The sequence below is a fragment of the Arachis hypogaea genome, chromosome 11, assembly GCF_003086295.3.
Source record: "Arachis hypogaea cultivar Tifrunner chromosome 11, arahy.Tifrunner.gnm2.J5K5, whole genome shotgun sequence".
NCBI classification, from domain to species: Eukaryota; Viridiplantae; Streptophyta; class Magnoliopsida; order Fabales; family Fabaceae; genus Arachis; species Arachis hypogaea.
In genome coordinates, this window is record NC_092046.1 from 7489753 (window position 1) to 7561841 (window position 72089).

The 72089-nt window shown below is 32.8% G+C and overlaps 2 protein-coding genes, 1 long non-coding RNA gene and 1 pseudogene across 3 annotated transcripts in view; 2 read left to right on the forward strand and 2 right to left on the reverse strand.

The window, feature by feature from the left end:
• The first annotated feature begins 5142 nt into the window (after nt 1–5142).
• LOC140176484 (uncharacterized) lies at nt 5143–6295 on the forward strand. Its single transcript, XR_011868090.1, has 3 exons — nt 5143–5297; nt 5389–5443; nt 6235–6295. It is a non-coding gene; the product is annotated as an uncharacterized lncRNA (long non-coding RNA).
• A 5468-nt stretch (nt 6296–11763) lies between these two features.
• Nucleotides 11764–27302, forward strand: LOC112720101 (kinesin-like protein KIN-14F). Its single transcript, XM_025770922.3, has 18 exons — nt 11764–11916; nt 12186–12397; nt 15280–15443; nt 15982–16125; nt 16772–17155; nt 18148–18216; nt 18306–18542; nt 18636–18717; nt 19407–19502; nt 21278–21457; nt 21549–21655; nt 22136–22314; nt 22762–22926; nt 23018–23271; nt 23567–23730; nt 25468–25674; nt 25825–26450; nt 26906–27302. Exons 2-18 carry the CDS (start codon nt 12211–12213, stop codon nt 27069–27071), a joined length of 3411 nt encoding a protein of 1136 aa, XP_025626707.1. The 5' UTR covers nt 11764–11916; nt 12186–12210; the 3' UTR covers nt 27072–27302.
• Nucleotides 27303–31305: 4003 nt separating this feature from the next.
• LOC112720103 (uncharacterized) lies at nt 31306–35611 on the reverse strand (annotated as a pseudogene).
• Nucleotides 35612–71943: 36332 nt separating this feature from the next.
• The window catches only part of LOC112720903 (protein MAIN-LIKE 1-like), a 570-nt gene continuing 424 nt past the window's right edge, over nt 71944–72089 (reverse strand). The window contains exon 2 of the mRNA XM_025771994.1: nt 71944–72089. This exon is cut by the window's right edge and continues 211 nt beyond it. Coding sequence (XP_025627779.1) covers nt 71944–72089 — 146 coding nt within the window.

Here is a 72089-nt window from a genome sequence, read left to right on the forward strand (position 1 = left end):
AGAATCAAAATTTAATTGTTTAAAAAAATTGATTTTAAATTAATTTTATAACTATCATTATAAATTTTTTATGATAATATCTAATTATATTTTTATATACATAGAGAGTAAAAAATATTATTTTCAAATAGCAAGCATAAATTAAATTATTTTTATTTATGCAACAGATTTAACACCTAATCAAATATAAAAGTATACATGTTAAATTGTTTCAAATTTTAGATAACAAAGTTGAAATTAATTATAAAAAAAAAATTCTTTCACATAAAAATAATAACTAAAAATCTTATTATTTATTTTTTTATTTACGAAAATTTTGATCTTTTTAGACAACAAAAACTTTTGTCTCCTACAACTTTTTTATAAAAATAGTTTGATTTTTTAAATTTTTTATGTCATAATCTATAATATCAGAATGAAATCATATTCGTTCTTTTAAAAAATTTATATTTTTATAATATTATTATAAATAAAAATATTAGTTTAAGTCCGTAAACAACCTGTACAGTAGGTATTCAACCCGAATGTAGGGGTGCACAAGACCCGGTCCGGCCTGAAGACTCGGATTGGGCCCGATAACTTCGGAGCTAATTTGGTCCGGCTTTGTTATGGCCCGGTCAGACCCAAGGTTTCAATAGATGGCCCCGGTTATTTATTAAATCGGGTTCGGGCCAAGCCTCGGGTCACCCGGCCCCGGCCCGTTGGACCCGTGTAGTTGTTTGTTACTTAATATTTTGTTGTTATTGGTTGGTATGACACTATAAATTATTATTATTATGTTAATCTTATGTTGGTTGTTAACTTTATTTTAATTGTCTTTTGAACTTTGAATGTTTAATGTGTAATTGATATAATTATTATTATGAAACTTTAAATTATTATTGTTAGATTCTAAATTATTATTATGTGAATGTTGCAATGTTATGGAATAATTATTTTTCAAAATTTAGAGGTTCAAAAGATGTAGAATCTAATTTTTGGTGATGTCCTGATAAAGTTGATCAAGACCCGGGTTTCACCCGGTCTAGACCCGGCTTAAGTGTGGCCCGAAAGTAACACGATTTTATCGGGTCTAAGGTTGGGTAAGGGTCTCATAAATAGACCCGCTCATTATTTAGGGTCGGATTCGGGTCACGACAAACCCGGCTTCACCCGGCCCCATGTGCACCCCTAGCCGAATGTGTGCCGCTGAATTTGGGTGTCGAATCTGAATAAAGATTTCTATATAAATTTTTGTTTTGTACACAAATATTCAGTATAATCAAATTCATAATTTAATTTACTACTAATATAAAAATAATATTGATATTATAAAATATAAAAAATTGAATATTATATTTAAATTAAAATAAATTTATTTTTGCATATCAAGTCGGATAGAGTCATCTTAAAAAAAATTAGAATTCGAATAAAAAAGTTCAGAATGAAAAATTTAAACCCACAATACAATTTAAATAAAACTATCCTAAGCTATTCATTATCATTTATCACCCTTCATCACCTTAAGCCCATTACTCAATAAATATATACTCGTCACAAATCACAATCTTTATGGAATAGGACACGTGTCAGATTTTGATTAATTAACTTGTCCTTATTTTTGGGGAAATTCATTGAACTGGAGAAGTGGATAAGAACCCTTTTTCTGGTTCGGACTTTGGATAATTGAATGCAGCTTTAAATGAAAAAACGTTGACTTGACGAGTAAGCGCTTGACGAATAAGTGCATCATCACATTGTTTAACACGTTTCCTTGCTTTTTAATGTTTTTTTTTTTTAATAAAAAAGAACATTCACTAAATATTTCTTAGCTAGTAAATTTGTTAAGATTTTAAAAAATATTAAATATTTAAAGATTAACAGCAAAATTTCTTATATTTGATAACTAGTCATCATGAATATAAATGTGCGTGACAGTGTTTATTGTGTTCAAATTGTTTGAAGCCCAGCCCATAAAGAGTTCATAAAAATTCTTTCTAAAAGCATGAGTCTCAATGTCATAATAATCAAACTATTTTTCAAATACTAATATTTATATTCTCTTATCTTATATTTTCTATTATCATTGTTGTCGAGAATAAAATGGCAATTTGGAAACGTCTTTCTTTACTTTTCTTTTCCTTTTTTTTTTCCTTTTCTTTTTTCGAATAAGTTTTTATTCTCATAAAATACTAATTTTTATTCCTATAAACTTTTTTAAATTTTTATTTAATAAAAATTAAAAAATCTCTAATTTTTTAGTCGAAATCAATTATCATTAGTTTGTTCTGTATGAACAAAAACTTATTCTGTATATAGACAAAAAGTAATTATTCTGTATGAACAAAAACTTATTCAAACCCCTTTTTTTCATTTATAAAAGTTTTTTGTTAAGTAAATGAGTACTATATTCTTTGTCAATTAAATAAATTTTAATTTTTTATTTATTATATTTTAGATAAAATATATATTTTTATCTCTAACGTTTTTAAAATTTTTTAAAAATATTCTCAACATTTAATTTGTCTCAATTTTATTCTTAGACATAATTTTTTGCTAGTCAACTTTTGATCAATTTTTTCTTTTATCAATTTTACTCATATTTATATCATACCATTATCATCTATTCTTTGTTATTATCGTATTGTAACTGGTAACGACGGTGGCAGCAAATTGGCAATGGTGATAATGATAATGATGATGAATATATGATGATAATGAAGAATAGAGGATAATAGTAAGATATAAATATAGATAAAATTGGTAAAAATAATTTGATCGAAAATTGATTGGCAAAAAATTATGTCTAAATATTTTTTTAAAATATTAAGGATAAAATTGAGATAAATTAAATATTAAAGATATTTTTAAAAAATTTTAAAAATATTAAAGACAAAATATATTTTATTTTTATATTTTATATTAATAATTTGGATTTAGAAATTAGAATTTAGAGTTTAAAATTTAGAATTTAATGTTTATAATTTAGAGTTTAAAATTAAAGATTTAGAATTTAAAATTTAAAATTTAGAATTTCTTTTCGGTGGTGTTGAATTGAAAATCTCTTATGAGTTTAGGTAACTAAAAATGTTCCATAAAATCTAAAAATTAGTTATAAGCTCAGCCATATATATTGGATAAATTTATATATTTTGCATACTTTTGTAACAAAGATAATCGGTCACAATAATACCAAGCATTTATAATAAAATAATTAAATATTTTATAATAAGATAATTAAATTTAACATAGTAGAATAATATTTTTTTTTACAATGCAATCAAACTTTTTTGAAACATCAAATATTCATTTGTATATTAAAAAAAAAACCTATTTTATTAAATAGTTGGGATTATTTTTTATGACACCTTATTATTTCAATTAAAGATATTTATGTTAAAAATATGAGTTATTTGTTTAGTCATATTTTAAATAAAAGTAATATTTTTATAACATATTAAATTAAATTTTATAATTTATTATTTAATGATAAAAGAATATCTCTAAAAATAATTATGGAATTTTTGTGAAAGTATTACATTTTTTATAGCCACCTGTCATTAAATAAAACCCTTTAGTTCATTGGTCAACAATTAAAGTGGAAAGAATGGTGCGAAATAAGAACACAAAAACAAAGAAAAAATGTCCCTTGCATATCATATCATATCATATCAATATAAAGTAAAAAATTGCAATGAGCTTTTGTAGAAAACCACCATTTTTTCGTCAATAATTTTTTTATTTAAGAAATTTTTGTACAAATCAAGAATATTTTCGTTCTATATTTTCTATTTGATTTTTAGTATTATGGAGAAACGTCAATGAAAAAGTGGTATATATCCGTCTTGTACCAAAAGAGAGATGTGCTGATATTTTTCCTTTAGGTCTGATTAGTTTTTTTCTTTTTTCTTTTTTTTTTTTTTTTGTATTCGTTTTGATTTGATATACAGCTCCATTTGGCCCTAAAGATTTTAAATTTCCAAACTTTTAAATTTCAGGTTCCATTCCGGAAAAAAAAAAGAGTTTTAGGTTCGTGTTAGGCCCAAAAAGAAATTGAACATTGGGTAAGTGAATTATTGTTTTTGGTCAAGAAACGCAACTATTTCTCTCTCAAGACAAAAAAAAAAAAAAAATTCCTCCCATAGCTTTATTTTCTTTTATTTTATATATAATTCTAATAAACCAATTTAAGTTTGTTGAGTGATACTCAATCACTTGAATAAGTATTGAGTTTGAATTTTGCCTTTTATATACAATAATTTATTGACCAACGATAAATTTTTAAATATAATTTAAATTTATGATGAATTAGTCCTTGACATACTCGGTTAACATACTCGGTTAGAAAATATTGTAGGAAACAATATATATATCAATTTAATGAACAAGAATACTGAAAATTTGAAATGGAAAAATGATTTGTTTTATTGTATATATCACAAAAAGGCAAAATTAATTCAAGCCAAAGATCATTTAAGAAAACCTAATAGACTTAATTCGAGTATGTATAACTAGCTTAATTCAACTCATATATACTGAATTGTAACAATAATTTCATGTGAATTATATATATAATATTATGTTTATTCTTAAGCATATAAAAGATATCGTAATTAAGCTATTCTAAATCTCTACAAGCTTTTTAGAAATAATCTATAATACAAGCTTTAATCTAACTGTTAATTTTAAAAAAATATAGAGTTAATATTTAATTTTGTCTCTAAGTTTATATGCCAATTTCAATTTAATTTTTGAAATTTCAATTGTCTCTATTTAGTCTCTAAATTTTGCAAGTGTGACTCACATTAGTTCCTGAAAAAATTTTCAGTACACAAATATTAATAGAGCGTTGACATGGACAACTAAATGTCACGCTGGAATTTATAAAATGACGCTGTTTGTAAATCCCGATTAAATTAGTAGATAATTAGTTAATAAATTAGTTTTTAATAAGGAATATTAGAAATACAAATATTATATCAAATTAGGATAGAGCTCATCGAAATGATAATTTTGACACTAATTAAAAAAAAAAAAAACAGTCCAAGATTGGATCGAACGGGTCGAGCCAGTTGAACCGAGCCCATAGGCTCAACCGGACCAGCCCTTTTAAGTGAGCCCAAAGCCTTTCTTCCCCTTCATTTTAACAGAAACGAAGTTGCAGCACACAAAGGGGAGGGAAGAACGAAACTTCACCGAACCCTTACAGCAATCTTCCATACGCCGTAACTTCTCCGTCCGAGCTCCGATCGTCGTATCGTTTGCGGCCACACGTCCACCGCGTCGAGCTCTACATTTCTACTAGAACAATTTCATAGGTAAGCCCTTAAATATTCTCAGCTACTCTTTTCTCCCAATTTTCGAATTTTGAATAGGAAGGTTGAATTTATTTGATTTTTGATGTTTTAGGGTCCAATTAGGTTGAGGAAAACGTTCACTCTTGTTTATTTGAAGCTTGGGTAAGGTGAGGAAATAATAATTTTATTTTAATTTCATTGAATTTGAGCTTTGAGTATTAAATTGGATATATATGTGTTATGAATGTGTATTAGATTGTGAATAAATAATTAGAACTTGAAATTGTGAATATTGGAACTTGGAGGAAGCTGACTAGTTGAATTTTGAGGGGCTACCTTGATTTTGAATAAATAGCTTTGGTCGTTACGTGGAAATCGGCCAAAGTATGGTTTAGGTTTTTTGCATTTAATATATAATGTTTTGTGAAAACTTAGGCTAGATGACCATAGGATAAGTTGGATTGCATGTGTATATTTAATACTTAGTATCCTGTTGATGAACCACAGGATAAGTTCAATTCAGACTTGTCGGGTTGGCTGGATAACCGACAGATGAGCCTCATCAGCCATAGGACAGGCATGCATCATATGCATATTACTTGAATTACTTGCTTGTGTATTAACTGGGTGTGCCTAAATGTACTTGCCATGTTAAATGTATATTTGTTACCTGTAGTACTTGTAACCTTCTTATGCTTGCCTTTATCTGTTTATCTGTCTGTGAAATGCATGATGGAGTTGGAGGTATAGAGGAATGGCAGTATGAGACTTAGATTTAAGATTGAGTTAAGTTAGGTTTAAATATTCTTAAAAAACCACCTTTTAAGCTCTGTAATCTGAGTGTCGGCGTTCTAGGATTGCCTCTGGCATTCCCAAGACCTTATATATTATGTGTGTGACACATTTACTATACTGAGAACCTCCAGTTCTCATTCCATACTATGTTGTTGTTTTTCAGATGCAGGTCGAGAGGCATCTCGTTAGGCGTCTGGACTCTTGAGGCGAAGTAGTTACTGGGTTATTTTGTTTTTTATATATATATATATATATATATATATATATATATATATATATATATATATATATATATATATATATATATATATATATATACTTGGCTTTCTCTCTGCATAACTTGTTCTTTTTTATCCTCTTAGAGGTTTATGGAGAGACAGAATTGTGTATATGTACTTTTGGGTTTTGGATATGTATATATATGTGTAAATATTCACCGGCCAGTCTTGACTTCGCAAGCTGAATTAGGAGTTTGTAATTTTGTATCTTTGTCACTCTATTCCTACTTCTGTTATCTTATGTTCAATAGTTATGGTTTTCTTAACACGCAAGTTAACTCGTTCCTTGAGCGTTGCGCTTTCATTTCGCGATTTTTATTTCCTCTATTCTTCAAGTCTCCTAGCATATTATAATTCTTCTACTATTATATGTACTCATTTTATTTTAGAGGTCGTAATACCACATCACCTCTGTTTTACGACTTAAGCGTAAATCTTAGTGTGATAGGGTGTTACACCGTTTTGGTTTAACGTTTAAATAGTCCAAAAATAATACTGGATCACTTGTTTTGGGAAGAAAAGTTTCAATAAACACCACTTCCGATGTTGTTTTTAGGCTATTTGAAAATGAAAATTAAAACAAAAATAATATTGTTTTAAAGAATCCAAATGACATCCAACTGTCAAAGTTAATATTTCATTAACATTTGTGTGTCAAAAATTATCGAAGGACTAATATAAGTCACATTCGTAAAGTTTGAAAATTAAATATAGACAACTAAAATTTTAAAGACTAAATTAAAATTTGTATACAAGTTTGAGGGTCAAATTGAATATTATCTTAAAATTATATAAAATAAATTTATTCAAAAGTATAATATTTACTTAAATCAATATTGATGTCATTTGAAATTAAAGCAGTTTTCTGTGTATATACAAATGAGCCTGAAAAGAAAAATCGAGTGATGAGTGAAAAACATGAATTTCAATGAGAAGTTTTCTGTGTATATATATATATTAGCATGCGGGATATGATAATATACGTGAATCACTTTCATTGAGAAGTTGCAATCTCAATGGACCCCAATCAATTATGAATGACAAACATCAATTTTCAGCCTCACATTAACTCAAATAAAAAACTTGCATTTTTTTTTTCTGACATTGCAGAAATTGAGGCTATGATCAATCTATAATATTTACAAGCAAGATCGAAGGCTGTGCTCTTAGCTGTTTTTGTTATGGGAGAGTTTGGGAGATAATATCTAAAATTATTTTATATAATATATTATTAATAATTCTAATATATAAAATATTTATAATTATATATTTATTATGTTTAAAATTATATAATTATTTTAATAATAATTAATAAATATTAAAAAAAATAATTTTAGATTATTTTAATTAATTTTTTGCTAATGTTATTTGTTGTCTTTTTTTTTTCATTTTTTTTCCAACCCATCTTTTCCCCATTTATCAAGGCATCCAGGGTCATCACATTGTAATATATATATAACGCCGTTTAACTAATCCAATACTTTACCCATCTTTTTATGTGACACAACAGCATTTCCAAACATATTGAAGGACAATTAAAGAAGATATTGCAAGTCAAAAGAAGGGGAAAAAAATTGCCAAGACTCAAAGTTGTCCCGAAATTAGATCCGATTGAAAAACCTAATTTGTAGAGTTTGTATGAGCATCAAACTGTCAAATTTAAAGATAATTCTTTTTAGTTAAAAGTTCTTAGCTATTATTAGTGTTTTTCTGACCGCTAATGCTTCCGCAGCTAAAGGCGAGGAAGCTGCAATTCTAAAATTTGAAGCTGTGAGGAGGTTTTCAGCATGGTCTCTAAATACTGCCGCTGTTGCTCCTCCAGAAAACACTTCGAGAAATGCTGCATCAACGTTGCACTTGATCCATCATTTATTATTAAATTAAACTTCATTTACGAGTTTTATTATTTGGAAGACAAAATTTTTAAACATTTTTGTTAACCATCCAAATAAATCTCTTGCTTCCAAATAGTTCTTCTAACTCAAGAATTTTTATTTTAATTTAATTAAGTTACTATTTATTCTTAATTATTAGTGTTAAAAAAATACTAAAATATATTATTATAATAATATAAAATTTAATTTTAATATGTTGTCAATGTACAAAAAAAATTTATATGTATATTTAATTATGTAATGCTATATCGATCAACAAAAATAACTATCTTTTATATTATAACCCGCAAACACACATTAAAACCTTAGCATAATATAAAATGTTTAATCCACCATACCTTAAAATAGAAAATTTGAAAAATTATTCTAGACATATGATCCATTAACTTCATTCCCTCTCTCTTGATAAAGATGGCAATCTCTAATTTTAATGCTAAATAGGCAAAGGGCACAGCATGCATGCTTCTAGATGAAGTCTCTTCCATCTTTAACCAACCAACCAAAGGAAAAAAAAAAGGCTACAAAGTGAATCAAAACAAGCTCTCTTTGGGTGTGGTCCATAAAATGGGGTGCAAAATGTAAAAACATGAATATGGAAAAAAGCACAAAGCTAACCTCCGCAATGATTCAAATTTTGGGGATCCAACGTTTTATTAGGAAATTGGTATCAAACATTGGACTTTCGGCTCTTATTCTTTTATATTATAATAATATCATATGATGAATATATACTAGTGCTATATATATATATATATATATATATATATATATATATATATATATATATATATATATATAAATTTGCCTTAATTCTTCTGTTTTAAGCAATGATATTGACTTATTATTGTCATGTATTTTTGAGATAATTGTACTTCAGCTTCTTCATTTCACACTCCCAATGGAGGGCCTTTATGTCATTTCCACTAAAATAAATAAATAATATCAAGATCATAATGTAGCATTTCTAGTTAACAATTTATTTTGTATATATTGTCAATATAATTTTTTTCTACTCATATATATAATAATATATTGTTCTATACTAACAAATGATGTTTGATTTAATTATTTAATTGGAGAGGCAGTAAGGAACGGTCGAATATCTCCACTCTTAGTTGGGAGGGATAATATAGAGTTGTCACACCTATAATTTGCTGACGACACTATATTATTCTGTCCGCCAGAAGAGAATACAGTAAGAAACTATCAGAGACTACTGAGATGCTTTGAAATTATGTCTGGATTGAGCATTAATTATGAAAAATCCAACTTGATACCAGTGAATTGCAGCCAGGAGTGGGTCAGCCGGATGTGTCAATTACTAGGGTGTCAGGAGGCAGCCTTACCAGTGAGGTATCTTGGCATTAACCTGGGAGCAAATCCACAGTTGGTGAAAACTTGGAAGCCGGTTCTAGATAAGGTGGAGGAGAAACTGAGCTTGTGGAAAGCAAAGGTGCTTAGTAAGGCGGGAAAGCTAGTGCTCATCAAGTCGGTGATCAACAGTCTTCCTATTTATTACCTGAGCTTATATAAGATGCCAAATACAGTTGCACGAAGAATCATTTCCCTGCAGAGGAGATTCTTCTGGGGAAAGGATGATGGAAGACCGGGTATGGCTCTTGTGAAGTGGGAGATGGTCCAGGCTCCAAAGAAGTTAGGAGGGTTGGGAGTGGGTGATGCGGTAGTCCGTAACACTGCTTTACTGTTTAAATGGTGGTGGCGATTCTCAAAGGAAGACTGTCCTCTATGGAAGAAGATTGTGTGCTCCTGCAATAATTTGAATCTGAATCATTTGTTATCAACTCAGGCGCTACCAACGCGAGGGGGACCGTGGAGAGACATATGCCAAGTACAAATAAAGGAGCAACATGTCAGGCAAAAGATGATTGATGGCCTTGCTATGGAAGTGAAAAGTGGTAGATACACCAGATTCTGGGAGGATACATGGGCTCCAAGTGGGAAAGCTCAAAGACTCCTTTCCGAGACTCTTCTTGATTTCAAACCAACAAGGATCAGTAATCGGGGATTGTGGATTTTGGGATGGGATACAGTGGGTGTGGCACTTCCAATGGAGGAGAGAATTACGCCAATGGGAAACCGAGACATTGGACCAGTTGCTGCAAGTCTTGCATTCTATTAGATTAATAGCAGATGTGCAAGACAGAGTGGTGTGGAGGTTTGATAAAGAAGGAGTTTATTCTACTAACTCATTTGTGCAGGTTTTGCAGGAGGAGACTTTGGATGAGGAGATACTAAGCTATGGATTCACAAAGGAAATTTGGAAAGGGTTAGTCCCACCCCGGGTCGAGTTGTTCGCATGGTTTGTATTGGTAGGGAGGGTCAACACAAAGGATCGACTGAGTAGACTGAGAATCATACAACAGAATGATAACTTGTGCGTGTTGTGCAAGAAGGATGTTGAAAACATCCAACACTTATTTGTTACTTGCGAGTTCTCCTGGCAGGTGTGGTGTGCATGGGTATCATCATTTGGACAGGAGTGGACTGCTCCTGGTAATTTGAAAGATCACTTTGAGAGTTGGAGATATATGCCAGTTAAAAGGCGCAACGCAAGAGTTGGATAGTGGAATTCTTCTCAGTAATATGGATTATTTGGCTAAGACGGAACGAAATTATATTTCATAATAAGACAACAGGAGTTGCAGATTGTGTGGATCAAGCGTTTACACGTGCTACAGAGTGGTGTGATAGATAACTCAAGTTGTCGATGACTATGCCGGAGATGACATAGAAGTTGTTGTAATTTTATGTCCCTTGCATATCTGTACTTGCTCCACTAGAGTGTTGAACTCTTTTTTCCAAAAAAAAATTATTTATCATTTTAAAAGTTTTATAAACACAAACAATAAAACTATCTTACTTAATGATTCATAAAAAGTTACGTTGCAGCAATCTCAACAAAAGAAAAAGGACATATAATTTCAAGAGGGAGAATCGTTAGTCTTCATCCATGATATATGCAGTTTTAAAGAAACCACCAACCAAATTAAATTGAAATCAGTGCTATCAATAAGCATGTTCATTATATTAATCTTTTAGTCAAAAGGTTTTAATTGTTCTTTACTATTTTCCTATTCAATTTTTATTAGTTTTTCTCTCACTTTTTTTTTTGTTTAGATTTTAACCCTTTGGTTTTTAAAGAGTAATTAATAATTACTAATATAAACAATATTAATTAAACAAGAATTTAAAAGGTTTAAATTTGAGTAGTTATGATAACAGAAAAAAGTATTAGCGTATTATCTCCAGTAAAATATCTTATATATTATTATTCTTTATTAAATATTATTTTGTTTGATTTTTTTTTTTTTACCAAAGATAGGAGACTCGAATCCGCAACCTCTTAATTGAGCATGGAGAGACTATGCCATTTGAGCTATAACTCATTGCTATCTTATTTGATTCTTAGTTTAAGTCTTATACTATTCTTTATATAAAAAAAATGTTTTATTTTTTCACTTTACTAATTTTAATATTATATTTAAAAAGAATAGCGTTGAATCGTTGATCACATTTGAAAATTCTTCTCTCACTCACATCACCACTATATCACTATAACATTAGCATTGAAGCCAAGCATTCAACATATAAATAAGCTTCTTCTCACTTGTTTCCTCTATCTTAGCTTTCATTTTCTTCTTCCACATACTGGTACCACTTTTATCTTCTTTTTTTTTTTTTTTAAACATCATAATTAAGTCTTATATATCTAAATTTTTTCTTTTGCTCAATTTTCTCTTATTATTTTTTCCCTTGATTATATACATTACAATCACAAACACAATGCATAACTATTCTAATTTTGATTCTATATATACATTACTATCATGCATATATTGGTAGATTTATTTATATAGATACAAATTCTATTTATCTAATTTCATATCCTTACATTGGTTCTATATATATATATGTATCAGAGAAGAGGAGAATAATTTATTGAAGATGCCACAAGAGAGCTTCCATAATCCATTTTTCACTTCTCCTTCAAAGAGAGGATTGAAGGGTTTGGTTCCTAACAACAACAACAACAATAATAATAATAATGAAGCTTCTTCAAAGAATGCCATAGCAATATTAGAGGAAAGTTTCAATGATCATGAATTGGCTCAAAGAAAGGCAGAGGAAGCAGGTAATTAATTACATACATATATCACTTAATTAATCAATTGTCTCCTTTTAATTATTTTATTCATACATCATTCTATACTAATTAATGTCTAAATTAATATCCTATGGTTTATAAAATGCCTTTAAAAAAAAGGTTACTACATATATATTTCTTGCACTTCTAAAAATAATTTCCATGTGATTATATAAGAAGATATAAGAAATGCCTATAAGAGAATAGTTTTTATGCATTAATTATCAATGATGATGTTAAACAAATTTATATTAATATAAATAAGAATTAGAAAAAACATTAACATCATATTAAATACAAAAACTTGTTATTTGAGTTGAACATATTTTGTTAAAATTTCTTCTATTATTAGTTATTATAAAATTACATTGGCCGAAGAACTATTCTCTGTTTATAGTAGTATTTTGAACTTTATATCACTTTGTTATTATTAAGTTTAAAGAGATCATGATGAGAGTTCATAGCTAGTGAAATGGAAACAGAAATTATGTTTATAAATACGCTAAATTATTTACATCTATTTTATTGTCTTTAAAGATGAAATTTCTATTTTAATAATTATTTTTTTTATTTTTAACTCTTAAATTAAATTGGTTGTTAATAGTATTACTCACTTCTTGCATGTACTGAGTTGCAAACAACACAACGAACTTAATTAGTTAATTGTATAAAATTTTAATTTGGAAAGGGATCAAATTTTGGATATGTAATCTTTGAATTTTTAATTTGGACATACAAATTTTTTATTTGTTGATTATTAGTTAATTTTTGTCGCCTCTCTAACAGGACCATTTTAAAAGTACAAGTAATTTTCCAAAGAAAATTGTTTATCCTCATTGCTATTTTTTTTTCTTTTTAATTTTTTATTTTTTTATTGTGGTGTAGTTCCTACTCCAAAAATAAAAAGTGATATAATTCTTTATCAAAAGTAAATGAGTGGGAAAAAGATGCTTGAGTTGAGGCACAATTCTTGGTGTGATGTTAGGTTCTTATGACCCCGTGGAAAAGAAAAGAAACAAATTTCATGTTGTTCTTTTAAAGTAATTTATTTGTTTTTTTTTTTTTTTACTTTTTCTTTTGGTCAACCAAATCATTGCATGGACCCCATTTATTTAATAAAAGAAAAATAAATAAAAGAGAAGAAAACAAAAAAGTAATAGTTGGTTCTATATACTAAACAAACATTGGTTAGAGAAAAGAAAAAAAATATTGTGATGAAGCAAAAGATTGTTATGGCAAAGCATGATGATGATTGATGAAGGGTAATATAATATACCCCACAAAAATAATATTAGTGTGGGTCCAAAATTTTGTGTGATGATATATATATATATATTATGTTGTTGGAGCATATAATCTTTGACATTATCTATTAAGCCACTTCATCAAAGCTAGAAACGCCATATATAATAATTTTGGTGTTATCTAATTAATTAAGATGCATGCCACATTATTATTGTGATAACAAATGATTATTGTTTGTCTACTTTAACTTTAATCTTTGTTGATTGAGATTGAAGAAACTGTAATTAAACAGGATTAGATTAGAGGGGTGTCATTTATTTCTTTGGTCTTTTTAACTAATCTCAAGTTATAGTAATGAAAAAAGTCAAAACCCAATGAAATTGAAATTGAATCTGAATTATTTGACTATAAAAAGGAAACATTAAAACTCTCTCCGCTTAAAATTTCTTGATTCCTTCAAATCTGTGTGAAAAAATCAGCTTGCATAAAGTTAATTAAAACTGTTTCCCAAAAATTACTATTACAACTCTTTTCATGAAAGAACATTCTTTGACAACTGGATATATAGTTGCATTGCTTCCAAGGATACTTTCACATTTTTCAAGAGCATTGTTGTAAAGAAGAAACAAGAGAACTTTTAACAAAGGAGCTAGATAGGTCAATTAATTAGTTGATTACACTTAGAGTTCATTTGTTTTTGAACAGAACACAGGACAAAATATGAAAATAGGATAAAATAAGACATTAAAAGATAAAGACATAAATTTTTGTATTTTTATATTTTGTTTGATGAAAAACTAAAATAAATTATAAAAATTTAATTTATTCTCATTTTTTCATTTAAAAAATTTGAGATGAAAAATATAATAATAAAAAATATAATAATAAAAAATTAATAAAAATAATAAAAAAAATAAAAAATAAATTGTATTCTTTTTTAGTGTTTCTGTGTTCTTTCTGTTAAAATGGATACAAAATATACTAATTTAGTGTCTTTAGACACGTTATTTCTATCCATATCTTTTCTACCAAACACGATTATATATTTCTGTATTCCAATTTTTATGTCCTATCTCTATAAATAAATGGACCTTATTGATAACATCTAAACAAATTAAATAGGCATACTCTAAATCGAGAAATAAAAACTATGCATGCATGTAACTTGGTAGAATAACATCAATAATAAAACCTTATTTCACTATATTTAGTTTTAGTTACATGAATCAAATAATATCATTATACTTTAACATACATTATATTTACATTGAGAATGATTATACATAAATAATATTTTAATAATATACATAGAGAATATAAAAAAAGTATAATTATGTCATACTTAAATACTTTTATTTTTCGTAATATTTTATTTTATTTTTTTTACATATCTAAACCACTTAAAATAAGATTTTACTATTTTTTTTAACTATAAACGTTATTTCGATCTAACTTTTTTTTTTTTTCAATATTTTCGTTCTTTGTTCTGCATATACAAAAGGAAAAAGCAAGAAGAATACTGATTTATTTATAGAAAAATGATATAAATAGGGATATTTGATGATAAAATAGAATTAGTTGTGTTATTAAGTAATGAGTTGATATGAATATATATGAGTGATCAGCTTCAAGGAGAAACGAAGCATCAGAATGGGTTAGAGAAATGGATGAAGCAGCAAAAGCATTGCTCCCAAAAGAACCTTCAGAAGAAGAATTCCGCAATGCGCTTCGGAATGGACTCATTCTTTGCAATCTCCTCAACAAAGTCCACCCTCGTGCTGTTTACAAAGTACTCTCTCACCTCTTCTAATCAAATCTTTTCTACACATCAAAAACTTATCCAACCATTAAAGCTTTTCTTATTCTAACATGCATTTCTTTTCTTGTATAATTTTCTTATTTGCATGCATTTTCTAAGAACTTCTTGTTGTTTTTCTTTTAGATTTAATTATTCTATTATTCCTTATAATTTTATTAAATTTAGAAATAGATCCATATATATATATAAATTGAGTTTTTACATTATTTTTAATATAAAAATATTAAAATTAACTAAATATATTTTTATAAATTAAAAATATTTTTAATTACAAATTTAATTAAATTTTTTACTACATATTTTTATAGAAATATTCTAATAATTTTAACGTTTTTAATACAAAAAAATTTAATTATTAAATTAAAAATAATATAAAAATTTAATTTAAAAATATAAAAATTTAATTATAAATTTAATAAAATTACATAAACCAATTGTATTAAATTTTTTTAATATAAATTACTGTAATTATAAGCTAAAAATATTAATGTTGCATTGGATTTTAAAGGTGGTGGAGAATGGTGGGGTTGCGGTGCCAAGCGCAGAGGGCGCAGCCCACTCTGCAATTCAATATTTTGAGAATGTCAGAAACTTTTTGGAGGCTGTCAAAGATATGCAGCTTCTCACTTTTGAAGCTTCTGATTTGGAGAAGGTTGGAGTTTCCAGCTTATCTTATATATATATATAATAGAAATCATTCACATACATCATTAATTTGATTCTTCAGTTTCTATTTCACCGAATATATATTTCTTTTAGTATACAATACTTAAAAGTTAAAACTATTGACATTAATTTATTTAGTTTGATTGAAAACTTAATTATATTGTTATTATTTAAAAATTCAATAAATATTAATTAGTTCTACTTCAATGATAATTTCTTTAAGTAAAAATTTGATCATTCTTAAAATTGTACTGTGTGAATAGATAAAATTACCTTTAAATAAATAAACATGTATAATTAATACTTATTTAATTATAAAATTTAAAATAAAAGCATTATCAAAACTAAAAACCAATTAATATTGCCTTAATATAAAAAAAATAAAACTAGAAATTAAACTATTAAAATTTAGTATTTTTGGCCAGCAGTTAACTATCAATATTTAAAAGTGTAGACAAAAAATATATTGTTGAATTATTAGACTAAAAAAATGAATTGATAATTAAAAATAATGACAAAAAATAATAAATTCTGATAGTCCTGTAACATTTTTCTGTTAAAAATAGTGAGACAATTTTTTTAAAATATGAAATGTGTATGTGTTTCAATTAAGTTTCAAAGCATGGATGCAGGGTGGTTCTTCAAACAAAGTAGTAGACTGCATTCTATGTTTGAAAGGGTACCATGAATGGAAGTTATCCGGTGGAGAGGGAGTATGGAAGTATGGTGGGACTGTGAGAATTACTTCATTTCCAAAGAGGTCTTCTCCTTCTTCATTATCCACAATTGGAAGTGATCAAAGTAGTGCTGATGATCAATCATTGTTGGATGAACAAATAGAGGCATCACAATATGAACACTTGTTAGAATTTCTTCAACTTTCTCAAGAGTTGTTGATTCAAGAAGCAAGAACTGCAAACACACTCTCTTTCCTTTTTGATCACTTTGGACTCAGGCTTCTTCAGGCATACCTTAGAGAAACTGATCACATTCAAGATCTGCCTTTCAATGCAATGGTCGGTAAGATTTTTTTTTTTTTTTCAAAAGAAAAAGCTTAATTGATTTCATCTTTGAGATTGTAAGAAATAATTAAAGAGTAAAGTATAATTTTTGTTTTTGAAGTTTGATAAAAATTTTAAAAATATCTTTAAGTTTTATTTTATTTTAATTTTGTCTCGAAAGTTTTTGATTTGCATCAAATATACCCCTGACGGCTAATTTTTTCAAAAAATTTAAGATTAATTCAACAATAATTTTATAAGAACAACCCTCAACACAAGCAAATCAAGTATAATTTTTATGTATTATTATTAGACTAGTCTTAAATTTTTTGAAAATTTAGCCGTCAAAGGTATATTTGATGCAAATCGAAAACTTTTGGGATAAAATTGAAACAAAATAAAACTTAGAGGTATTTTTGAAACTTTTACCAAACTTCAAGGACAAAAAATATACTTTATCCATAATTAAATTTAGGAAATGGATATTATCACTCCAATTTTGATAATTATGCTTTATGTTATAAATTCATATAAATATAGGGTGCAAAAAAAATATGTGTAAAGTGGCTTATCATTTTTCTTAAATTTAACTCCTAACTTTTTATGACATTATTTCGCGATTTAGTTTATTCTCTAGATAAAATTATTCTCTTTAAAAACTAAGTTGACTATTATACTAAAAGGCCACAATCTATGTTAGATCATACTTAATTACAATTTAAAGATGAAATTAAAGTTTTGAATAAATGAACAAAAATATATATGAAAAATATGACATGACACTTTTGTCCATCGAAAATAATTTTTCGAGTATACTTTTAATATTTGCGATATTTTGTGTGTACTTTTGACCATTTCAAACTATTATATATATATTTTTGTCTATTTACTCTAAAGTTTTTAATTTGTTTTATTTTGTACAACAAACATTTCTTAGTTTGTATGATTTATAAAATTGTTATGGTTCATGCAATGTTATTGGTGATAATATGGGTGACAATTTGTAGGTAATTGATACCCTTCTTAGCAAGGTAGTCAAAGATTTCTCATCCTTGCTTACTTCCCAAGGCACTCAGGTACTTCTTAATTTCTCCATGTATATTGGTTCTTAACAATTAAAATATTGTTGACAATATATATATCTCAATTTTTAAAAATTTGGCAGCTTGGACTTTTCCTGAAGAAGATACTGAAAGGTGATATTGGATGCCTATCAAAGAGAGAGTTCATAGAAGCTATCTCACTATATCTTAATCAAAGAAGTAATTTAGCATCAAATGATTTCTCCAAATTCTGCATTTGTGGTGGTAAACGTGAAAATATTCGGCATAACAATAATAATAATGGCAATTATTCCTCCAAGCATATTGAAGTAATCAATAATCAACAGAAGCAACTTGAGGTATATATATATATAATTGTGGAACTTACTATAATTATTCATTTAACATTGTTAGCACCATTCACTGAAATAAGGGTTATTCTCTTGCTTCAGGAAATGAAATACTTTCTTGAAGAGACAAAAATGGAGGTCAAACAAATTCAGTCAGAATGGGAGCAAGAAAGTAGTAGGCTAGGTAATCAATTTTTTTTTTTTATTCTATTTTATTTTACTTTTAAGTCTAACTAGATTTTAATTATAAAAATAGAATATAAAAACAAAGATAAATATTGTGATTGTTTGGGTGCCATTAAATCAATTAAAAAAAAGATATTTTTTTTTAATGAAAAAAAATTTTTTTTAGTATGTTTAACAAATTTCTAATAGTAAACGTAAAAGTATTAGAAAAATAAAAAAATATCTTTTTTGAGAAGTTACAATGTATATTTGTTTTAAAATATCTTTTTTTTCTTAAAAAATATGTTTTTCACATAATAAATGAACAAAAAGTACTTTTATCTTATTTTATCTAAACATAATTGATAGATAATTTTTTTTTACATGAAATATCTAAATATAAAATTACTTTTATTTTTGTAAAAGATCTTCTAAATTTTTTTTTTTAAAAATGGCATCCAAACAAGTCTATTGTCAAAAAAATTTTTAGAAATAAACATGGACAGATACAATATATTTTAAATGATACAGTAAAAAAAATAAAATATGTGACATAAAAATAAAATATTAAATTAATTGCGTTATTGAATTGCCACCAAGCAAGGAATTTTCTTCCAAGTAAGGGTATAAATGTCCAATTAGTGTATATATCAATTTTTAGTATGCATTCTAGCTTTGTTAGTTATTGACATTATGTTGCATACTCAGAGGAACATATCAAGAGTCTTGAAGTGGGCTCCTCTTCCTATCAGAAAGTTTTGGAGGAGAATCGTAATCTTTATAATCAAATACAAGACCTCAAAGGTACACAATCCATAATCATCAATTTTATGATCATTTATATCTATGTTTTACTTATTGTTAGGATTTGGTTGAATTAGTCCCACATTGCTTAGGATAGCAAATGGAGTGGGTGGCCTAGGCTATAAATATGAGGCTAAGTTCTTCATTTGTTTTTGCACCAGTCAGAAACACTTTAAGCTTGTATCTGATTTTTCTTTTCCTCTGTACTCTTTGATTAGAGAGTGTTGTGAGGTGTAGTTAGATATTTGCTTTGAAAGAGTGTGGGTGTACTGGGGTGCCGGTGAGAGAAAGAAGTCTATGTGTTGTAACAATTTTCACATAGTGATATTCTCTGGTTGTCATTTGACAACGGCCGTGGTTTTTTCTCCGGTAATTGGAGTTTCCACGTTAAATTCTTGTGTTGTGATTGTGTCTATTTTATTTCTCTGTCAAAGGTGTTTTCTCAAGGGGGAATTGTGTCTTATTCCCAACAAGTGGTATCAGAGCTTCGGTTCGGTGGGATTTATTCTTAGTATGCTCTGTGGTTGCAGCCTAGTCTGACCTTCCACATCAGAAAAGAATTTTGTCCTGTGGCTTGAGGTTGATCTTTGGTTGCTGTTGTTGTTGCTGGAAGGCAGTGTGACTCTGTGAGAGTGCAGTTTGGAAAAGGTTCTGGCTAAGGAAAGACTTGGTATTTAAGTGTGTCCATTGTGACCCACCTCTCTTTCCTGGGGACCCTTCCTAGTGCACGGTCTACAGTTGAGTTATAATATTCCAGTATACGGTTGCAACAATGTCAGGATATTCAAGTGCTGTGAAGCTTGAAATAGAGAAATTTGATGGAAGAATCAATTTTGGCTTGTGGCAAGTACAAGTCAAGGATGTGTTGATACAATCAGGTTTGCACAAGGCGTTGAAGGAGAAGATCTCTGGTTGCTCTCTCTATGAGAGAAGATGATGTTCTCTAGAAGACAAGAAGTATCCTCATGGTATTACCGCACTGCCATGGATAAGGATGAGTTGTGGCAATCAGGTCCACAATTGCACACGGGCATTGGTTGGCGTTGAGATGCAAGGTGTGTGGCGGAGTTAGGTCGATGGCTGAAGAACTTCCAGGAAAAGCCAATTTGGAAGTTGCACCATGAATTTTCAGCAAGGTTTCGATCTGTACCAAGGCGAAATTCTTGGAGTGGTCTAATTCCAAGTGAGTATACTTTCATGGTGGAGTATGATAGTTCTCTGAACTATGATTGTCGGTATAGACAATGGCAGCAAAGAATTGTCGGTGTTGACAATGGAAGCTGAAGATGTGTGACTATTTCAATCAAGGTGGAGATTGTTAGGATTTGGTTGAATTAGTCCCACATTGCTTAGGATAGCAAATGGAGTGGGTGGCCTAGGCTATAAATATGAGGCTAAGTTCTTCATTTGTTTTTGCACCAGTCAGAAACACTTTAAGCTTGTATCTGATTTTTCTTTTCCTCTGTACTCTTTGATTAGAGAGTGTTGTGAGGTGTAGTTAGATATTTGCTTTGAAAGAGTGTGGGTGTACTGGGGTGCCGGTGAGAGAAAGAAGTCTATGTGTTGTAACAATTTTCACATAGTGATATTCTCTGGTTGTCATTTGACAACGGCCGTGGTTTTTTCTCCGGTAATTGGAGTTTCCACGTTAAATTCTTGTGTTGTGATTGTGTCTATTTTATTTCTCTGTCAAAGGTGTTTTCTCAAGGGGGAATTGTGTCTTATTCCCAACACTTATAACATAATAATAATAATAATAATTATTTTTTATATAGGAACCATTAGGGTGTATTGTAGAGTGAGGCCATTCTTACAAGGACAATCAAATGGAGAGTGTACAGTAGATTATATTGGAGAAAATGGAGACATGATGATTGTGAACCCCCTTAAGCAAGGCAAAGATTCTAGAAGGGTATTTTCATTCAATAAGGTGTTTGGAACAACCATAACACAAGGTATGTATTTTATATATTATGATTTTATTATATACAGGTTTTTTTATTTTTCCTTAAATTTTGGATTTGTTATTATTTTTATGATTTGCAGAGCAAATATATGGTGACACTCAACCACTAGTGAGGTCTGTTTTAGATGGTTATAACGTGTGCATATTTGCATATGGACAGACTGGCTCAGGAAAGACCTATACAATGGTATTTAATTTTGGTTTAATTATTCTGTCGGTCCGTATAGTTTTATTCAATTTTCAATTAGATTTTCATATATTTTTTTCAATTGAATTCTTATACCATATCAGATTTTGTAGTTAAATGACTTAAATTTCTGTCGTGACAAAGACATTGGAATTAATGAAATATTTCGTTAAATAAACGAATATGTCTAACATTTAACTGAATATTCTATTTTATTTAATAGAATATTCAATTGATTTTAATATTTTTGAAATGGTAAGGATTTAGTTACAAAATCTGATATGATATAGGGACCTAATTGAAAAGAAAAAAATATAGAAATCTAATTGAAAATTCGATAAAACTAATAGAACCAGAAAAATAATTAAACTTTTAATTTATTAATTTACTTTTTATTCATCTAGCTTATGATTTATCTAGGCACAACTACAATTAAGTTTTGAATATCTCATGACATGTCTTATATTTGTTGTTGTATAGAGTGGTCCTGATCTGACAAATGAAGAGACATGGGGTGTAAACTATAGGGCTTTGCGTGACTTATTTGATATATCGAAGGAAAGAACAAATGCCATAAAATATGAAGTTTATGTTCAGATGATTGAGATATACAATGAACAAGTCAGAGACTTGTTAGTCATTGATGCCTCTAATAGAAGATATCCTTCAACAAATTAATACTACCTTCTTATATATTAATTATACTACTTATCATTTTTTACTATAATAATCTATTTTTAATTACTTGCTTCAATATTATTAGCAGCAACCATATTAAGTATACACAAAAAATCAACTCCAAATTAACTATTTGTATAAAATATACATTAAAAAAAATTAAATAACAAATATTTTCTAATAATTAACTTTACATCTCTTGTTCAAAAAACTTTGTAAACAAACTCCTCTATTGAAGTTTGATAAATTATACAAATTTAATTATAAAACTTTTAAATTATAAAGACTTAATTGAACCATTTCAAATAAATTTAATCAGTAACATTCAAAATATAAGAGTTTAATTACAAAATATTAAACTATAGAGATTTATAAAACAAATATTTGAAGTTCTACTGCAACTTGTTTACTTGCTTAACAAGATTCACATTAGATATACGAAACAACTCTCAACTAAATGGTCTAAATGTCCCTGATGCATTCATAGTTCCAGTCACTTGTACCCAAGATGTTCTTGATTTGATGAGAATCGGTCAGAAGAACCGCGCCGTGGGCGCTACTGCGTTAAACCTTCGAAGCAGCCGTTCTCACAGGTACAATTTTTCGTAACCATCTAATTATGTATCGACACATCAGGAAATTTTTTTTTTTTTTTTCACATCTATTACTTGATGATTCTTGCAGTGTTCTAACCGTTCATGTTAGAGGGGTGGAACTGGTTTCGAATTCGATTCTTCGTGGTTGTCTCCACCTAGTTGATCTGGCCGGAAGTGAAAGAGTTGATAAATCTGAAGCTGTTGGTGAAAGACTAAAAGAGGCTCAATATATAAATAGGTCACTCTCTGCACTTGGAGATGTTATCTCTGCTCTTGCACAAAAAAGTCCTCATATTCCTTATAGAAATAGCAAGCTCACACAAGTCTTACAAGATTCTTTAGGTAACAAATATATACATTGTTATTCCTGTTTGAAAAAGTATAGATAATCAACAACATTTTTGAACAATGTGTAAATAATGTGAATTAATAGAGTTAAAAGAGTAAATTAACCTTAAATTTAATTAGTAGTATTAAATTAAGGTGTAGTATATTTTTATTTGATTGGTAGTTATTCATGTTGTTCAAAATTGTCATTGTTTACCTAGCATTCTTCTTTTCGTGTTTTTATTCAGGTGTCAAGAGTGTTTAGTGTATGAATGGTATTATTGGTTTGTTGTTGTTGTTGTATGAATAGGTGGGCATGCAAAAACTTTGATGTTTGTTCACATAAGTCCTGAGGTTAATGCAATTGGGGAGACACTTAGCACACTCAAGTTTGCTGAAAGGGTTGCATCCATTTCACTTGGTGCTGCTCAAACTAACAAAGAAACTGGAGAGATCCGACAACTAAAGGAAGAGGTTCATATTCTTCTTTTACTTTCTTAGGTTTTCTCAAACATACATATTTATATCATTTATTCTAAATGAGATTGACGAGATTAACTTAATTTTGAAAAAGTAAAGATTTATGTACAGTTATTTTGATGTGACGTTACCAGTAAAAAATTATTAGATAATTTAATATGTTTGATTAAATTAATATTTAAAAATTTATAACTATCAACTTCATATTAAAATAATTAATTATACATAAATTTTCATTTTTCAAAAATTAGTAAAATATTTGAATCAAATTCACTCTAATATCGTATTAGAAATGACATTGAATGAACTTAACTTTAAATATTAGCTTAATAGATAGGAAGAGTTTCAAGTGTCCTGGAAATATTGGTATTTCAGTTGTTTTAACCGTTGATTTTAATTAATATATTATAGGAAGAATTTCAGGTGTACCTGAAATACTGGTGTTCCAGTTGTTTTAACAGTTGATCTGAATTATAAAAAATATATATAATATATATTAATTGAAATCAACAATTAAAACAATTGGAACACCGGTGTTCTCCGATACACTTGAAATTTTTTCTATATTATATATATTTTTTATTATTAAGATCAACTGTTAAAACAACTAAAATACCAATATTTCTGGTATACTTAAAATTTTTCCTAATAAATATCAACAAGGCATGCTTTACGTGCTAGGTAACCAAAAGCAAATCGTCAAAATTTGTCTTATTTAATATTTATTAATAAATATTAAATAAAGTAAATCTAAATTACTTTTGGCTAATTATTTTTTATTACCAAACATTTTTGATAGACTATGCACATGTCATAGTTAGGGGTGGCAAGCGGAGAAGTCCGCCCTGCCCCACCTCGCCCCGTCAGAAGCCCGTCTTTTGGCGGGTTGGTCTGCCCGCCCGCCTAGTGAGGCAGTCCCAGAATCCCACCGCGCCCCGCCTAACGGCGGACTGGCGGGCTGACAGGCTAAGCCCGCCAAATACCTTTTTTTTTATTTTTAATTATTAAATAATATATATAAAGGTATAATTTTTTTTTTCCATTTTTTACTTTTAACAATTATAATTTCTAAAGGTATAAAGAAATTATAATTTTTATATTCACAAACATTAAAGTCTTTGTAATTATAAATATCTAATAAACATAATTATAAACCAAGTTTTCATCCAAAACATAATTATAAATATTGTCTCTAAAACAAAATAAACATAATGCAAAACACTCAATTTTTATCTTCATTCTCTTATAAGTTGGGTTGGGGGAAGTTGGGTTTTGGCAAAAAAATTGTAAAAATACCTCTTACTAAAAAAATACTAAACCCGGCGGGAAACTCCGCCCTACCCCGCCAAAACCCGTAGTTTAAGCGGTGCGGGTTAGGCGAGTTTTTGCTATTTGACGATCCTAAATTTTCAGCCCAACCCACCTATTTTGGCGGGTTATGCGAGCTGATTCGGCGGGTTTAGGCCCATTTGCCACTCTTGATCATAATTTACAAGTGTGAGTTATTTCTCAATTTTCGAGAAGTTATTGGATTACTGAACTGTATCATTTAATTTTAAATCTAATAGCATTTACTTGATTCATTCTCTCAGAGATGTTAGTAACTAAAAAAAATTAATAAAAAAAATCAAAATTTATTTTATTTAATATTTATTAATTATAAATTCTTGACCATTTTCTTTTCGTCTCCCTTATCTAAATTAATACAAAGGTTTCCGGAAATTTGTGCAGATTGCAGGTCTGAAGTTGGCATTAGAAAGGAAGGAAACAGAACTTGAACAATGGAAGAATGGGAATAACTCTAGAAATGCCATTGAATCACAGAAAGGAAGAGCTATTTCACCTTATCGCTTGCCCAAATATGGAAACAGTAGTGCCACCACCATGAAATCAGAGACTTGTCAGAGACCAACACCAACAGATGATAAAACTTTTGAGGTTATCCAATGCATATGTATTTTTTTTTAACTTGAAAAGTTGAATAACTTATACGTATGAAAAATTCAATTTTATTTTTGGGGTAAATTTTAGTATTTTTTATTCGAAGAGTCCAATAACTTAAGCATATGAAAAATTGAATATTTTCAGGGGAGGAGTTGCTCATCGGGCAAGCAAAGAAGGTCAAGGTTCCCTTCAGCATTGGATTCACCAATGGCAAAAATGGAAAATATTAATTCCCATAAAGGAAGATCTCCATCACCTCCAGTTATAAGGAGATCACAATCCACAGAAAGAGGTTCATCAGTCATTAAAATCAAGGTCAAAATCGACACAGCAGATAACAATAACAATAATAACCACCAAACCCAACCAATCATCAAGCATCCATTCCCATCTAGTAGGAAACTTCATCAAGAAATTAACGAAGAAGAACAATTCAAGCAAGCACTTAGTGTAGTAAGGCAAGGTGGTATTAGAAAAATCACTAAGGTTGATGGTAACAATAATAATAATTATTATTATAATAAGGGTAAGGCTAAGAATAATAATTGTCAATTATTATCACCCTTTAAGATTAATCAAAAGCATGATATGGTGATGCCTACTACTACATTTGGTGAAATTGCTTTGGAGTCACCAAGAACAAGTGATTATTCAGATCAGTCAGAAAATAGCCTTGGCTTTACCGAATCTGTTACAGATTGTGGCGCTTTAAATCTAACCAAGATGCATGATAACTTTCCAAGGACTTCTCATAATCTTTTTGGTTCAAGGTATGCTTATTAGAACTTTCTATTTTATATTATTTTGTTTAATTTTTTTTTAACTTCAAAAGTTAGAAACAAAAAAAAATTGTCCTGTCAAATTACCATTGTATTCTGCAATCTATAGTGATTTAACTATTGGTTTATTAGTTCAATTAGCTTAAAACGGATTTTTTTATTTAGTGGCAGTTTTGTTCTACAATAGTCATCTATTTTTTGTTCGACCGACCGTTTTGAATCGGTTTTTAGAACCATGTTCTTTCTATCTCTTCATTTTTTTGTTATTATCCGTCTCTATATATGTTTAATAAAATCCAAACATCACTTTTTTTTTTCTCTATCAGTATAAATACACAATGAAAACAGTACCTAGATGTTTCATTTTAAGAAATATTATGTTCATATATAACTAGTCTCAATGTTAATAATATAACCCTCTTTTTTTTCCTTTTTGTCATATGCAGAGGAATGGTGCAAGGAGGAGAACCATTATCAGCTAGCAGAGTTGAGAACAAATTTTTGAGTGGTTCAGGAGGTAGTAATACTAAAGAATCAAGTAAGACAGTAACCATGCCTGAATTTAGAAGGAGCAGATCTACCCCACGTGGAAAGTTTCTTGGTTTATCATGAAGATTTCATCTTAATCAGTTATATACTATATACCTTTTTATATATTTATTTACTTTTGTACAGAAGATACTACTCCAGCAATTTTATATCACATAATTTCATACAGACTTTGAAGGTTTTTTGAGACTAATTAATTAATTTGTGTCACCTATCTATATTATTGTGTCTTGAGCATGCATTGTAATTTTAACCATATATTATAAAGGAAGTATTATGGTGGCATGATTTACATTTTTCAACTTGTTGCTACTTTAATTTTCTACCCGAGGATCTACGCTATATGCTCGTGATCATCACGGTGAGAATATAATCTTAGTTAAAAGCTGCATGGTGCCTTTCCTTATTTGAGGGAGGGACACCGAAGTTATTGGTTTGGGAGTAGTTACCAACTATGAACTATATCTCGCCATTATTATTATCATCATCATCATTATGAATGTCATCTTTCATTGTTGGGCCAATTACTATGCATATTGGTCCTGCAGATGCATGTGCTTTTTACACCATTACTAGATATAGATACAGCTAATTTTAGTTTATATGAATATGTAAGAGTGAGAGATTTAATTTCCGCTTTCCCTTTAAAGTTATTACAAGACCCCATGTAGTTGAATAGTCGAAATTTGTTCTTATTTTTACCCTCTTAAAAGATCCTATGTATGTATGTCAAGCTAGAGAATTATTATTTTGGAAAAGATGGCAACTCAGTAGAGAACGTATCTGTCATTAGAATACTAACGGAGAATACAATTATATTAGGAAAAGTCTAGGGCCAGCAATTTTATTGCATATTGGCCAGCATGTAACCAGCAGAGAAATGAGTCATTGGATGATATCTCACACCAATCTCACACCATCAAATCATCATTAATGGCTAGTTGATGGCTACCAATCACAAATATTGCTGGTCCTAGCATTGTTCATTATATTATGTGCATATTAAAATCAGTTATTAGTGTTAAATATATGTTGAAATATAAAAATATGTATTAAAATAAATTAAATTATATATATATTTTTTATACATAAATATATAGTAATTAATTTTAGTCACTGATATTAATGTGTTTATAGCATTTTTGATAGAAAATTTATATTTTTCAAATTCTATTTTTTTATAAAGAAAAATAGGGTCTGATATAGGTATAAAAACTTGATGTGTTCATGCAGCTAGAATGAGAAAGAAGACTATACTATTCTAATTTTTTTTATAAGCTAATTTTTTATTTTTTATTTATTTATTTTTATTTTTTTAATTAGTTACAATAATAATATCTATAGCACTATATATGTTACCGCCCTTAAAAGTAATTTTTTGATTGAGTTAATGATGAGATGACATCTAATTACTTTTAAATCATTTGGTGATATAAATAGGACAAAAAACACGTATTAATATTTATTTATTCTGTCAAATGTTTGAGACAAAAATAATATTTTACCAAAAAAATTATTGTATACATAATTTCTTTTGAGCCATGCGATACGAGTATTAGAAATCTTCATGCCTTGGTCATCTGTATAGGAATATGAATATATAGGAAACGGTTTTTAGCTTAATATTATATTATAATCAAGTTCTTAATATTATATTATAATTAAATACAATAAATAAACACGATTTACATTTATAATTAAAACACAAAAATGTATGGTAGTATATATTATATTGTTTATGAAAAATTAGATTATTTGATTGTAAAATAAAAGTTTGATTTCTCTGCTGTAAAATATTTAATTATGATAGGAATAAAACACATAATTTTTTATTTATAAGAATTAGAGGAGTAATAATATCTACTCATAACAAATATTAACAGCAGCACAATAATATCCAATAGCAGCAAAAATATCACATAAATCAGAAATTAGAGACAAGCTAACACACCAAGATTTTTAACGTAGAAAACCTCCTCAATAATGCGAGAAGTAAAAACCACGCGAGTCACCAAGATTAGGAAATAGCTTTACTATGATGAAAAATAGAGTACAAGATAGTCACAAATTACTGCACAAAATATGCATACAACAAGCCAAATAACTCAACTTTCAAAGTTTACAAAACAAGAACAAGAATAGATGAAAATATCACAAAAATAGAGTTGCTATGCGTGGCCAATATCTCTAGCTACAGACATCGAATTGAAGATCCGAACAATGAAAATAAAGAACCAGGTGTACAGAACACACTGTCCAAATTTAAACTCGATCCAACGGTTAACGAATCTACAGTGACCAATTTACAGAGACAACTTTGTATATGTGCGAAAATAACTTTCTCTCGTCTCTTCTCTCTAGTGTTTTGGTGTTTTTTTAATAAACGATACCTCTCTCGTTCAACCCTAACTCACCTCAATTATTTCAACTATATATTCATAAAGGGAAAGTATGAGGAGCCAATGAAATATTTATACAATGTGTACAATGGAGGTTTAGGGAGTATTAGAGATATAATCATTAATGTTACCTTTTTCCATCAACTAAAGCTTTTGGGATGAGTGGTATCATGATATGGTATTAGAGCTCTAGATTCAAAAGGTCAAAAGTTCAATCTTTGGTGAACTCCAAAATCAATATAATCTTTTGGGAAGATGTTTATTATCCCTAGTACTCGGATGGTTATTCTAGATAGTATAAGAGATGTTCATTTTATAACTCAATTACCTATTGTACACATTGTACAAATAGTCCATTGTCTCTCTAGCGGGATCCATTCATAAATTTGGATACTAATATTTAGATTTTTTCTCTAGAGAATAAAAAAAACCAACAAATTATTCAGCTATAAAAAGTTTTATTATTTTAATAGTTAATTATTTTGTTAGAAAATATATAGAACACGCATGTACATACGCGTACACATACATAGATTATTCTACTGAAAAATATATGGAACACGAGTAGATATATACACGTATATAAATACACATTGGTTATTCTGTTGAAAATATATAGCACGCATATATAAAATGACTTATTTAATTTCTAGTGTTGATAAATAATAAGACAAACTACACTAATATGTTTTAACAGTCATCTACTGTAATATTATTATACATTTAACTTTTTATGAGATTTAGAGGTTACATATACGTCTAGATATTTCGGATTTATTTTTTATAATTAAATTATTCTTTTTCACAATTTAAAACTTTCTTTCTTTATTATCATCATCATTATTGAATATGTATAAGTTTTTTTAAGATGAAATATTATATTTTTTTAATTATAATTTTTATTAACTAAGTTACAAGCTTGTATAATATATAGAAATTTAATTAAAAATTTGGAACATAATTTTAATTTGTGTCACATGATCATGTAAGGCAGTGAACATGGGACCATGTGGGTAGTGTTTGAAAGCCTGGCTTGGCCATGTTTGTGTTTGAGGATTAAAGAGAGTACATGCAAGAATCTTTTATTCCTCTATATCAATAAATTCTAAATAGATATATCCAAAATATGCCAATGATTGTTTCAGCTTCCACAAGCCTTAAGGTCCCTTTCTTTTCCATGGCCATGGACAGATAACCTTCACTATCTCCTAGAAATCCCCCTAGCTGGCACTAACACCAAAGTAATTTTCTCTAACATTCACACAATACAACCCCAACTAATAAATGTTATTAATTAATTAATTTGTTAATATATAGTCATTGATTCAACACTACTAATTAATTGCTTGGTCAAAATATACAATGGTTGCAATTTGCAAAGCAAATCAATTGGTACAAAAGTGCTAAATTTATTTGCTATGTACAATGTAAATGGCTATGAGAAAAGAGAAAGTCTAGGGGCAACATATTTTGTAATTTTTAGCTATTAATAATATTTTTAATAGTGTGAGATTTATATCTAATGGTGTAAAATCATTTAATTTTTTTTTTATGGTTAAGTGCTGTCTAAAATTTAACAAAAGTGCTGGCCTTCTAGCACTCCTCAAAAGAAAAAGTCTAGGGACAGCAACTTTGTTAAATTCTGGCCAATATGTAACCAGCAAAGAAAAGTGAGTCATTAGATGAAATCTTACACCAATCTCACACCATTAAAACCATCTTGATAGCTATTTGATGGCTACAAATCACAAAAATTGCTGCCCCTAGCATTCCTCTTTTCTTTTTTCTAATCTTTATACTTATTGAACCTGAGTGACTTGATTGTGAAAATCCCTTGCCTCTCTATCCGACTTAGAAATTATGGCTAATTGAAAATCTCCAGCCTCTCAAAGGATTACTGCTGAACAAATCTCTTTAAAGAGAGAACTCTACTAGCACTGGCACATCATAATATTACAATAGACTATATACAATTGGGCAAAAATTACAACTTTTCCATGATAAAATTGAGTTAACTGCTTAACTGTTTGACTCATCAGAGAAATTATAGGAACAATTAGAAGATCCATGAGAAACAACAGCATTCCTAGGAGGTAGTGATGGTGATGGTGATGGTGATGGTGATGGTGATGGTGGTCTAATTGGTGAAGAACTATGTGATGCTAAGCTCAAACCTCCTTTATTCTTCAGCACATCATAATCAGGCCTTGATGTTTCAATAGGCCTAATTTCCTTTAACATTGCAACAACATCCTTCATTGTTGGCCTATCATTTGCTCTTGTGCTAACACATAGAAATGACACTGCCAAAGTTTGTAGCATCTCATGCATGGTAGGGTCAGATCTCCCTTTGAGCTTTGAGTCAAGGATGTCTGATGGGTCACCTTTGTTGGCTAAGTGGTTCCTAACCCATTGGACCAAGGGTGCACCCATTGGTAGGGTTGGGTCTAATGGGTGCCTTCCTGTTAGAACCTCAAGTAGAACCATTCCGAAACTGTATACATCACTCTTTTCAGTTATTGGTTGCATAGATGCATGCTCTGTGCATAAACCAGGAACAAAATGAAATTAGTACCTTTATTTTGGAGATTAATAAGCACTAGATCACCCTATTAAATTCAAGTTTAGAATAAAAGAAAACAAAGGATGGCTAATAAGTAAAAAGATTTTGTCTACGATTTAGATGTGTGACCTTTTGTCACAGAAAACAATCTTAACTTCGCACCAAGACTTGATCTCTAATTAGTTCAATTCATGATAAAATACGAAAAAAATATAGACTAAAACAAGTTAAAGCCCCAAAGTAATCGTTAAGATTGGTCTTGTGTATTAAAATAATCTTTAAAATTTCAATTGCACCAATTAAATTATGTCGTTCTGATATTGGTGAAAATGTCCCGAGACAGCAATCATAACATTTGCGCAAGGTTTAGCCTTTAACTAACTAATTCAAAATAGAGACTCACGTTTAATTGTTTTTCCGTAAAGTTGATAGTTAAGAATCATTAAAGAATTTGACATATTTGACTAAATTGTCATCAAATACGATTTTCAACTATTAACTTCACATTGAGTTTTTACCTTAATTCAATTCAAATTTAGAGAAAAGAAAAGGAAAATTTACCAGGAGCCATGTATCCATATGAACCAGCAAGGTAGTGTCTTTGCATAGAATTTTCAGTATCAGTAGCAATTCTTGCAAGACCAAAATCAGCAAGGTAAGGTTGAAATCCAGGTCCTAACAAGACATTCATGGCCTTAACATCTCCATGGATTATAGAAGGAACACAATCATGGTGCAAATATGAAAGTGCATGAGCCACACCCAACACAACGTCATATCTTGTTTCCCATTCAGCTTTTCCCTTCCCCGAACCATGAAGCAAAGAACTCAAACTTCCATTAGGGAGATAATCATAGAAAAGGAGTTTCAAGTTCCTGTTGGATCCCCAACCAAGAAGCCTTATGATATTCTTGTGCCTAATTGATCCAAGTGTTCGAATCTCGTTATCAAATGCTCTAGATTCTTCCGATGACGTGGACAACCACATCTTCTTAACGGCTAGTATTTCGCCGTTGGGAATCAATACCTTGTACACCACTCCAGAGCTTCCGGTTCCAATCACATTCGATGAGGTCAAATTCAAGACAATTTCATCAATGGATATTTCAAATTTTTGATATAATGTCAATTCCCAGCTATCGGCCTGCATCCGTGATTCGTTCAATCGTGAACGAACCAGGACGCAGACCGTTAGCAGCACCAGTGCAGCACTGGTGCTTAGGAGAATTGACATAACAAACTTCATAACTGATTTTTTGTGACTCTTTGACTCTGTTTTCAAAGAAGAGTTTATAGCAGTTCCAGAAAGATAGAGACCTTGATTTTCGGCGAGATCATGGAGAGGGAGCTTATGGAAGAATGGTGTGTTTGGTAATTCACCAGAGAAGCCATTGAAGGAAACATTCAAGGAAACAAGATTTTGAAGGCTAGAAAGAGCATCTAAGTTCCCTGTGAGATTGTTGTGTGAGAGATCAAGTACTCCTAGCTTTCCCAGGCTCGAAAACTCGGTCGGAATCTCGCCGGAGAGTCGGTTATGGCTGAGATTCAGCGAGATTTCGAGCGAAGAAAGTAGGCCAAGTTCTTTTGGGATTTCCCCTGAGAAACTGTTGCTTCCTAGATCAAGAAGTTGTAGCTTGGAACAAGAGAGAATCTCTGAAGGTATTCTTCCATTGATTTGGTTCTTTCCAAGGTAGAGTTTTGTTAATTCATTCAGTGAACCAATGGAATGAGTCAATGATCCTGAAAGCATGTTATCTGATATGTCAATTAATTGAAGGCTTTTGGGAAGAGAATCAGGAACAGAACCTGTGATGCTGTTTGAATGAAGATCCAAGAACTCAAGGTTCTGGCACCCACCAAGTGTTTGAGGAAAGTCCCCAGTGAGATGGTTGTTGCTCAAATCCAAGAAATTCAGATTTTTTAAGTTTCCAATCTTTTGTGGAATGTTACCTGCTAGTCTATTGTGATTCAACCGGAGCCGGTATAGGCTAGTGCAGTTACCTATATCCGGCGGGATAACGCCGGATAAATCATTTGCAAGAAGCAAGAGTTTGGTGAGATTTTTCAATTCGAATAGTTGGTTTGGAATTGGACCTATCAAATTGTTGTATGAAAGATCAAGTGCCTCAAGTTCTTGGCACTCAGAAAGACTATCTGGGAGTTTTCCTGTTAGATTGTTCTGCCAAGCATAGAACAGAGTTAGGCTTCTCAAGTCGCCGATGCGTGCCGGAATCTCGCCGGAGAGAGCGTTGTTGTCGAGCTGCAGCTGAACCAGAGAGGTGCAGTTTGAGATTTCAGGAGGTATGGAGCCTGAGACCTGGTTGACACTAAGCTGAAGCTCTTCAAGATTAGAAAGCTGACCAAAACTCCTTGGAATGTTACCTGTCAGAAGGTTTTCGGAGAAATCTATGACCTTGATCTCTCTGCATCTTCCAAGGTCTTCTGGGATTGTACCAACTATGTTGTTCTGCCATAAAAGAAGATTCTGAAGCTTGCTGAGTTCTCCAATTTGGTTTGGGATTGAATCTGAGAGAGAGTTCTGGTACAAGTAAATGTTCTGCAACTCACTGCAATTGCCAATCTCTTCTGGAATAGGACCTGACAATAGTGTTGTGTAAATTGCCATAGTTTGAATCCTTTTCAGCATTCCAATTGATGAAGGGATTCTCCCAGAAATGCTGGTTTCTGCAAGACCTAACATGACCAAGTTGGTGCAGTTTCCAATCTCCCATGGAAGCTCACCTGCTTTGCACATGACAAATACAAATATACAAATATTGAATCCGATACAGTGTGATACATAAATTTAAGAAATTGAAGGTAGCAGTATTTGAGTATTTGTGCATCATAGAAGCTCACCCTTAAGATTCTTGTTGCCACCAGCTCTAAACACTTGAAGCTTGGTTAAGGATCCAATGCTCTTTGGAATCACACCACTGAGATGATTATCATAGAGTGTCAAGTTCACAAGGCTTGATAGATTCCCAATGCTGAATGGAATGTTTCCTTCAAGTGAGTTTCTGTGAAGGGACAAACTAACTAGTTTTCTTAGCCTATAAATCTCTTCTGGGATTTCACCAAATAGAGAATTGCCACTAAGATCAAGAAACATGAGTTCTTGGTAGTCTCCAATCTCCTTTGGGATCCTTCCTGTGATGTTTGTTGATGAGAGGATAAGAATCTTCAGTGACCTTAATGGTTGAAAATTTGAAGGTACCAATGAACCTTCCAAGTTCACTGATTTCAAATTTATTTGGACAACATCCCCTTGTGAGTTGCAACGAACACCAAAAAGTTGCATGGTGTTGAAGTAGAATTGTTCCATGATGCTAATGAATCTGAAGTGCTGTTTAAACTGTTCTTCCATGATAAAAGAGCTTGGCCTTGTTCATTAAGTGAGAAACAACAACATGGAAAGAGGAGAATGATGTTTAATGAAAGAAGCAAGGTGAAGAAGAAGATTTTGGGAGAAAGTGAAAGATTCCTTAAGCTTTCAGGCATTGTTGTTGAGAGAAGATAATGGTTGATATGTTTTGGGATTGTAGAGGGGGAAACCCCATGTTTTTATTTTTGTTTATAGAGAAGGAAGAACAGGAGAAGATCTGGATCCAAGTGCCACCTTCTTCTTCTTTATTCTTTTATTATTATTTCAATGTTTTCTTTTTTCTTCTTTCTTCTTTCTTTATTATTAATAATAACAGAGAGAAGGTCATGCTCATATCATCATACCCCATTTTAGTTGTTTCATTCTGGTAAAACTTTTCAGTATTCTTCACTTTTTAACATCTCAAACTTGTAGTTTGGTATGATGAAATCTTTTGGGATGTTTCACTAAAAATAGTTCACATATTTGGTACTATTTTGTCAGCTATTATTCAGTAATGGTAAAAATATCAGTGAGAGATGTAAATGTATGGTGGAACTGAAAATCATGAGAAGAAGATTTTCCATGTTCTTGTTGCTCCCCATGTGGACAAATGTATTATCTTGTTCCCTGCATTATTTGCTCTCTATTTTTTTCTTAAATTTATTTTTTCATCTTCTTATATTTATTTGGTATGAAACAGGATATACAGTAAAATGTTGATAGGAAGATTGATAGTGATATCAAATGAGAAAGGACATTATGATATTTTGAATTTTATAGGCTAAAAGCTCTATTATTCATTTTGGTTAGCAAAGAAGATAAGCAATTCCCTTAATTAGTTTAGAGCATTTCCAATGCTAGTTTTAAGTTTTATTTCATTTTGAATCCCATAAAATGACATATCATTATTGTGGAACTATATTATAAATAATAATTTAAAACTAAAAGTAAAATTTGTCACTTCAATACTTGATTTAGTTTAATTAAAATTTTTATATTATTTTTAAGAATAAAGTATTGTTTTTGTCCTATTTGGGGTAAGTTCCAAAGTTATTCCTAACATTTCAATCGTCCTATTTTAAGTCCTTAACATTTTAAAATTGACTCAATGTTGTCCTGCCATTAGGGATCCGTTAACAAAATTGACGGTGGGACAGAGACGATTTTGAAACGTTAGGGACTTAAATAGGACGAAAACGTTGGGGACAAAAATGATACATAGAAATAAATTTTAATTTTATCTTTCAATAGTATTCAATTATTTTTTAATCACATCTAAGTAAATTACACTTAATCACATTACTTTCATTCTAAATAAATTTATTTTTTTTATAATTTTACACTTAAAGTAATGTACTTTTTTTATAAATAAATAAATTTTACACTTTCATTCTAAATAAATAATGTAATGCGATTAAAATGAAAGTGTAAAATTATAAAAAAAAATTATAAGTAATGTGATTAAGTAATGAAAATAAAATTACATTATTTAGAATGAAAGTATAAAATTTATTTATTTATAAAAAAAATTGCATAACTTTAAGTGTAAAATAATAAAAAAATTAATTTATTTAGAATGAAAATATAAAATTATAAAAAAATATAAGTAATATAATTAAGTAATGAAAGTAAAATTATATTATTTAAAATGAAAGTGTAAAATTTATTTATTTATAAAAAAATTACATTACTTTAAGAGTAAAATTATAAAAAAAATTAATTTATTTAGAATGAAAGTAATGTAATGATATTTAATTTATTTAGATGTAATTAAAAATAATTGAATACTATATACAGTAAAAAATTGATATTATTGAAGGATAAAATTAAAATTTATTTCTATGTATCATTTTTGTCCCCAACGTTTTCGTCCTATTTAAGTTCCTAACGTTTTAAAATCGTTTCAATTTTGTCCCGTCGCCAATTCTGTTAACGAATCCTAACGGCAGGACAACATTAAGTCAATTTTGAAACGTTAGAGACTTAAATAAGACGATTGGACAACTTTGAGACTTACTTCAAACGTTAGAAACAAAAACGATACTTTATTATATTTTTAATTATTTTATCAATATAATTCTACAAATAGCAAAATTATTTTATTAGTTTTTTATCAAGGTGATATCATTTTTCTAAAGTTTTATTTTATCTACCAATTTTAATATAAATTTTAATTCTAAAGCAATTCAATTCAATTCAATTCTTGAAAATAACAGAAGTGGTACTCAAAAAAATTTCTATTAAAGTTGCTCTTAGCCTGGGTCTTATTCTTATTATTTGTGTGGTCCATTTATTTTATGTGGTTGAAGTTGTTTATGATCCATTCATGTGGTTCCTACATGATGTGTTTCATAAATATAACTAAGCAGCTAAAACAACACATATTTCGATTTGGATTATTTACAAAGAAATGCAAAGAGGCAAGGCAATTTGGATTTGTTTCCACTTTCCACTGTCAAAATATAAGAAACTAGGACCAAACCATATCAATTCTTCACAATCTATTAGGATCTGATATAAATTTGGTATACATACAGTAATCTTATAATTCTTATAAATAGAAACCAAATCTAAAGATTTTATTCAAATTAATGATTTCTTAGTCACAAGATAGTGAGTAATCTTATTGTTATACCAAGATTCACCTCTCTCTTGATAAGTGTCAAATGACTTTTAGTTGACTCCTTTATTTATTTATTTTATATTTATTCATACACTTTTATAATAAAAATTGGTATCATCATATCATCATCACCAGGACTTTATATTTTAATCTATTAAAGTTTTTACAACATGAGCTGTGTGAAGTAGAAACCAAATCATATCAATATTCATATCATTACATGTTTCTTTTTATATAATTTTACACCTACCATGTGATAATTTTTTTATAAGATTTTTTTTGAGATTGTCTAAATATAATTTCTGTAAAAAAAAAGATGTTCACCGTTAAATAATAATAATAATAATAATAATAATAATAATAATAATAATAATAATAATAATGATTTTTAGTAAAATTAAAATAAAAAAAAAAAGAAAAAAAGAAGAATAGAGTGAAATACATTTGATTGGTTTGTTCATATATGGATGGAAGAACTGGTTGAGGAATCTAATGGAGAAGTGAAGTGCACATGGAGGTGTGAAATATATTAAAAGAATAATGATATAGTAATATATGAAAGATGAAAGATCTGGTCACAATGTCGGGTACCCTTTGATATAAATAAAGAATGAATTATAAAACAATGAAGGGGTATGCTGGCCTTGAGTGAAAGGAACAACATTGCAACATCTTAAATATTAAATTCATAAATCAAAAATCCACATTACTCAAGAAAACTACATACATGAATTATTATTATCTGTTTAATTATTATGTACTTCATCTCATCATCCTCTTTGTACCATATAGGGTCATCATGAATCACGGGTTCAAACTAGGAAGAAATAATGACATTGCAAAGAAAATAATTATGTTCCTAAAAATTTTTTTGTTCATTGTTAGTTGAAAAAAAAATAATTTTTATTCTTTTTCTGTTACATATTAGGGATTTTTTATTTTAATAAATTAATTAATTATAATAATTACTGAAATAAATATTTTAAAAAATAATTACCGAAATAAATATTTTTTTATCTTATTTACACTGTAAACGAGATAAAAAAAATATTTTTTTTATAAATACACATATCTCGCTTACAGTGTAAACCCTAAACAGTATAAACGAGATATACCTTATCGTTTACGCCATAAACGAGATACATGCAAAATTTGTAAACGAGATAAAAAATGAATATTTATTTTGGTAATTATTTTTTAAAATATTTATTTCAATAATTATTATAATTAATTTATTTATTAAAATAAAAAATCTTACATAGGGGCAATTTCTATTATTATATTATAAACTCCCACCCCATTACTTTTAAAAACATTTTTATAAGTAATAAAGAAGTTGATTTCCTTTTAGAAGTTTTGATTTAATTAAAAGTGTGTCATAAAAAAAATTGTCAAGATGATGATAGAATTTTTTTAAATTTTTTATGTATTTAATGTATTAGAAATATAAAGTATTAATTAAATCCTTTTTATATATAATATTGTTAATTATGCCCTAATAGCAAAACCCTGATTTTATTTTTTCAGATCATGTGTGTTAATAAAGGTACACGAAAAATTCTTATTGTTACTCATAAGTGATAAAAACATTTTTAAATATTTATTATTATTATTATTATTATTATTATTATTATTATTATTATTATTAAAGAATATGTGTAGTATGCGCTCCCTGTTGGATTTGATGGCTAATGTGATCAACTGATCATGCTTTTCAGTTTAATAAAAGACGGCTTCCAAAGTGAAAAGAAAAAAAGGGTATAAATTTGCGTTTTATGATTAACCTAGATTTCAAAAGCACTTGGGAAGAGTGCAAAAGTTGTTATTTATTGTGAGTCCGTAAATAAAAGGCGATACTCTCTTTAGCCAATTTAAATTGGTCGAATAGTGAGTTTCCAACTAAATATCAAAAATTTAAATTTTATTTTGTGTATATCATAATTAAGTAACTAAAAAAAATATGCTTTCTTTGATAATATTTGTCATCTATACCCTAATTAAAAGGTTGAAAATTAATAATTGATTACACAATTGTTAGTTAAAATATTATTATTTAATATCAAACAATGTAAATGATTTTGATTAGTTATACAAGATCAGTGCTTAATCATAAGAAATAGTATTTATTTTATTTTATTTTTTGTGTATACTTTCTTATACGTTTTACTTTTATGCTATAAAATATTTATCTTTTTTTACTTTTTATCGGTCTCTTTTAATTATATATATATGTTACGATCCAGTCCAACTGGTACAACGGCTGATCCAGCCCACAAATAACTCGATCTACGTGATTGGATTCGTCCGCTTCTGTGATCCGGACACGCGCCCTTGCTGCCAGCTGCATGACAGCTGTGGGGAAGGAAGCTTTCTAGAAGGGGGCCTCCCCCTGTGGGCCCGCTCTACTGACAGGGTATATAAGGGGAGGTCCTACCCCTCTCCCAAGGTACGTCATTATATCCCTTACTCGCATACCACCTGCACTTTTTCTGACTTGAGCGTCGGAGTGTCCTTGCAGGTGGCACCCCCTCACCTCACAAAAAGTTCGGGAAGTCGGCTTCTCCTGCCTTTCACGCCCCAGACCTAGATCGAGGCTAGAACCCACCTTCACACCCAGCAAACATTCCTGAACCGTCCGATAACTGACTAACCATACATTGGCGTCGTCTGTGGGGACGGCCGAGATGGACTTTCTTTTGGGTCCAGTAGTGGCGGACGACGGAGGCGAGCCCCGCGGGGAGGGAATGGACCCCAGAAGCGGTAGGGTAGCCACAGGGGCTCCCTCTCGCGAGCGCACCAGATCCCACCCGCGGCAACCCGAGAGACGACCCTTTGGGGGAACAGGTAGTGATAGCGCCAGAATAATACAGGAACTGCGCCACAGAGTGCAAAACCTAGAATGAAAAGTGGCTGGCAGAGAGCACCATCAACCGACTCCGAGTCAAGAGCGTTCTCGGTTTCCTCAAAGGAGAGAGAGAAGTCTCCGAAGAAGTCATTTCGGGCGTACTCCGAGCCCCCGGTTAGAGTCAGAGAGCCCAGAAAGTAGGGAAGTGCCCAGGAGACGACGAGATCTCGTGATTTATTCCCGATTACCGACAAGAGATACCGTAGAGGAAGACCGAGAAGGCAGCAGAGAGAGGCCAAGGAGAAGCCGACCACAAAGAGAAGACAGTAGGGAAAGACCGAGGAGAAGGCGACAACTGGTGGTCATGGGTGCAACCCCTTTCCACCATTCGATCTTGGAAGTCCGGCTACCGAAGCACTTCGATAAGCCAAAGGACATAAGGTATGATGGGACCCGAGACCCCCAGGAACATATAACGGCCTTTGAAGCAAGGATGAACCTGGAAGGGGTGGGCGATGAAGTGAGGTGTCGCGCTTTCCCTGTAACCTTGGCGGGGCCGGCAATTCGTTGGTTCAACGCCCTTCCCTAGGGCTTTGTAACCACCTTTGCCGAGATTAGTCGGGCCTTCTTGGCTCAGTTCACCACACAAATAGATAAGGCGAAGCACCCGATTAATTTGCTGGGGGTAACTCAAAGGATCGGCGAGCCGACCCATAAGTACCTGGACATGTTCAACGATGAGTATTTAGAGATCGACGGCCTATCCGATTCAGTGGCCAGCTTGTACTTGACAAACGGATTACTGAATGAGGATTTCAGAAAACATCTTACCACCAAGCCTGTGTGGACAATGCAAGAGATTTAAAACGTCGCCAGAGAGTATATCAATGATGAGGAAGTCAGCCAGGTCGTTGCGGCCAATAAGTGGCAACCCGCCTACTCCAGTGTTCGCCCACTCGGTAGCGGGGAAAGGTCAAATGAGCACTCCAAAGATGGAGCGCCTGCTAAAACCTTCAAACCGTTTTTCCGGGTAGGAAAGTTCACCAACTACACCCCATAGCAGCTCCAATCGTTGAAGTCTATCAACAAATCGCTGACAAGGGCATCTTGTCGAAGCCCTGACAACTCAAGGACAGGACGGGAGGAAACAAAAACCTCTATTGCAACTACCACAAGGGCTATGGCCACAAGATCCAAGACTGCTTCGACCTGAAGGACGCTCTAGAGCAGGCCATTCGGGAAGGAAAGTTGGCCGAATTCTCCCACCTTATCAGGGAACCAAGGAGGCGGGATCATGATCGATCCAGCAAAGACAAAGGCCGCGCTGTAAAGAAAAAACGAGAGCCCGAGGAGGATAATGAGCGCGGCCTCATTGTTGTAAATGTGGTAGTCGGTAGAGATGCTCCCCCCAGATCGAAGTCGGCTAGCAAGAAGGAACGCCAAAGTCTTAGCTATGTCCTCAGGCTCCATGCCATCCGCCCGGAGGGTACCGTCGATATCATTCGACCCCGAAGACCAATGGGTTGACAACGTGACGGAGAACCCTCCGATGGAGATTACAGCTAGGGTTGGAACCGGCATAGTAAAATGGATCCTGGTAGACACGGGAGCTGATTCGAACATCATGTTTCGCAATGTGTTTGATGCTTTGGGCCTACGGGATGCCGACTTGAGGGGCCACCAACATGGCGTGGTCGGCCTAGGGGATAATTTCATCAAGCCTGACGGAATAGTTTCCCTCTCGATCTCCATTGGCGGAGGTCGGGGGAAGAGTTCGCTGATGGCAGAGTTCATCATCTTGAGAGACTCCACGGCCTACAACCTCATCTGAGGAAGGAAAACCATCAACGAATTTGGAGCGGTGATTTGCACCAAGCTACTGTTAATGAAATTTGTTGCTGATGATGGATCGGTAGGCTCCATCAGAGGAGATTTGGAAGCGGCAGTCACGTGCGACAACGGTAGCCTCTCCCTGAGGAAAAAATCCAAAGAAGCATCCGGTGTCTTCCTCGCCGACCTGGACACTAGGGTTGACGACAAACCCAGGCCGGAGCCCGAAGGGGATCTCGAAAAGTTCAGGGTCGGCGACTCAGGGGAAAAGTTTACCTTCGTGAACAGAAACCTGTACCATGACTTGAAAGAACCTTTGGTGGAAATGATCAGAGCCAACGGCGACCTGTTCGCTTGGACGCCGGCCGACATGCCGAGGATAGACCCCCGGTTCATGTCACACCGCCTAGCCGTGAGTGCAGAGGCCAAGCCAGTGGCTCAAAGAAGAAGCAAACTGTCCCGAGAAAGGGCGGAGGAGGTGGCCAGGCAAATGGCCAGCCTACTTGAAGCGGGTTTTATCCGTGAACTCGACTACTTGACCTGGCTGTCGAATGTAGTTTTAGTCAAAATACCCAACAGGAAGTGAAGAATGTGCGTGGATTATTCCGATCTTAACAAAGCATGTCCCAAGGATTTCTTTCCCCTCCCCAACATTGATGCTCTTGTTGATGCGGCGACGGGGTACCGATATCTGAGTTTCATGGATGCCTATTCTGGGTACAATCAGATACCGATGCACCGACCAGACGAAGAGAAGACGGCGTTCATAATGCCAAGAGGAACATATTGTTCCAAGGTGATGCCGTTTGGGCTGAAGAACGCAGGGGCTACGTACCAGAGGCTGATGAACAAGATATTCAAAGATCTTCTTGGCAAGACGGTGGAAGTGTACGTAGACGATATTTTGGTCAAGACCACCAAGGTTGAGGACCTCATCAGTGACCTGGAGAACGTGTTCGCCGCCCTTTGGCGACACGGCATGAGGCTTAATCTGCTCAAGTGTGCCTTCGCCGTGAAAGCTAGGAAGTTCATGGGGTTTATGATAACCCAAAGAGGAGTAGAGGCCAATCCGGAGAAGTGCGAAGCAATCCTGCAAATGAAGAGCCCGGGATGTGTGAAAGATGTCCAACGGTTGACGGGAAGACTCACCGCGTTATCTCGTTTCCTCGGTGCGTCGGCAGCCAAAGCCCTGCCGTTCTTCAACTTGATGAGGAAGGGGATTGTGTTTGAGTGGACCCCGGCGTGTGAAGAGGCCTTCAAGCACTTCAAGGAGATAATATCGGCACCACCTGTCCTCAGGAAGCCTAAGGGCGGAGAAGCACTATACCTGTACTTGGCAATAACTTACGAGGCGCTGGCGGCGGTCTTGGTACAAGAAGAGGGAAAGGTCCAGCAACCAATATATTTTGTAAGTAAAGCATTGCAAGGAGCGGAGCTGAGGTACAGTAAGCTAGAGAAGCTAGCATATGCACTCTTGACCTCTTCCCGTAGGCTGCAACAATATTTCCAAGGACACCAGGTAATCGTCAGGATGGACCAGGCAATACGCCTGGTGCTCCAGAAACCCGATCTGGCGGGTAGGATGATGACCTAGGCTATCGAGCTGTCTTAATACGACTTGCGATACGAACCCAGGCATGCGATCAAAGCTCAAGCTATGGCCGATTTCCTAGTAGAAGTAACAGGAAACCTACCGAGACACCGAACACACGGTAGAAGCTCCATGTGGATGGAGCATCCAACCAAATGTCCGAAGGAGCAGGGATCATCCTGGAAAATCCAACTAGAGTCATATATGAGCAGTCAGTCAAGTTTGAATTCCCGGTGTCAAACAATCAAGTCGAATACGAGGCCCTGTTGGGCGGCCTAGTCCTAGCAAGAGAGGTCGGAGCCACCAGACTAGAAATATGTAGCGACTCGCAGGTCGTGACCTCACAGATCAATGGGACGTACCAGACCAGAGATTCGCTATTGCAGAAGTATTTGGAGAGAGTCAAGGAGTTGAGCAAGCAATTCGAAGAAGTCACGGTGCAGCATGTACCCAAAAAGAGAAACACACGGGCATACCTCCTGTCAAAACTGGCGAGCACAAAGCCAGGAACGGGGAACCGATCTCTCATTTAGGGTTTGGTAAAAAAACTGGTAGTGACCTTGCATTTATCCCAGACAGATCCTTCCTGGATGGACCCAATCACCGATTTCTTGGAAAGCGGCAAACTTCCTAGTGACGAGAAATTGGTAAAGACCATAAGGCGAGAAGCGGCCAAGTACGGAATCATACAAGGCTAGTTGTTTAAGAAAGGCCTTAGCCAACCCCTGTTGAAGTGCCTGCATCCCGACCAAACGGACTACGTGCTCAGAGAGGTCCACGAAGGATGTTGTGGTCACCACATCGAGGGGAAGGCCTTAGCCAGAAAGCTCATCAGAGCTGGTTATTACTGGCCCTCTATGATGGTGATTCTAAAAAATTCGTGAAAAAGTGCAGAAGGTGCTACGAGAATGCCAACTTCCACAAAGCACCAGCGGCCGAGTTGAGCCTACTAACGGCTTCCCGACCTTTCTCGCAATGGGGAATCGACCTGTTAGGACCCTTCTCGATCGGGCCAGGGCATGTCAAGTACCTAATAGTGGCCATTGATTATTATACAAAGTGGATAGAGGCCGAGCCGTTGGCTAGTATATCCTTGGCAAACTGTCGGAAGTTTATGTGGACGCAGGTAATAGCCAGGTTTGGAATCCCGGAAGCCGTCATCTCAGATAATGGGACGCAGTTTACTGATAAGAAGTTCGGGGAGTTCCTTTCTGGCTTGGGCATAAGGCAAAAGTTCTCATCAGTCGAACATCCTCAAACCAACGGTCAATTCGAAGCTGCGAACAAGGTCATCTTGCAGGGCCTCAAAAAGCGACTTGACCAGAAAAGGGAGCATGTGCAGACAAGTTAGCTTCAGTCCTTTGGTCCTACCGCACAACTCAGCAGTCATCTACTGGGGAGACCCCCTTCCGACTCACATATGGGGTAGAGGCAATAATACTTGTGGAGATCGGCGAGCCGAGCCCACGGCTACTCCTGGGAGGGGTTGAGGAAGCCGTAGAAAAGGATTTGATAGACGAGGCCAGGGAGATGGCCCATTTATCAGAGACGGCGCTAAAACAAAAAATGGCCCTGCGCTACAATGCCAAGGTGCTCAAGAGAGACTTTGAACAGGACGACCTGGTCCTAAGGCGCAATGATATTGGACTCCTGACACCGGGGGAAGGAAAGCTGGCGGCGAACTGGAAAGGCCCATACAGGGTGAAAGAGGTGATTGGCAATGTTGCCTACAAATTAGAACAGCTGGACGGCAAGAAAGTCCTGAGAATGTGGAATGCGAGCAATCTGAGAAGATTCTATACCTAGGCTAAACCCACTGACCGGGCAAGCAACCTGCTATTCCAGTCGGCTTAGTAAGACGTTACTTTATGTTGGATTATTTGCCCTTGTCATATGTTTGCTATCATTTTATGTTTGGACCATTTACCACTACTATTTATCTACTACTTGTCATCTCCTTTTTGCATTCATTATTATTAATTAAGTTACCATGACGAGTAAGCAACTTCATAACGGCACGGTGTCCCGGGACTGATCACCCCAGGAACCACAAAAGTAACAAACGCCATAATATGTGGCTACTAAAATGATAAAAGCCATGACCTGGCTTCTCTAATTACCAGCGAGACGGTAAAACGTTCACAAGCAAACAGCTAATACCAATAAAACGGTAAAAGAACATAAAGAAAAATAAGCGCCGACAAAGCGGGAAACAAGCGGTTGTTCCATGCCGACCAAGCGGCAAATAGATTCAAACAGTTCAAAAGGATTACAAAGTTTACAAGTTACAAAAATACAAGTTACTTCTTCGGCATATCAACGATTTTTCCATCTCTGATAGTCTTGAAAACGCCAACAGCTGAGGTGTCAAAATCGGGAGCCAACAGCTTTACTTGGGCTTTGAGGGTCTCCTCGGTCATCAAGATAGTGTTCTTGCCCTGCTTCACGGTTTTCTTATACTTCTTTTTAAATTCAGCAACTTCACCCTGGGCTGTCTTGGCCGACGAGAGGGCCTCATCGCGTTCCTTCTCTAGCACAACCACCCGACCTTAAGCAGTGTTAAGTTGACTTTCCAGGGTAAGCTCTCGCTCGGTAAGCCGCGCCACGGAAGCATCAGCGGTCTTGACCTTTTCCTTAGCAGTCTTGACTTCCTCCTCAGCGACCTTGACCTTCTCCTCGGCCGTCTTGGCCCTCTCCTCGGCAGCAGCAAGTTGCTCCCGAAGCAGTTTCACCTCAACTCTATACTTGGTGTTAGCCTTGACAGAGGAGTCAAGCTTCACTTCTAGAGACTGCGTTCCCGCCAAGGCGGATTTCGCCTTTCTCGCTATAGCTGCTCCCCGGAGCAAAGTGTGGTACATCCATCTCGCTTGCGAAGCGAGGTCCCCACCATAGAAGAAGTCTTCTGTGCCGGGAAGAAGTTGGGAATCGATAAAGTTTTCGGCATCAAAGTTCTTCTCCATAACGGTGAGAACCTCCTCAGGACTGGTAGACGGCTTCCTTTTCCTTGGATTGTCAACCAACACCTCAACCTCAGGGCTGGAAGACGACTTCCTTTTGTCACCCTCCTCCTCATTCTCCGGATCCACCTCCGGCTGAGGACCCGAAGCGGCGCTGGTTCCGGCCCCCTCCTCCTGGGTAGGTTGGGACTGGACCTCAAGATCAATGACGTCGTGGGGCGGCACTTCCTGGGCAGGGGTAGTGGAGTTATCGTCGCTACTGTCAGCCAAGAAAGTGTTGAACAAAGCATCAAGTCCTGTTACCTCGGCAGACATTGACACTGCAACAAAACACGGAAGCCAATTAGTCGTCAAATTGGGCGGATAAATGAGGACAAGGGTAAACACAGGTAAATTTTTAAACGGCTACTCACATATATAATTCGTAACCATTTCCCGATCACCCATAAGGAGATGAGGGTTATCGAGATTCTTCCCAAAAACAGCCAACAATACGTTGGAAACCCTCTTGTTCTCAGGAGATAACCCTTTATACGTTATTTTAGTGAAAGCATTAGCCCCAGCCCCGAAGCTCCAGTAAGTCGGGATACGACGTTCCCCTTCCAAGGTCAGCCAAAACAGGTGCCGACCTTCAGCCGGCGAACTTTAAAGTATTTATCCTTGAATCCATGGTATGAGTCCTCAAACAAGCCGAAGATCCTTCGACCCTGAGCTGCCCGGAAGGACATGAAACCCTTTTTAGCCCTCCCCTGTTTGGAAGGTTTGTTAAAGTAAAAAGAAAAAGAAACACCTCGACCGAGGCCGGCAGCTCTAGAAACTCGCACACCATCTCGAAACAGCGGATGGAGGCCTAGCTATTTGGATGCAATTGAGATGGCACCACATCACAGCAGTTGAGCAGCGCCATTTGGAAAGGAGAAAAGGGGATGCGAACCCCCAGGTGGGTAAACATGGCTTTGTAGAACCAGATCCAATCGGGAACCTAGGGAGAGTGCAAGTTCAATTGATATATCCTTTCCTGTTTGGCGGGAACGAAGGCGTCATAGTTACTCTCCTCGTCTCCTCCTCCACAAAGGTACTATGCTTGTCGGAACTCCGCGAGCTCCTCCAAAGACATCTGATTCGGGGTTTCCTTGACATCTGAGGTCACCCACGCGTATTGGTCGTGGGTCACCGGTATCACGACCCTTATAACGGGACGCTGGGCCATACCTACAGTGGGGGCACCACTCAAAATCAGTCTAAGAGGTTGGGATACCGGCACTACCACCAGAAAGCTTCAATACCACTACCAAAAACTACAGTCTGCCACCACCAAAACGAAGCCTAAAAAAGCAAAGCCCTAGAATGGTAACCCTCCTAACGTATCTACCTAATGTTAAAACACCAGCGAACACGCAATTCGATCAAATGTACAACACGCATGCAAAACCAGGAAGATAAGCGACACAACATAAAATACAAGAAAAGGAAAAAAGAAGCTTACCAAGGTAGTGATTATCGAAGGGGGCTGGAAAAAAATAGGAAAGATTTGGGCAGATCAGTGGCTTGCAGTGAAGAACTTGGGAAGAGAAAGGAGAAAGCAAGGGAGACGCGATGGCTGTAAAATGAAATTGAAATGAAACTGAAAGGAGACTGAAAAGAAAACCAACTCTGAGAAGCGCGAAGGACAGGGACAGAATAGTCATTTCTCGCGGGATTTTGAATTACCCATTAAAAGCATTAAATGCTCGACGCGAAGAACGAGGCGACGCAAGACGCTCCCCAGTAACGAACAGGCATACACGCACGCAGAAGGCGCGTCTTCCCCACAGGCGACCGACTGGGCGACGACACATGAAAAAAACAAAACGCGCCACCAACGGCGCTCACGGCCATAACTGGTGCATTGGGGGCACTATTATGGCCCAGCCCAGCTGGCACAACGGCTGACCCGACCCACAAACAACCCGATATACGCGATTGGATCGGCGCGCACCGATCCGTCCAGTTTTGTGACCCGTACACGCGCCCCTGCTGCCAGCTGCATGACAGCTGTGGGGAAGGAAGCTTCCTGGAAGTGGGCCTCCTCCTGTGGGGCCTGTCCTACTGACAGGGTATATAAGGGGAGGATCCTACCCATCCCCCAAGGTACGTCATCATATCCCTTACTCTCATACCACCTGCACTTTTTCTGACTTGAGCGTCAGAGTGTCCTTGCAGGTGGCACCCCCTCACCTCACGAAGAACTCGAAAAGTCGACTGCTCCCGCCTTTCACGTCCCAAACCCAGATCGAGGCTAGAACTCACCTTCACACCCAGCAAACATCCCTAAATCATCCGATAACCGACTAACTGTACATAATATATATTATATTTCTCTTTCACCATATGATTCAAGATTCAAAAAGAGTAAGATAAATGGTTATCAAGGGCCATTAGCTCATTAGACAAGAAATAACAATAATAAAACAAGTAATAGGTACCTTAATGCCAGATATGTAACTGAGCTTGGAAGTAAGGACCTTTTAGTTTATTATATATAATAGGGATTGAAGAAAATTTTGTACAAATTTTGTTTTCAAAATATTTTTTATCATATATATTAATAAAAAAATATTTTTTTGCATGCTAGTTATAAGACTTGAACATACACAAAATTTATTTGTAAAAATGTGAGATATATATTTATTAACTTGATTAATATCATATTTATTATAATTTTATATATTTAATAAATAAAAAATACATATTAAGACAAACACATAAACTTTTATATTTCTGTAATTAATGAATTATACTAATTTTATATATTTAATAAATAAAAAACTATATATTAAGACAAACACATAAACTTTTCTATTTCTATTATTAATGAATTATACTAATTTTATAAACTAATAAACTTTTATATAGTTTCATTGTTAGCTGTAATTAACATTGTAAGGTGGGTGATAGAAAATGCTTCACAAATATTACCTAAAAATGTGAAAATAACATAAATATTGAATTAAGAAAATTGACTTTAAAGTATTGACTATATTGAAAAAGAGGAAATATATTATTGTTTATATAATTATAAACATCATTAATTAACCTTGTATGAAGAAAAAAAAAATCCAACTGTACTGCCCTTAACTAATGATTTGGGGTTGCAATATTCCCTTTAACTATCTAAACTTATTATTGGGATTGATCTTCTCCATGATAGAGTGCATTATGCAAGTTTTTCATATGAATAAATGATCATTTGTATCTATAAAAGATGAAAACACTGACATATGTATTTATATTAGATCGAAATTAAATGTGTACTCACGTAAGATGTTCTTCGTGTGACAAAGGTACCCTACGTGGCACTCTAACCCTCCAAAGACAGAATACTTTTGTCACACAGATGACATCTTACGTAAATACACGTTTAATTTCAATTTAGTGTAAATACATATATCAGTATTTTTATCTTTTATAAATATAAATAGTCATTTATTCTTTTTCATAATTAGGAGCGACAACATGGTCAATCTCTATATATGTTGTTACTTGTCATAAGATACATTAATTGTTAGAAATTGAACTTTTTATCCGTCCTAAGATGCTTGTTTTAAATCCTATTCATGTTTGGAATCTAGTGCTTTTTTAGGTTATTTTTTTAATTTTTAATGATTTATAAGGTTAAATTAGACTAGACTTACATCGCTCTTTAAATAGGGATACGAGTTAGTCTAACCTGTTTAAGTATACATACAAAATCCTTAAAATGAAAGCCTAACTTAGTTAAAAAAAATCCGTCGGACATTCACTTTTATTTTTTATTTTTTGTCTAAATGGATAACTTTTAATTAAAAATAAAAGGATAAAATGTTTTGCATTTTTAATAAGTTATTAGTAGGGGTGCACAGACCCGACCCGGCTCGAAGGTCCGGTCCGGTCCCAAACACTTTATGGACTAATTTGGTGTGATTTTATCGGGTTTAGGGTCGAGTAAGGGTCTCAAAAATAGACTCGGTCATTATTTCGGGTCAGGTTCGGGCCATAGCTCGGGTCACCCGAAGTCAGCTCGGTGATCCGGTCATCATACACAATTAATATTTAGTGTTATTAGTGATGGATCATGACTATTCTTATGTGGAATTTAAGTATTGTAAACCTTAATATTTTGTGTTATTAGTCGTTATAAGACTATAAGTTAATGTTTTATGTTTATAATGCATAAGACTTTAGACTAATGCATAATATTGTGTTATTTGTATTGATTTAAATATTTGGTATTATTAGACAATATTAGTATTGATTGTGGTTTTATTTTAGTATTGATTGTGGTTATGCTTTAATTTAAAAGAATGGTTGGTTCTTGTTATATTTTTCTAAGTGAATTATACCATGTTAAATAATGGTTGGAGTCTTAGAAATTTAGATATTTTTACATGCTAGTTTACAAGAAGGTATCAACGTAATGTAATGTAAACGGCCCAGTTTTCACCCGGTATAATTGTGTCCCGAAAATGTATTGGTTTTATTGGGTCTAGGGTCGGATTCGGGTCTAATAAATAGACCCTGTGTATATTTCGAGTCGGGTCTGGGTCACATCAAACCCGACTTTACCCGCCCCATGTGCACCCCTAGTTATTAGGTTGGAAAAGAATAAAAAAAAAAATTTAAATGAATTAAACTGGTCAATTTATTTATTTTATGGCCAATTTGTTAATTCACGTGTTAATTGGACCACATTCATTAAATATCTTATTTTTACGAACTTATTTTTAGAGTAAAAAATCCTTCATGTAAAATAACTAAACGAAACAATCCAATAGACTCGAACCATTTTGTCAATCTTATTTTTGAATGTGACTCATTTCCATATTTGACATCACACAAAATATTTGTACATTGAATTATTGCACTAGTGATTTTTTTGTTATAGCTAGCTCCATTATTTATATATTGAGTAATATTGTTTTTACTTGTGTGGATTAGTTGAATCGTTGTCTAACATTTTTTGGTTCTAGCTAGCTACTGCATTCTAGTAGGAGTTTCTAGAGAAAATAAACAAGAACTCAAGCATATCCTTGGCCACTAAGTGGAAAGAAGGCAAGAGCTAAGAGGAATTATTTCCTCTGTAAAACTGGTAACCAAATATGGACAGTTTTGTATATTTGAGTTCACAATTTAGTGGTTTTAATTAGCCAACTAATTAATCATCACTTTCGTTATTTCATGGTAATAAAATAGATCAACGGATCAACTTAAACCAAATAAAAAGATATTATCAATAACTAATTTAAATTAGTCAAATAATTAGTTCATTAGTCTGTTTAAGTAAGTGTCGGAGATTAGAGTTTAAATCTCACTTTATATATATAGCAATTTGTTGATCAGTAATAAATTTTTAAATAAAATTTTAATGTGTGGCACATTAGTTTCTTGATATATCAAACTAAAAGATAATGTGAAAAAAACATACTTTCAATAACATTCAAGAAAATAAACAAAAGAGACACTAGAAAAACAATCAAAGAAACAAGAAAATAAAAAACTAGGAAGAGAAGGAAAAGGACAAAAGATAGACATAATTTACCTTTAATGATAGAAAAAATCTCGTATAGTTTGATATGGTCCCTCATTTAAATTCACTATTAATTGTTGAGTTTGATTGTTTGTTAAAGAAAGAGAGAAAAGATAAACTCATAAAAGAGAAAAAGAAAAAAAAAATCGAAGACTTCTGTTTTTTTTTTTTGGAACATGTGATTATTTTTTTAATTTTAAATAAGTGTTTAGAAATAGTATTTATATATTTCATATTAATTTTATAATTCTGCTATATTTATATCTATTATTGTAGTAAATATTATTTATGAATTTTTTTGTTAGTGTTTTGAATTATAAAAAAATTCTTTATATTTATATTTTTTTAATGACCAATATGTATTTTTTTATTTAATTAATTTAAAAATAATTAAATATATAATTAATTATCAATAACTGTGTCTTTTTACAAATATCAGAAATGTTTAGTATATTAATATTATCATTGATTTATTATTAATTTTATTAATATTAAATTAATTTTGTTGTTATAATTAAGTTATATTCTTAAATTATAAATAAACATTTCTTGTTATACATTTCTAGTTGCATTTAAAAAAAATGCATGGGAAGGCAGAAATAACAATAGTAGAGCATTATTATTTTTAAAGTAAAAAATGTTATTTGTATATTAAAATTAACTATTAAAATTAGTTATTATATATGTGTATTTTATTTTAGTAGCTGATTTTAGTATATAGCTAACATAGTTATTAAAAATTTTATCTCATGTAACTTAGATACAATCATGTTAGGTGTATATTAAAAAATAGTCACTAATTTAATTATTTAAAAAATATATTAAAATACAAAATACATATCAACGCTTACTGTATATCTTTCTAGAGTACATACTTAGAGGACATATACAAAGTTGTTTATCTAGTTGACTATGTCCATAAAATATGATTGAAAAGTATCAACAAAATACCATATATCATATATAAAATTCAGAGCTCCACAATCGTCCATGATTAGAACTTAGAAATGCAAGCATGTCTCATTGTACATGCTTTATAATTCCAGCTTCAATATACAACGACAGAGACACTTATTCCTTCAAACACCAAAAGAGCAAGAACCTTAACTAGATATCATATTCTGATCAAATCATGCATATTTCCGTATTCATCCATCAATTTCAATTGAATTAAGATACTCAACTTATTTAAAAGTTTCAATATGTCACAGTGACATATGCCACTCTTTCTAATCATAAAAAATATTGTATAGTTTGATATAGTCTCTCGTTCAATCTCACTATTAATTGATGAATTCCATTGTTTGTTAAAAGGAGAGAGAACGGATAAAAAAGAAAAAAAAAATCAAGGCTTCTATTTCTTTAGAGCATGTGATTATTTCTTCCAATTTTAAATATGTGGTTAGAAATAGTATTTATATATCTGATATTGATTTAACAATTCTGTTACATCTACATCTATTATTATAGTAAATATTATCTATGAGTTTCTTTGTTAGTGTTTTGAATTATAAAAAAATTTTTATATCTATATTTTTTTTAAGGACCATGTATTTTGTTATTCAATTAATTTAAAAATAATTAAATATATAATTAATTAACAATAACTGTATTTTTTACAAATATCAGAATTGTTTAATATATGAATAATATTATCATTGATTTATTAATAATTTTATTAATATTAAAGTAATCTTATTGTTATAATTAAATTATATTCTTAGATTGTAAATAAATATTTCTCGTTATACCCATTTGGTTGCATCTAAGAAAAAAAATTCTGCAATATGCATGGAAAGGTAAAAATAACAATGGCATAACATTATTATTTTTAGAGTAAAAAATGTTATTTGTATATTAAAATCAACCATCAAAATTAATTACTATATATATATATTTTAATTTATTTTTAATGTATATTTTATTCTAATAGCTGATTTTAGTAAATACCTAGCATAATTATTAAAAATTTTGTCTCATGTAACTTAGATACAGTCATGTTAGATATATATTAAAAATTAGTTACAAAATTAATTATTTATATAAAAAATATATTAAAATATAAAATACATATTAAAAATTATTTAGATTAACTAATTTTTAACGTATAAATAATATTTTTGAATTTGATATATAATAATCACTGTTCACTGTATACCTTCTTATAGTACATACCTAAAGTACATATACAAAGTTGCTTATCTAGTTGACCATATCTACAAAATATGACTGAAAAGTATCAATAAAATACCATATCATCATACACAAAATTCAGAGCTCCTCATTAGTACATGGTTAGAACTTGAAAATGCAAGTCAAACGCATGTTTGTTGTACATGCTTTATAATTCCAGCTTCAATATACAAAAACAGAGACACTTATTCCTTAAGACACCAAAGGGGCAAGGACGTAAACTAGATATCATATTTTTATCAAACCATGCATACCTCCGAATTTATCCATCAATACCATCTCAATTAAGATACTCAACTTATTTAAAAGTTTCAATATGTTACAATAACATATGTCACTCTTTTTAATGATGAAAAATATTGTATAATTTGATATAGTCTCTCGTTTAACTCCACTATTAATTGATGAGTTCCATTATTTGTTAAAAGGAGAGAATAGATAAAAGAGAAAAAGAAAAAAAAAAGAAAAAGAAAAAATCAAAACTTTGACCTTTCGGATCTAGCGCTCTAATACCATGTCATGATACCACTCATTCCAAAAACTTTAGCTGATGGAAAAAGATAACACTAATAATTATATCTATAATACTCCCTAAACTTTCATTGTACACATTGTATAAATATTCATTGGCTCCTTATACTTTTTTTTGTAGTAAATATTATCCATGAGTTTTTTTTTGTTAGTGTTTTGAATTATAAAAAAAAATTATATTTATATTTTTTTTTAATGACCAACATGTATTTTCTTTGTTCAATTAATTTAAAAATAATTAAATATATAATTAATTAGCAATAACTGTATTTTTTCACAAATATTAGAATTATTTAGTGTATGAATAATATTATCATTGATTTAATATTAATTTATTAATATTAAATTAATTTTGTTGTTATAATTAAATTATATTCTTAAATTGTAAATAAAAATTTCTCGTTACACACTTTTTGTTGTATTTAAGAAAAAAAAATTCTGCAATATGCTTGAGAAGGCAGAAATAACAATTGCAGAGCATTACTATTTTTAAAATAAAAATATTATTTATATATTAAAATCAACCACTAAAATTAGTTATTATGTATGTGTATTTTAATTTATTTTTAGTATGTATTTTATTTTAGTGGTTAATTTTAGTATATACCTAACATAATTATTAAAATTTTTGTCTCATATAACTTGGATACAATCATGTTAGGTATATATTAAAAATTAGTCACTAAATTAATTATTTATATAAAAATATATTAAAATACAAAATACATATTAAAAATGACTTAAATTAACTAATTTTTAGCGTGTAAATAATATTTTTGAACCTGATATATAACAATCACTGCTCACTATAAACCTTAACTAGATATTATATTCTGATCAAATCATGCATACTTCCGTATTCATCCATCAGTACCATCTCAATTGAATTAAGATACTCATCTTCTTTAAAAGTTTCAATATGTCACAGTGACATATGCCACTCTTGTTAATCATGAAAAATATTGTATAGTTTGATATGGTCTTTCGTTTAACCCCACTATTAATTGATGAGTTCCATTGTTTGTTAAAAGGACAGAGAATAGATAAAAGAGAAAAAAAAAAAGAAAGAAAGAAAAATCAAACCTTCTATTTTTTTAAAGCATGTGATTATTTCTTCCAATTTTAAATAAGTGTTTAGAAATAGTATTTATATATCTGATATTGATTATCTACATCTATTGTTGTAGTAAATATTACCTATGAATTTTTTTGTTAAGTGTTTTGAATTATAAAAAAATTCTTTATATCTATATTTTTTTAATGACCAAAATGTATTTTTTTATTCAATTAATTTAAAAATAATTAAATATATAATTAATTAGCAATAACTGTATATTTTACAAATATCAGAATTGTTTAATATATGAATAATATTATCATTGATTATTAATAATTTTATTAATATTAAATTTATTTTGTTGTTATAATTAAGTTATATTCTTAAATTGTAAATAAACATTTCTCGTTATAAACTTCTGGTTGCATTTAAGAAAATAAATTCTGCAATATCCATGAAAAGGCAGACATAACAATGGCAGAACATTACTATTTTTAAAGTGAAAAATGTTAGTTGTATATTAAAATCAATCATTAAATTAGTTACTATATATGTGTATTTTAATTTATTTTTAATGTATATTTTATTTTAATAGCTGATTTTAATAAATATTTAGTATAGTTATTAAAAATTTTGTCTCATGTAACTTAGATACAATAATGTTAGGTATATATTAAAAATTAGTCACAAAATTAATTGTTTTTATAAAAAATATATTAAAATACAAAATACATATTAAAAATAATTTAGATTAACTAATTTTTAATGTATAAATAACATTTTTGAACTTGATATATAATAATCACCGTTCACTGTATACCTTCCTATAGTACATACCTAGAGTACATATACAAAGTTGCTTATCTAATTGATCATATCCACAAAATATGACCGAAAAATATCAATAAAATACCATATCATCATACACAAAGTTCAGAGCTCCACATCAGTCCATAGTTAAAACTTGGAAATGCAAGTCAAACGCATGTTTGTTGTACATGCTTTATAATTCTAGCTCCAATATACAAAGACAGAGACACTTGTTCTTTCAGACACCAAAGAGACAAGGACGTTAACTAGGTATCATATTTTTATCAAACTATGCATACTTCCAAATTTATCCATTAATATCATATCAATTAAGATACTCAACTTATTTGAAAGTTTCAATATGTTACAGTAACATATGTCACTCTTTTTAACGATGAAAAATATTGTATAGTTTGATATAGTCTCTCATTTAATTCTGCTATCAATTGATGAGTTCCATTGTTTATTAAAAGGAGAGAGAATATATAAAAGAAAAAAAAGAAAAGAAAGAAAAAAATCAAAAATTCTGTTTCTTGTGATGCATGTGATTATTTCTTTCAATTTAAACAGTATTTATGTCAATGAGTTATAGCTCAAATGGTATAGTCTTTCCATACTCAATTAAGAGGTTGCGGGTTCGAGTCTCCTATCTTTGATAAAAAAAAATAGTATTTATATATCTCATATTGATTTTATAATTCTGCTACATCTACATACATCTATTATTGTAGTAAATATTACCTATGAGTTTTTTTTGTTAGTGTTTTTGAATTATAAAAAAAATTAGATTTATATTATTTTTAATGACCAACATGTATTTACTTTATTCAATTAATTTAAAAATAATTAAATATGTAATTAATTAGCAATAACTATATTTTTTCACAAATATTAGAATTATTTAGTGTATGAATAATATTATCATTGATTTAATATTAATTTATTAATATTAAATTAATTTTGTTGTTATAATTAAGTTACATTCTTACATTGTAAATAAAGATTTTTCCTTATACACTTTTTATTGCATTTCAGAAAAAAAAAATTCTACAATATGCTTGAGAAGGCAGAAATAATAATTGCAGAGCATTATTATTTTGAAAGTAAAAAATGTTATTTATATATTAAAATCAACCACTAAAATTAGTTACTATGTATGTGTATTTTAATTTATTTTTAATATGTATTTTATTCTAGTGGTTGATTTTAGTATATACCTAACGTAGTTATTAAAATTTTTTTCTCCTGTAACTTGGATACAATCATATTAGGTATACAATCGTGCTACGTTACCAAGATAAAATCTGCCAATATCTGCCAATGATTATTGGGCTGGTTCACAAAGCCCACTTATTCAAAAAACCACATCCTAAATTAACCCATGTTAATCCCAAAGCCACTTGTTTACTGCTCTTATCCTAATTTACCCCTCTTCACTTGGTGTTACCGTTGAGACACACCCCCACTCCCCAACTCCACTTTCAGCGCCGCAAAGGACGCCGGATTGCAGTCGTCGCCTGTCGCCTTTGTCAACGAAGTCAATGCCGCCGGGAAACAATACGCCGCCACTAACAAGAACGGTCCGATAGCTGCCCAAGTGACTCCGGCGCCGCTGCATGTTGATGTCGGATGCGCTTTGAAGACGTATCCACACGTGACAGCTTCAACGCGATGCCCTTTCGTCGCTCTGCCTCGAGACACGCTGCAGCAGGACTCTTCCAGCCTCGTGGAGACAATAGCATCCCTGAAACTCTTTGCCCGCCACATCGCCAACCCAGCGTCGCTCCCTGTCTCGAGTTCGAGCCCGCCTCGCAGTGTGTCTTCCCTCCGACACCGGCACAACAAAAGGTAAGTGGGTCTTGAAGGTTTTCACTAATTCCTGGTGCTAGGGTTCATTTGTGAACAATAAATTGGAGTTGAGATTGAGTCAATAATGGTGCTGTGTCTATTGCATGTTTCATTTAGAAAAATAGAAGTTGTATTGCATGTTTCATTTAGAAAAATAGAAATTGTAAAGTAACTACTTTTGTTGTTGATATGGTTCCCAAGTTAACATGATTTACTATGCTGTGATCAACTATATGAAAAAAGAAAAGACACAATATATTAGAAATTTGATTTGTCTTTTTCCAACATATAAAGTAGCATATTAATACAAACTCCTGTTAATGTCAATTTTACCCAAGTATCGGGAGTGACAATTAGGCTAATTTTTCTAAGTCTAAATAATTTATAATGAAAATTAGATATATAATTATCATAGTGATGTCACGATCGTATGGAAAAAATGCTGCTGTCCTGATCACTGATATGGTTTTTGTTGGATGGATTTTGACTGTCATGTGAAATTTGGAACATATTTGTGGTTCCCCTGCTATATAATAGTGTTGCCATTGTCAACTTTTTTGTTGTTTTTCTCCCATGTTTTGGTTTTATTATTCTCATGTATAATTTAGAGATATATTTAATTTAGTATTCAATAGTTTATTTTGTGAAGCATGTGCCTGTTATATTATTCAACAGTAAGTATATCACCTCCTTATAACAGTTTCTTTTAATATGGTATTTTTTTCTTCTATATCTAGCCATATTTGTGCTATATTTGATGCATTAGATTTTCACTGTGAGCCTCATCACCTTACTTTAGGGTAATTATCTACCTTGGATATGTCTTCTGGTTACTTTTTAAGATTACAATAACTTAGCTTGAACTGTATCTAAATATAATACATACACGTTTGAAGTTTGGAAAAAAATGCATAAGTTAATGTGTCTTGTGCCCAGTTTTATTATGACTCACACAACAGCAGTAACTAGTATTAAATCTTTTTGCTTTTTCGAGCAGCTTGATGGAATAATCAATTTAGTTTATAAGTTCCTATTTTTTGTTTTGCTTTGTAAAAGTAAGAAGGAAGTATAAAAGTAACCTTGCGGTTAATAAATCCTTTGTGCATCAAGTAATAATTCACTTAATAAGTAGTTAAAAAAAATTAGCTTTAAAAACATATTTGCTTGTTCTTCAATTAATGCTTGTGATTTCATCGTCAACACATTTGCTTTTTTTTTTTTTTACTTTGCATACCTTATTGTGTGTCATGCTGAAGTTTCCTATGACACACAGAACAACAAATTCACTTAAAAATTGGTGTATGTCTTGAGCATAATTAGGCTTGTTGAAATATGGATAAAAGTTTTTTTCCACGCTCAGATTCGATACGTTGCCATTTAAATAATTGTTGTCCTCATTTTTTGTTCAAAAAAATGCCTTGAGATCTATATAATTTTTTTGTAAATAGTTGGTTCCTTCATGGTTTACCAAGCAACAGGTGCAATGTTGCATATTGATGCTATGGTTGGTGTGTACTGTGATCACATTCAGCTTTTATGAAATGTGTCTTGGAGTTTTTTTTTTTGCGTACTCAGTTTGAATATGTTACTATACATCTAGGTGTTACACGGTTGGTCTTACAAATTCGATTATCCCAATCTGGATTTGTGTGGGTGTTTTCAGTGTTACACGTTTTTTTGCTATCCGTTCCAAATTTACATACCTAGTTAAAATATTTTTTGAATACAGGCCAATGTCTGTACATACAAGCGGTTTTTTAACATTGATTTCTACATGCAGGATATCATGAAGTTATACAGATTAGAAATAATGTTGTATATCATCCTATGTCACAAAAATATATCCATTGGAGATGCCTTGCATGCCCTTGACAACCGTGATTGACCTCCTGTGCGCCGCAACCAACCAAGGAACAAACGTATGGAGGTTAGGACACCATTAACAGCACCTGATACAAAGAGCATTCTACGGCGAGCTGGAGGAAAGCCGAAGAAAAGGACAACCAGAAGGAAGAAAAAGGCTCCATGTTACATCCGTGTTTACCTTGAGCGGGAATATCCTCACATCCTATGCTATATTTTGTTGGGATTAGATATTTTACTTGTCTTACACAATGTGACTAGTTCTTTTGGATTCCTATGCTGTTTACGGGTAGTTACACTTTAAACCTTGATGTACTTAGTTGGTAAATTGAACGATAATGCATGTCCTGTAGATATGAATTCTGTCTTTTGCACATTGGTTTCGGATAATTTTGTGCACAGGCTAAATAACTTCGGCGTTTTGAAGTATTTTTATTGCTAGTGAATAAACCTATCGAGGTTCCTAGATGTTGTCTCTGGATGTCTTTACTTTTTTTAGCCATACATTGTTAGTTATGTTTCTTCGTAGCTGACTAAAAATGGAACTATGATCTGCTAGAAGTGTCTTCATATGCATGTAACTTCTCCATTATGTGTCTATCTTAGTCGTGTATTGTTGGCAGGTGTCTTTTCTCATATGTGTCTTCTGGGAGAAGTGTCTTTTACTGTGTCTTTTACCTATGTCTCGTTTGATCCGTTGTTTAACTTAGAATGTGTCTTTTGAGGGAAGTGACTTACTACTGTGAGTTCTTCGGATGTGTCTACATATGGATGTGTCCTCTGCAGGAAATGTCTTCTGGGAGATGTGTCTTCTGCTGCGACTTTATGGAGGTGTCTATAGATAGATGTGTCTTCTACTGGAAGTGTCTTTTAGCAGTGAATTTTTTGGAGGTGTTTATAGATGGATGTGTCTTTTACTGGAAGTGTCTTATGGGAGACGTGTCTTCTGCTGTGACTATCTGGAGGTGTCTATAGATGGATGTGTCTTGTACTGGAGGTGTCTTTTAGTAGTGACTTTTTAGGAGCCGTCTATATATGGATGTGTCTTCTCCTAGAGGTGTCTTACATGAATATGTCTCTCGTGTTTTCATGTAATCCCGGATGTGTCTTCCAGGACTCGCGTCAAATTCTGTCATGTCTTCCCAGATGTGTTTTCATGTAATCCCGAATGTGTCTTGCAGGACTCGCGTCAAATTCCGTCATGTCTTCTCCGGCAACTGCAAAGCCATTTAGAAAAGGTACCATTCAATACAAAAAATACTAAAGTAATTAATTTCAAATATCTCGATAATTTTGCGACAAGAATAAGATATGTTTCACACCTCATTACTGATTGGGGTAGCATCATCCTCTATTTGAATTTCGTCTACAGATTCTTTCTCCTGGAATTGATAACTGAGCACATATCAACAAAGAAGATAAACATCAACCATTCGACACTCATAAAAACACTTCCAACAACCACCTATCTTTTGACAATACCTATATTAAACAACCAAAACTAAACTGATAGAAAACATCAATATCCATGATCATAAGAATAAAAAAAATAGAAAAAGAATTACTCAAAGCTGCAACTATCATCTCAACATGGTGAACAAAAAAATAATAAAACACATCACAAGTAGTAAAAGTAGCATCATTCTATGATTGTTCTAGCATAATTGAACGAAAGAATATCCACACCAATTCTAATTAAACAAACAAAATCACAACCCTTACAACAAAGTGTATCACTACTAATATCTCAACAATAAACACATAAAAACAAGTTGCAGATAGGCATAACCACATATGCTACTAACACACAAATTACTTTGTCCACATGTGGTGTCTCATCTTCAGTCAGAGACAGAACATTAAGGTCAGTGGAATTAGAATGACCACCCACATCATATGCAGTGCCGTACGATGCTTCATCGCAAATTGATGGATCCATGGATGAGATGTAATACAGTCGCCGTTAAGGGAATTGCGGTGACCGAAAATGGGCTCTCGAGGAAGGGTCTGTGTCATAAATCGAACGGCGATTTCATATTCAAGTTGACATAAACGACTTGAGGACGGAGAGATTACTGGGGATGGTTGAGGATAAGGTTCTGCAACACCTTCATGCACTGACGTCGTGGCTCTTTTCCACGGGGCTGTTGGTTCACTCAAGTGGGATTTGGGGGGAGAGGTGGTCAATGTCGAATGGTCACGGCGGCGTCCCGGTGACTAGAAATGTTCCACGATGGAAGGAGACACAATCAGCGATGAGAACTAGAATTAGGGTTGCGTGATCGGGTTGGTGTCACGGGCTACTCTTTCAAAGTTCTATTCACCTCATGCACGGTTACAAGTTCCACACTCTTTCTTAATGTTATTCATGGACCCCACTTTAATTCCTAATTAAACCATTTAAAATTATTTTAAATTCTTTTTAATTTGTGTTGGTAATAGTTGGCAGACTCTCTTCTTGGCAATGTATACTTATCCTTAGGTATATATTAAAAATTAGTCACTAAATTAATTATTTATATAAAAAATATATTAAAATAAAAAGTACATATTAAAAATGACTTAAATTAACAAATTTTTAGTGTGTAAATAATATTTTTGAACCTGATCACTGTTCATTATATACCTTTCTTTTAGAGTACATACCTAGAGTACATATACAAAGTTGCTTATTTAGTTGACCATGTCCGCAAAATATGACTGAAAAGTATCAACAAAATACCATATCATCATACATAAAATTCAGAGCTCCACATCACTCCATGATTAGAACTTGGAAATACAACTCAAAGACAGAGACACTTCTTCCTTCAGACACCAGAGGGGCAAGGACGTTAACTAGATATCATATTCTTATCAAACCATGCATACTTCCGTATTCATCTATCAATACCATTTCAATTAAAGTAAGATACTCAACTTATTTAAAAGTTTTGATATGTCACAATGACATATACCACTCTTTTTAATGATGAAAAATATGGTATAGTTTGATATGGTCCCTCATTTAACCCCACTATTAATTGATAAGTTCGATTGTTTGTTAAATGAAGAGAGAATAAATAAAAGAGAAAAAGAGGAAAGAAAAAAAAATCAAGACTTCTGGTTTTCTTAAGCATGTGATTATTTCTTCCAATTTTAAATAGTGTTTAAAAATAATATTTATATATCTCATATTGATTTTACAATTTTGCTACATCTACATCTATTATTGTAGTAAATATTACTTATGAGCTTCTTTGTGAGTGTCTTGACTTATAAAAAAATTCTTTATATATATTAGTGACCAAAATGTATTTTTTTTATTCAATTAGTTTAAAAATAATTAAATATATAATTAATTAGCAACTATATTAATTTCTTATTTTATTTTTATTTGTTATCTTATCTTTCTATTCTGGAAACAATATTTGTTATGCTTATATTTTTTTAAATTAGTTATACTTATCTTTTTATAACAGAATCATACAGAGATTCTAGTTGTTTTATCTTATTCTAAAATTTAAAATCAGTTTAGTAATTAGTATAGACAGGTAGCATTGTTTTTCCATTTACAACAATACAACAATAAAATTTCTTCATCTTTTATTATTCTTTCATAATTTTATTATGGTATCAGAGCATGATAAGAGAGGAAGGAGACGCACACAAAACTGTCGAAACAAGGAGGTGCAGATGGAATGGCGAAAAAAAGGAGGCGCAGACAGAATTGCTATTAAAGAAATGGGGTAACCAAAATTGAGGTAGGATTTTCACTTGGATGGATGTAATAAGGATTGGTTTGATGCTGAACTAAATTGGAAAATTGATTATTCATTGTGGGAGGAGGTTGAAAAAGAAGCATGGTGATTTCTTACTAAAAAAAAATAATTTATATGTACTCCTCAAGAAGGATACCATGGCTCTGATAGCATAATAAAATTATGAAAAAAATAAGAAAAGATGAAGAAACTTTATTAGTTAGTTGTTTCATATGGGAGAACAATGCTACATATTTATACTAATTATTACTAAGCTGATTTTAAATTTTAAATTAAGATAAAACAAGAATCTCTAGATGATTCTGTTACAGGAAGATAAGCATCATTCACTTGGACAAAGATAAGTATAACAAATATTATGTTTAGAAGAGAAAGATAAGATAACAAATAAAAATAAAATAAAAAATTAATAAACAACGGTTTTTTTTTTATGAATATCATAATTATTTAGTGTATGAATAATGTTATCATTTATTAATATTAATGATGCAGGAGCATGTATCTTTATGTTTGTGTCGTTAATTAAACTAGTCTAGTTTAGCATATATTATTATATTGTGTTATGAGTTAGTCCCACATCGCCCGAGTCATGAAGGTTCTTCCTCCCCTACTAGTATAAATATGCGTATGTGCCCCTTTTATTGATGGAGTTGAATTGATTAAGTTATATATTTAAATAAGTTGTGTGCTTATTTTTTTCTAGGCTCTTTGAGAGTAAGAGGTGCATCCTTGACTTGGCCAACCAAGGTGGGTTTATGGCTATTTTCACCAAAGTGGGGTTGCTAACCTCGACAAGATTAGTGAATCTAAACTATGTCACCATAGTGGGGTTGTTAACCTCGTCAAGATTGGTGACCCAAGCGACGTTTCGGCATTAGTTTCGTATCAGAGCAAGGTTGGTCCTCAACTTGCTCCAGTAAAATTTTATTTAGTTCGTGGGTATGGTCTTTAGTGCGGTTCTCTCACTATTGGTACAAGTCGTTGTTAGTACCGATTGTCTGCTACGAAGTTCCGGATAATATCGTTATTTTCTCTTCTTTTGGTGCCTTTTCTGTTGGTGATTATCTTCGTTCATTATCATCATTGGTGCATTTCTATCATTATTGTGCATCCTCATCATCGTCACAACATCAACATCCAAGCATTAGTCTCATTGCATAGTAGTAAAAGATGACTCCAAAGCGTAGAACTACTCAAAAGATTGAAATTGAGGAGTTACGCCGTCAAGTTAAGGAGTTGCAAGAGCGACTTGCAGAATATGAAGCTGCTCAAAATAATCATGGCAGGCAGAGTGATGACAGTTCTTCTAGTGAAGAAGATAACTCAAATCCATTTTATTATTCTTCATTTAAAGATTTGTCCACACGAAGAGCATGATACAACACGACTCACAAAGCTAAAGACTTAGGAATCAAAATTGATATTCCTTAGTTTGAAGGGAGACTCCAACCTGACAATTTCATCGATTGGCTTTGCACAGTGGAAAGAGTGTTCAAGTTAAAAGACATTCTAGACGACAAGTGCGTGAAGCTTGTAGCAATCAAGTTGAAGAAGCACGTGTCAGTATGGTGGGAGAATCTCAAGCATCAGCGAGAGAGAAAAGGAAGAAGAAAGATCAAGACATGGGATAAAATGCGTCGTGAGCTCAAGCACAAGTTCCTTCCTGAACATTACAGGCAAGATACCTTCATCAAATTTCATAATTTGAGGCAAAAGTCATTATCTGTAGAAGAATATACAATGGACTTCGAAGAGTTACTTATGAAGTGTGACATTCAAGAGCCTGAAGAACAAACAATTGCTCGTTATCTTGGAGGACTGAATACAGAAATTTCTGATGTCGTTCAGCTGCAACCATATTGGACCTTGAATAATGTCATTAGGCTGTCACTAAAGATTGAAAAGCAAAGAACACAAAGGAATAACATTCGGTCGCCTAAAGACAAAGAAGTCATCCTTGATGTTCAATAAGAAATGAAGACAGGATCTTTTAAAAGCAACAAGGAGCGTGGATCATCCGGTAAAAAATGCTTCAAATGTCAAGGTTTTGGGCATATTGCTACTGATTGTCCAAATAGAAGGGTTATCACTCTTGTCGAGGAAGAAGTTAATGATGAACCAATTCAGGAGCAAGAGGAGGAAGGTGAGGTTGACTATGCTATTGAAGAAGTTCCAGCCGATTGTGGAGAAGCTTTGGTAGTTTGTCGAAGTTTGAATACTGCAAGGGTAACAGAAGATGAGAGTTAGCGACGCCACAACATCTTTTACACAAGATGCATTGTTAAAGAGAAGGCTTGCAAGGTCATCATAGATAGCGAAAGTTGTGAAAATGTTGTCTCAAATTATATGGTAGACAAACTGAAGCTTCCAACCGAGTTACATCCTCGTCCTTACAAGTTGCATTGGTTAAAAAAGAAAAATGAAGTTAAAGTCACAAAGCGATGTTTAGTCCAATTTTCTATGGGAAGTAAATACAAAGATAAAGTGTGGTGTGACGTCATTCCGATGGACGCGTGTCACTTACTGTTAGGACGTCCTTGCCAATATGATCGTCGAGCTATTCATGATGGTTTCAAAAATACATACTCCTTTATTAAAGATGGCAAGAAGATCGTATTAACTCTGTTACAATATATAGATGGTCAAAAGAATCAAGCTGAGCTATGCCTTTCCACATCTTTCAAGACCAAATGCACTCACCAATGGAATCTTTTGCCAATATAAGAAGAGCCTTTTTCAACTCAGGGAGGATAATGCAGGAGCCCTTTCCAACCCAGGGAGAATGATGCAGGAGCATGTATCTTTTTAATTAAAGTAGTCTAGTTTAGCATATATTATTATATTGTGTTATGAGTTAGTCCCACATTGCCTGAGTCATGAAGGTTCCCCCTCCCTTACTAGTATAAATATGCGTATGTACCCTTTTTATTGATGGAGTTGAATTGATTAAGTTATATATTTAAATAAGCTATGTGCTTATTTTCCTCTAGACTCTTTGAGAGTAAGAGGTGCATCCTTGGCTTGGCCAACCAAGGTGGATTTATGGCTATTTTCACCATAGTGGGATGGCTAATCTCGCCAAGATTGGTGAATCTAAACTATGTCATCATAGTGGGGTTGATAACCTCGCCAAAATTGGTGACCCAAGTGATGTTCCAGCGTCAGTTAGTAAGAGGTGCATCCTTGTCTTGGCCAATCAAGGTAGGTTTATGGCTATTTTCACCATAGTGGGGTTGTTAACCTCGCCAAGATTGGTGACTCAAGCGACCTCCCGGCGTCAGTTTGGTATCAGAGCAAGGTCGGTCCTCACGGCCTTCACCTTGCTTTAGTAGAATTTTATTTGATTTGTGGTGTAGGTCTTTGGCATGGATTCGCTAATGGGATCTTTTGGTATGGATTCGTCAATGAGATTGCCACAGATCTTGTAAAATTTATCTGATTTGTGAGTGCGAGTCTATGGTGTGGAGTCACCAATAAAATCTTTTGGTGTGGATTCATCAATAAGATCATCTGCAAGTAGAGTTAGCGAACTTTGTGTTATGAATTAGTCCCAAATTGTTTGAGTCATGAAGGCTTTTTCTTCTCCCACTAGTATAAATAACTTATGTACCTTTTATTTATGAAATAGAGTTGAAGTTGTTTTGAATATGAAATAAGTTGTATGCTTATTTTCCTCTAGACTCTTTGAGAGTAAGAGGTGCATCCTTGACTTGGCCAATCAAGATGGGTTTATGGCTATTTTCACCATAATGGAGTTGTTAACCTCGCCAAAATTGGTGAATCTAAACTATGTCACCATAGTGAGGTTATTGACCTCGTCAAAATTGGTGACCCAAGCGATGTCCCGTCAATTAAATTAATTTTGTTGTTATAATGAAGTTATATTCTTAAATCATAAATAAACATTCCTCGTTATACACTTTTTATTGCATTTGAGGAAGAAATAACAATACTATTTTTAAAGTGAAAAATATTATTTATATATTAAAATCAGTCATTAAATCAGTTACTATATATATATATATATAATTTAATTTATTTTTAATATATAATATTTTAGTGACTAATTTTAGTATACACATAACATAATTATTTTAAAATTTTTGTCTCATGTAACTTGGATATGATTATGTTAAGTATATATTAAAAATTAATTATTAAATTAAATATTTATATAAAATACATATTAAAAATAAGGGCAAAAAACCAAAATAAGCCATGGAGAGATGAATATTACACAAATAAGTCAAACGAAAAATTGATTCAGCAATCAACCAAAGCACAAATATATGTAGTTCGAATCAAACCGTTTCGAACTTTGATTGAACGTAATTCGAATTGAGCTTACTCGAATTACATAAAAAGCTAATACATACATAATTCGAATTGAGCTTATTCGAATTACATGCAAAGCTGAATCATACATAATTCGAATTGAGGCAATTCGAATTACTATGAAATGTGAACTAAGCATAATTCGAATTGAGGCAATTCGAATTACTATGAAATGTGAACTAAGCATAATTCGAATTGAAGCAATTCGAATTACACATTGCACAATTCAAATTAGGCTAATTCGAATTAGTGTGGTGCAAGCCTCTATATATATAATGTGAACGTGAGTTGCTCTCATTAGAGGGATAAGATGGCTAGTGAGGAGAGTTTTGTAGTGTTAGTTCACCACAGAGGATCGATTAAGAGAAAAACTCGTTCCGGTGTGAAGTTCACTGATAAGGATCCTCTCTGTATTATCGTGAGGCCTACGACGAGCTATGATGACCTTGTTAGCTCTGTACTAGTGAAACTTGGTTTGGAAGGTGTGAAACGGGTAAAGAAGTTTTTCTATCGCATTCCAATCACGGTGCTCCAAGAAACTGTGAAGTATGATTATTTCACGATCGGGAGTGATGAGGACTTGCAAGTCATGTTTCATTGTCGCCGGTAGTTTCCCGAAGTGAGGACACCAGAGCTGTTGGCAAAGTTGGTTGATGTGGTATCTAGCTCGGGGGGTTCGAACCGGAATACCACCACTTTAGCCACGGTAGCCGGTTCTAGCTCCAGACCTGCCGTCGTTTCTTCCTCTGTCCCTGCGTACGCCACCCGTACAGCCTGTCGCCTCCCCTTCGTTCGCTGTTGATCTCAATGGCAGTGTTGGCGACGATGTTAGTACAGGAGAATTTCTGCCGACCTCTCTACAGTGTGTTGCACCGGCTGGGGTTGGAGATGGATTGTTGGATGATCCAGAGGACGATGATGTCGAGCCGGATATGATTGATGATGACAGTTGCGATGATATTGGAGCCAGTGAGCCTGCAGGGGCGGGAGGGGGATCTAGATCTAGCACACAGCAGTACCCTACACATTTTTCATCTTTGGACATGGATGCCATGAGTCAGGAGGGGGTTCCTGGCTAGCCTGCTGGATTTGGCGCTAGAGATGCGGAAGGGTCTGCTGGTCTGACAGAGTTCTAGGTTAGTCAGCAATTTCAGGATAAAGATGAGGCCCTGTTAAGTTTGAAGACTTACAGCATCCGCCGAGGGATACAGTATAAGGTAGTGGAGTCTGACTATCGCCGGTATGTGGGAATGGGTGCACATGGTTGATTCGGCTGAGTCTCCGGCAGCGCAAGGGCATTTGGGAGGTCAAACGGTACAATGGACCGCATACGTGTCTCGCCACCTCCATCTCCAGCAACTACAGGAGTTTGGATTATCATGTGATATCGGCATTCGTTATGCCAATGGTTAGGGCTGATGCATCCGTCAGCATCAAGGTGCTCCTAAATGCCACGGTCGCACACTTTGGGTTTAGGCCAACGTACAGGAGGGTCTGGTTGGCGAAGCAGAAGGCTGTTTCCGTCATCTATGGTGACTGGGATGAGTCGTACAATGAGCTCCCTAGGTGGGTGTTAGGAGTCCAGTTGACCATGCCTGGTACTGTTGCAGTCCTTAGGACGAGCCCTATTCGAGTTGGGGGACAGCTGGACGAGTCTCAAGCTTATTTTCACAGACTGTTCTGGACGTTCGCACCGTGTATCGAGGCATTCTGTCATTTTAAGTCGTTGGTGAGTATTGACGGCACCCATCTATATGGCAAGTATGGAGGAACGTTGCTTATCGCGATTGCACAAGACGGGAACTCCAACATACTCCCTGTTGCATTCGCACTAGTCGAGGGTGAGAATGCTGAGTCGTGGTCCTTCTTTCTCTCTCACCTGCGTTAGCACGTGACACCACAGCCGGGTCTGCTGGTTATATCAGACAGGCATAACGGCATCAAGGCCGCGCTCGAGGCTCCCGACGGGGGATGGCTACCTTCAGCTGCATACAGGGCATTCTGCATTCGACATGTAGCAGCAAATTTCGCTCTCACCTCCAGCTGCATATAGGGCATTCTGCATTCTGCATTCGACACGTGATCCGCACGGCTCTCCCAATGCAGATGCCAAAACTGAAGAGCCGATGGGAACCAACGATCACCTCCTCTCCCGTCTTTCGACATCAGAAAGTCGATGTTCAGGGCGGGCTGCGGATGGGGCTGGACTCCGCCGAACTGTGGTAAAACCCTATCTATCTGATGCCACGCTATCACGGCAAAGTATATCAGTGACGTCACAGACCGCCACATCGCCGTATGCCGTGGCTCCAACACCTCCGGATGTACAACCTGTAGTACCTCGGGGGAGCTATAGGGCATCCAGATAAACTGCAGAAAGATTCCAACATTGTCAGACCAATTCATGATCCAAAGTCATAAAGTTTAATTAATTAAATAAACATATCCGGTTAGTATACTCACATCCCTGGCCTATAACATGTCTATCCTCAGTCTCCAGTTCTACACTCTAGGTCCTTTCTCGCCACCGGAAGGGTTGTAACCTGACCACCTGCATCTCACATTGGTGTTAAAGCTAAGTAAAAGTGTGACAGATTTGTATAACATAAGAAGCGAACATGGAATTAACTAATTTAAATTAAAATAGAAGGGTTTCAGTGGGGTACCTTGAGGCCAACGGTCAGCTGTACGTATCATACCCAGCAGGCCTAAACCTAGGAAAGCGCCAGAAGATCCAGGACTGAAGTAACTGAAGTGGGCCCGCTAACTTTACCACATGTCTGTTCGCCACTCGGCACATGCACCGGTACAACCATGCTAGTGCTGCGGACCCCAGCTGTAGGTACCCATCTTCTCAAGTCTAGCTACGTAGGGAAGCCATCTGATGTGAATGCGGTTGCCAGACTTGTCGGCAAATAGCTGAGTACCCAACAACATCATGATATATGCACGAGCAAAGCGCC

Excerpts from the sequence above, each read along its gene's own strand:
- LOC112720101 (XM_025770922.3), top strand. The coding sequence starts at position 12,211 with ATGCCACAAGAGAGCTTCCATAATCCATTTTTCACTTCTCCTTCAAAG. Across the intron at positions 21,458-21,548 it reads TGGAACAACCATAACACAAG|AGCAAATATATGGTGACACT; the intron begins GTATGTATTTTA and ends TATGATTTGCAG. Across the intron at positions 22,315-22,761 it reads ATTGATGCCTCTAATAGAAG|ATTAGATATACGAAACAACT; the intron begins ATATCCTTCAAC and ends AACAAGATTCAC.